At 36.4% G+C, this 72,089-nt stretch overlaps 2 protein-coding genes across 9 annotated transcripts in view; one reads left to right on the top strand and one right to left on the bottom strand.

Annotated features, from left to right (window-relative positions):
* LOC117435572 (glucagon family neuropeptides) overlaps window positions 1–4,722 on the bottom strand; it is a 5,846-nt gene extending 1,124 nt beyond the window's left edge. Inside the window, exons 1-6 of one of the 5 annotated variants that reach the window (XM_034058868.3) lie at window positions 4,359–4,716; window positions 3,767–3,871; window positions 2,103–2,237; window positions 1,639–1,743; window positions 941–1,075; window positions 1–437 (exon numbers count right to left, since the gene is read on the bottom strand). The exon at window positions 1–437 is cut by the window's left edge and continues 531 nt beyond it. In XM_034058868.3, coding sequence (XP_033914759.1) covers window positions 200–437; window positions 941–1,075; window positions 1,639–1,743; window positions 2,103–2,237; window positions 3,767–3,870 — 717 coding nt within the window. In that variant the 5' untranslated portion in view covers window position 3,871; window positions 4,359–4,716 and the 3' untranslated portion in view covers window positions 1–199. Of the gene's footprint in view, window positions 438–745; window positions 1,076–1,638; window positions 1,744–2,102; window positions 2,238–3,766; window positions 3,872–3,986; window positions 4,248–4,358 lie in introns of those variants that run through there. The other 4 variants (XM_059015189.1, XM_034058869.3, XM_059015184.1 and 1 more) reach the window with 4 other exon arrangements.
* Window positions 4,723–26,666: 21,944 nt separating this feature from the next.
* LOC117394654 (tyrosine-protein kinase Yes-like) lies at window positions 26,667–71,459 on the top strand. Of its 4 annotated transcripts, none has more exons than XM_059015158.1 (13): window positions 26,667–26,784; window positions 27,487–27,534; window positions 53,632–53,904; window positions 55,933–56,032; window positions 59,448–59,546; window positions 60,099–60,202; window positions 60,619–60,768; window positions 61,753–61,908; window positions 62,109–62,288; window positions 66,003–66,079; window positions 66,234–66,387; window positions 66,654–66,785; window positions 69,886–71,459. In XM_059015158.1, the coding sequence occupies exons 3-13, from the start codon at window positions 53,640–53,642 to the stop codon at window positions 70,092–70,094; spliced, it is 1,626 nt and encodes a 541-aa protein (XP_058871141.1). In that variant the 5' UTR covers window positions 26,667–26,784; window positions 27,487–27,534; window positions 53,632–53,639; the 3' UTR covers window positions 70,095–71,459. The 4 variants fall into 4 exon arrangements, with proteins under 4 accessions (XP_058871141.1, XP_058871148.1, XP_033848934.2 ...); XM_033993043.3 differs by lacking the exon at window positions 26,667–26,784 and adding an exon at window positions 26,791–26,975; XM_059015165.1 differs by lacking the exon at window positions 27,487–27,534.
* The last annotated feature ends 630 nt before the right edge of the window (window positions 71,460–72,089 follow it).

The following is a 72,089-nucleotide window of genomic DNA, read 5'->3' as shown; positions in this document are numbered from 1 at the left end:
TTTCTATCTCTTTGGGTTTGCAAGGTTTGTCTTTGGGATACTTTTTCAGTATGGGACACCTTGCCAAAAACAAAATATATTTTTTTTTAAAAAAGAAGACTTCATATATAGTTTTACCTTCTGGTACTCCTTTCTTATGCACATATAGGTTGTAAAAATTTAGAAATGTAATGATTTTCTAGAACACCAATAGCACGAATTAGGAAAGGGAGAAATAACTGAGTAAGAGGTACAAGTGACAGGGCAGCATTGAAGGGTAAAGAAGGGGGGGCAGTTCCCCCTGGAGATAGGCTTGTGCAAAGAGAGCCTTTATATTCGGACTCACCGAGGGGAGGATCGCTTTCAGCCATTGTCCCCAATCACAAGCACCATAATCCCCATGAAGCAGGGCATCAAACATGTCCAGTAGCAAATATTCAAAATTAATGTCTTCAGGGCTGTCGTGAATAAAAACACTAACCTCTTAATGTCAGCTATAAAATAGGGGTAACATTCAAAACAGTGATTGTCTTTTTCTATGTGTCTTATTATAAAGGATTAAAGAGCTCAAGCTAATTAGGTTTGTGTGCACACTTTATATGAATTATATATATATATATATATATATATATATATATATATATATATATATATATATATATATATTGGTATATATACCGGCATATACATAGGCAGGAACTTAGTGATTGGTCCACAAAGTAGATTTGTGTGGTCTCAAGTGCTTTTGTAGAAAAGAAAAACAATATTATTATCAAAATATTCATTTTAATGGCTTTACTTCATACATAAATACATGTTTAAATAACACAGGCGTGATTGATGATTGTTCGGTTATCTCAAAATGACTCTTAACTTTAGGGGTGTATACACAGGGCAGTAGGTAACTCAACGCTACAAATAGGTCAGTCGGCGTCCTTTATTTCTAACCCTTTGTCTATACCTTTTCCCCAGGACTGCAGCAAGATATTTCTTGACAGCCATTTGTTTCCTGTAGCGGCTGTAGCTGTCTGTGAAGATGCCATCCGAGTGTCTTTTGGATAAAGGTTCTGAATCTTCCTCCATACTGCTCACTCCACTGCAAAATAGAAAGGCAGAACACATTTTTAACACATGTGGTTAAAACATTGTTTTCAATTTATTTCAATGTCTATAAACAGTGCAATTTAATTTATCTGAATACGTTTTTGATCTGCCAACCAAAAGATTCTTATTGTTTAAATAAAATCACAACACACGTAAAGTGCAACCTGATTTTAGCTCTACAGGGGGGGTGTATAAATGAAACCTAGACTTGGAGACAATATCGCAATATAAATTATTCATAGATAAAATGTAATTTATTCATGCACGTGGTTTCTTAGCAGTGCTCATTAGAGGAATATTAAGAGCATAAAGCAGACTTCTATCGTCTTACTTGCCTCCTTTTGAAGTCCAATTAAAAACAAATAGTTTGTATTTAAGTTGAAGGGTGAAAGACCAACGACATGCAAGAGATATTAGCGAAGCATTGCAGATTATATTTTAGGGGATAAAATGAAATGGGATGAAAATATGTTTTAAGAAAAGGAAAAGACGAGTCGTGGCAAAACAGACACAGACATATAAACTAAAGAAAACCCTTTAAAGACAACTCCTTACCCTACGCGCTTTTCCATCAGAGAATGTAGATATTTTCTTGCTGACAACTGACCCAGCATCGTCCTATAGGCTTTATTAAATATTCCATCAGCATGCCTTTCTGTTCTGAGATAATAAAATGCCAAACACAATGACTATCAGTGACCCGTCACAGAGACAACATACCAGAATTAATTTGCCATTAATGGTCAAGAATGTAAAGTTGTTAATAATTAATTGCCTGGAGGGGGTGGTATTACATTGCACTTTGTATACTTTTCTTCAGGACCTTTGAAATTTGTGAGTATTTCACTGTGAATAAATAAATGTCTTTCTAAAATGGTAGTCTACTACAAGTTTTTGCATTCCAGAAACGTGTGTCTGGATAGCACATTTAATCAACAGAAAACATTTAACAGAAAAAAAGTAATCATATTAATGAAATGCCCTGCATGCATTGCATGTCAATTTTGTTTTTCAATCACCTCTTCTCTGGTGGGTAATATAATGTATACACATCGTCAATGACAGATGGAGGGTTTCGTATAGCAATCTGATCACTGTCAAAAGCCAAGTCTGGTAATGAGTTTCCGTCTTCGTCATATACTTCATTTTCAAGTCTGGAAGAAAGAAAGAAAATAAGTTAAATAATTGCCTTCTCTCCTCGCGTCTTGATTAATCATAAATTTATAATAACTTGAGCAATGCTCCTTGGTTTCTATTGCCTGGAAGGGGTTCGTTTCTATTTTATGTGTACATTACAATCCTTTATAAAGACAGCTCAGTGTTGAGATTAAGGCGCACCAGTGTAGGAGTCCACAGAGACCAGCATCAATCTGTCACATCACCCGTTAGAGAAATAACAAGTTCAGCCAACCTGTAGTGATTGTATTTTATAAATAAATGTCACTTTTACCTTGCAATATAAAGTTCACACAATCATTACTTCTAGTGATTTAAACCCGTTTTGTAATGATTAGCCAACTATAATTGTAATTTTGTCTTATGTCTAAAAAAGGCAAGTTTACATGTTTGCATCTCTAAAGGCAGAAAGGATAGCGTAGTATAACGGCCAAATTGATGTGTAACAGGTATGTAAAGAACAAAAATCGCAACATATGTATTCAGGGTACTTGGCATGCTTTGATCTACCATTAAAATATGTGCATTATTCTGTAAAATAACTTGGATTGTTCAGAATCCGGTATTTAAAAAGCAAATGAACACTTAACATGAAACTTCAGTGCAGCTATAACAAAACTGAAAAAGAATGTACTCATAGTCAAATTTAACAGATCAAAATGTATTTTCTCCCTGGATTTTGAAAAGCAAAAGCAAACTCCCTTTAGTCCGTTCTAATGAAATGCAGTCTGCAGTCGGCGGGGACTCTGGTTATTGATTGATGCTTTGAAAAAGCATCCACCTCATGCATTTAATGATGAGCATTGCTGTATGGTCTTGCGATTGGGCGGTGTGCAGCTTCTCGTTCACCTCGCCCCATGCCTCAACAAATGACGCCATCCCACCAATACCCAAAGGATTTCGGTCCTCTAATTATCTTTATCAAACTCCTTTTACAAAAGAATAGAAAGTATTTTGTGTTTTAAAACTCCCCGTTAATTGTTATCTCGGTAGCAATTAGACTCACTGTGATGAATAGTAATATTAGTTCATAAGATCCAGTTGAAAACATCTAACAAACTTAGGAAGAGGTATTGTGCTAATGCGTTTCCCCATCAACGCAACTAAAAAATCCACTTATTATTATTATTATTATTATTATTATTATTATTATTATTATTATTATTATTATTATTATCAAGTAAGTACAACTAAATAATACATCATATACACATTACTGAAGAACTGAACATAACATGTAGCCTATTCTTATACATAATACTGCAATAGAATTTAGAGATGTATAATGCATTTGATGATCGTTAATATTTTTATAACTTTGTCGTTTTTACGAATAAATCCTGTCCTAGAAAAACAATGAGCATTTTCAAAGATTGCCTTGCTGAAATCAGAAAATCTTTAGCTCGAGGCAATCGGAAGACAACGTTAAACAAATGACACACCAATACACGCAACTGCAAATTACATTAAAATACACAAATAAGTACAAAATAAAAATATGACATACCTAATTTTAGGATAACTAAGCCCAGTAGGTGAACAGTAGATGCTGCAATGCATTATGATCCCGTAGATGAATAATGCTAAAGTCGCTTTACTGGACATTGCCATTCTGCAAAAAGAATACCAAAAAGTTAAATTGAAACAGTGAGCATAAGTTCATACTGAGATATGCTGTAGTTACAACCTCCTGTTGCAACTCAAGAAAGGGATCATAAGTTACATACCTATATACGAACCCACCAAAATACACGAATTATTACAGCTTTACAGCACATCAGTCGAGCATAAAGAACACCCTTTCCCTACCACTGCTAAAATCCAGTTATGTCTTAAATCAGATCTTCTTGTAGCAACAAAAAAGAAAGAGAGAGACTTTTGCACTGTAATTTGTTATTTCCTCCCGCCCCCTGAAAAACTTTCTGAAAATCAAGAAGGTGCAACTGTCTTCCCAAAGGTAAAATGGAGAAAGGCTCCCGCTTTGCAGCAAAATCCGACTGATGTACTCCACAAGGTGTTTTTTTTTTTGGGAGGGGGGGTGGTCTTTTTTTTGTCATTTTTTAAAAAAGTCTTTGCAAAGATCGAGCATTTCCACGTACCTATTGCAGTTGAGTTGAGAGCTGTGCAGCAGGATGCGATCCGGGTGAGGCGGAGATTGTGAGAATGAGATCTCACGGCACTTACTCACTGAAGCGCCTTTGCTGTTTTCTTATGTGCCCGTCAACGTGGCCAGCCCTCCACACTTTTATATACAATATGCAATTATCAAGCTGTACAAACACTGCTTTATGAACAGCAGTGTAAACATTTGTCTACATATTACCTTTATCCAAAACTTTTGTTTGTTGTACCGATTCACCTGGATTTATATTCAGAATCCAAACAGCTTGCCTTTTTTCAATAAGTCACATTATGATGCTACGGACGTCATCAAGCCTTCCTCCCGGAATATAATAATACTTTTCCTTCCTCATCGATGAACTAGTCAGAGCCATAAACCACTCACGTGCGCTGTTTCAAAAACGTCATTTTCATACTTAGAAGTATGCTAATATTTGGTACGGGATAATTGAATAACTTTTGAATAAGTCAAGTTACATTTCAATAATGATAGATTTCAATAAAATGCTATACAATACAGGCTATTGGAAAGGATTGATTGTTGTGTCAAATGTTATCTACTTTCATGATGGTGTGGTAAAAATTGAGCTGTCCACTCCAGTGGTGCTGAATTAGAGTTACACATTAATTATAAGTGCTATGGATTTTAGCTATTCAGATTATTATTTTTATTTTTTATTTTTTATTTATTCGTTTGAAATACCGTTATATCTGATAAAAGCATTTACTGTCTCTGGCTTTTATTAGCATACATGGAAATTATATTTTCACATTTCAAACCACTAAATAAAAACAGATTAAAATCGTATTTCTCTTTGTAGAATGTGCAGTACAGTGACAGTGATGTGACACCTTTTTACTGATGTTTGATTCTTTACAAATGAAACATCCATACACCTAATTCGCAATGATATTATTGATCAGCAAGTTGTTGGTTTTATTTACAAGCTAGTGTATTTCTTTGTAAGACATGTTGTACAAGAAAATATAGAGATTGCATTTACGTACATAAGACGTGGAACTGAATTACACATGTTTTATTATATTAAAAAAAATGATAATTTAGTTTTAAAGGTTAAACTCTGAAAAATGTGTTTTGCGTCAATAATAAAGGTCATAATTCTGACGGAGATGGGCACATGTTTGAAAACCCTAGGGAATAGCCTCAGTGGAAAATTGTAGAGCCCCGAATGAATAGTTTTCTGTGAAATAAATGACTAGATATACATTTGTGTTTTTATGACACTATTTTCAGTCTACTCAGTGTCTACATTTTATTGCAAAAACTCCAATATAATGTGTTTCAGTATATTAGTTTACACTAAGATTACTACTATGACAACTACCATTACTGCTACAGTTAATACGGCTACTACCACTACTACTACGACTATTACTACTACTACTACTACTACTACTACTACTACTACTACTAATAATAATAATAATAATAATAATAATAATAATAATAATAATAATAATAATAATAATTTATTATTATTATTATTATTATTATTATTATTATTATGCAATAATAATAATTTGATTGAAATAAAACTTAATCGTATGGGGGAACTGAATGAGACAGGAACCGATACCGATTATGAATTGGTCGTGCAAAGAAGGATTTGTTTCAATTTGGCATAAACTTTTCATTGACGTGAAAGACATTTTGTATATAGCTATGAACCTAAGAACATCTTATATACCAGGTTGATTCTAAACCATATGCCTACAGAAAGCTGTAGCAAAGGGACATGTTAAGAGTGCCACCTGGCGGCGGTAATGTGATACACATCTTCCAAATTAGCCTGTGGGTTTCTTCATTACATTTCAAAAATGAAAATTAAAAACAAAAAGTATGTTTTATTCTTTAAGCATTTTAGGATCGTAGCCCGATATAAATAAAGGTGCATCTCAAGTGGGGTAGTGTATTTATTTTTATTTTTGTTTGTTTGTATTAGGTTTTCCTGTGACGAAGATTCAAGTTGGTTCATCATTAATAGTAATAGTAAAACTACCAGAAATGTTAAATAAAAGATCCATTGTACTTGGAGCTGTTGTGACGTCATTGGTTAGGTGCGGCTTGCTCTCATATTTTGCCGAATTCAGGAAGGGTTACTAATCAAATCGCTCGTGTGCAGTTTAATAATATTAAAGAAAATGTTACATTTCTTGAAAGACGTTTATATTTTTTAATTGTACCATGCTCTAATGGTTCTTCGTGAGCATGCTCGAGAACACACGTTTCGTATTTTGAAACCCTCATCAAAGGTTCTGAATTTATAGCATCATATTTAGAACCACATGACTACTTTTTTAAATCGAATGGTTCTATTTCGAATACTTTTATAGATTAATGTGTTGTACAGTGTAATACTATTAGATTCATTGTTATATATAGACCCCCTATTTTCAAAAAAAAAAAACCTGGCTTATACACTTATATTTCCCGTGCCCCCCTTATTGAAATAGATGTGCATATTACAAGTTTATTATTAAGCGTCATTCAGTATTTTCTGATTTTAAAATGTATTTTCTTTTATTCTTTTATTTTTGTTTAATTTGTGTTGTAAAGTCCAATTCCTGTTTTCAAATTATTATTAATAAAACAATAGATTTTGTTCATTACTATTTAAGCCTAGTCTGATTATACAACTTGTCTGATAACAAGCCAGAACGAGTGTAAGATCATATTTACTTTAATTACACATGAAGTTTAATTAAAATCAGGTTAACAGCAACTTTTTATTCTTGCTTTTCCTAGGGTGAAAACTCTAGATTAGTTTCCGATTTAATTAAATGGTCTGGGGTTAGTTTTGTTTATAAAACACCCACTGTTATTGCAGAGTGCTATAAATTGAGTCATCCCCATACAGGAAAAATACCCTTTTGTTAGGTGACTTGTTTATTCCCCACCCCCAAGGTTGAATTGTATTACTTTATTTGACAGCAACTCCTGGGTCTGCACAGACCACAGACCCCTTGATTGATGTAGCACTGCTGGATGGTGGCGTCTCTTCTGAGTTGGTTCCTGACTCCCCCGGTGACTAGTGACAGGAGAGCCGGTAGCAGCGAGAGAGGTGTTATGATTGGTTCATCTTGTCCGCCATCTATGCCAGGATCCTGGTCAAGTTGCACGTGCCCTATGTGGTGATGGCACAGACCTAAATGCCACTAAAGAGGTGGAGCAGGAGTTGAGGAATCAAGGGATACACCAGCCAGTCACCACATGGCATGAAATAAACAAGAGCACAGCTTTCCAAGGTTATATGATATTACAGTAATACATTAAAGCTGCTTATTTAAGTGTAAACACGATGATACCAATCACGAGAGCAAGTATCATTTGCAGAAAGCCCAAGGCAAAATGTTATACTGCTCCTCCGACTCATTCCTCTCCACCTCTCAAGTGGCATTTTTGTTTGCACTTGCCATCTTTACTACATCCAGATAATCACTAGGTATGTGCAAATAAACACTGATGAGAGCACTGAAGAACAAGTTTCCCACTTGGTTGTAAATGGATAATATTCGTGGTAACACTGTGAGACAGATTCCTCATTCAAATCTTTTACATATATTCAAAGAGGAGATGATTATTTATTCAAAGATTACAAAGGAGGACACGGACAACATGCCCCACATGTCGACCTGTTCTTATCCAGTTTTAAATAACTTTAGCATAACAGAGGCAGAAGTGTTAAAGGGACTAGTAGCTCTTAAAATAAACAAATCCCCTGGGCCGGATGAGATCCTCCCAATAGTACTCAAAGAAATGAAAGAAGTTATTTACAAACCGCTAACCAAGATCATGCAACAGTCTCTTGACACAGGGGTTGTACCGACAGACTGGAAAATTGCAAACGTAATACCGATCCACAAAAAGGGAGACAAAACCGAACCAGGTAACTACAGACCAATAAGCCTGATTTCTATTATTTGTAAACTTATGGAAACTATAATAAGATCTAAAATGAAAAATTACCTATATGGTAACAATATCCTGGGAGACAGTCAGCATGGTTTTAGGAAAGGGAGATCGTGTCTAACTAACCTGCTTGATTTTTTTTGAGGATGCAACATCGACAATGGATAATTGCAAAGCATACGACATGGTTTATTTAGATTTCCAGAAAGCTTTTGACAAAGTCCCGCATAAAAGATTAATTCTCAAACTGAACGCAGTAGGGATTCAAGGAAATGCATGCACACGGATTAGGAAGTGGTTAACATAGAAAACAGAAAGTACTGATTAGAGAAGAAACCTCAAAATGGAGCAACGTAACCAGTGGTGTACCACAGGGATCAGTATTAGGTCCTCTGCTATTCCTAATCTACATTAATGATTTAGATTCTGGTATAGTAAGCAAACTTGTTAAATTTGAAGACGACACAAAAATAGGAGGAGTGACAAACACTGTTGCAGCAGCAAAGGTCATTCAAAATTGTGTTAATTGTGTTCAGTTCTGGTCACCTCGTTACAAAAAGGATATTGCTGCTTTAGAAAGAGTGCAAAGAAGAGCGACCAGAATTATCCCGGGTTTAAAAGGCATGTCGTATGCAGACAGGCTAAAAGAATTGAATCTATTCAGTCTTGAACAAAGAAGACTACGCGGTGATCTGATTCAAACATTCAACATCCTAAAATGTATAGACAATGTCAACCCAGGGGACTTTTTTGACCTGAAAAAAGAAACAAGGACCAGGGGTCACAAATGGAGATTAGATAAAGGGGCATTCAGAACAGAAAATAGGAGGCACTTTTTTACAAAGCGAATTGTGAGGGTCTGGAACCAACTCCCAGTAATGTTGTTGAAGCTGACACCCTGGGATCCTTCAAGAAGCTGCTTGATGAGATTCTGGGATCAATAAGCGAACAACCAAATGAGCAAGATGGGCTGAATGGCCTCCTCTCGTTTGTAAACTTTCTTATGTTCTTATGTTCTTATATTGTTTATTGTAAAGTGTAGCTGGTGTGTATGGGGTTAAATCCCCATCCCAGTAAAGCCTCTGGGAATGTGGCTGGATCCTTAATGAGGTAATGCTGGATCCTTAATGAGGTAATGGTCTAATGGGTAATTAAGACTCCAGCCACAGTACAAAAGACCCACTCCAGGCTCAGACAAAGGAGAGAGTATTAGACCATTGTAAGGAGAAGGATCGTAAAGAGCAAATGCTACCAAACCAGCAAACAAGGGACTCGTTTTCATACTAAAATTTATAATTGTCTGTTTTATTTTTACTTTGGCCAGAGTGCCCCTTTCTTTTGGGGTTTTGTTTAAATCTTGTGTTTTATTATTTAATAAATATATGGCTGCGGCCGTTTCAGCCCTGTACCTTTTGTTTTGACTGCTACTTCCTTAACCTGACATCACCACCCACACGCACCAATCAAGCAATCCATGAAAGAAGATCATTAACTATTCAGGGATGTGAGGGGTCGGGGGTCTGAGTGTGATAAATGGGGGGGGGGGTGTTTCTGCTTCAAGGCTGGTGACACCGTCATTTTTGGTGTAGTGAAAACTATTGTCTCCAATGAAGATATAGGGTCATGCAGGACATTATACTGGTTGAGGGAATTGTTGTCTCCTTTAGGACACTAATTAACACGAATGGTTGCAATGTATATGTAATGCTGCTATATTGTTGCTAGGAATATGTACTGTTGTTAAGGACTTCAGAGGCTATAGTTCAAACACTACTATATATTTGAATATTCTGACGACATTTTTTTTTTTTAAATAATAAAATAATCAAAGACTACATCAATAAAGTAATATAGTAAATAGGTGAATGTGCACCTAATGTTAACTTGGTTATGGGTAATAAAGTTTAATGGTACAAAAAGTTGTACGTGTATATGACCAAACCTCACCTCATTTGTGAAAAAAAGTATTTACATTATAACCTTGAGTTCCTGTCATCATTGTATGTACAGTCAGGTATTGCTAATCCACCCATGCAATGGAAACAATCAACCAGATTTCTCATCTGTAAGACATGGCAGTCACTTTGTTTTGCGTGGGCAAGTTACTTTGTTGGATAATACTGTGGTAGATTTAACCTACGCATTTTACATTGGTTTGGTTTATGAATGCATGCAAGGTTCATTGTCAGGGATGTGTTTCACTTAAAAACTAAATTACTACGCACAAAAGATACTCTCACATTAAACTCTTGTCGTGAACCAATATCTAACAATACAAAGAAATATGCTGCCATGTAACCTTTAACTGATTCTTGGTCTGACAAGTTACCATGGTGCTTGACACTGTTAAGTCTCTTACTATCAAGACTTTTATAACTCAGTACGATTTGTACTTGCACTGATGCCTTCCATTAAAAGGGCACAGACTATTTGTATTTGCCAATAGGTGGTTGAATTAGATTTTAAAAAATTGCTAAATAAATTAAAATAAAATTTACACAGATACCCCTGGCTGGACGTTTAACACAATACAGTTAACTAATTACAGGACAGTGCTCAAAGTACATTATGCATTTAGGCAATCCTCCAGTTCTTTATCTTGTAGATCATCACTGTAAGGGACTGGTTGAGTAGTTAGGCTCCACCAATTTAAAATACAACCACCCAACATAGGGGGCACTACACACAACTGCTCTTCCTTAGCAGTTAGCAGAAAATGGTTAATTCTTCTTAGACGTCATATTGGGAAGAGCACGCCTACCATTTGGAAAAGGCATTCTCAAATGTGTAAACTGCCTACCATCACAGCTGATGTAGAAGACATGGAAGTGAGTCTGGAGTGCCCTTTTCAAAATGGTATCTAAGAGGAATGGCCCTTTTTCTGCTAACTGCTGGAGCCAATTTTACAGTCATTTCTGGCATTCCCTATATCAGGTTATTATTTATTATTATTATTTATTTCTTTGCAGACGCCCTTATCCAGGGCGACTTACAATCGTAAGCAAATACATTTCAAGTGTTACAATACAAGTAATACAATAAGAGCAAGAAATACAATAACTTTTGTTCAAGCAAAGTACAAGTGTGACAAACCACAATTCAATAGGTTGTTGAATGTCAGATTTCTCAGTCCCATGCTTACTGTATATAGGGAAATAACAGCTGCTAGTGGGCACTTGGCAACCACTGTTCACTATTAGAAAGGATTCCTAATACATTCTATACAGAACTATAAAATTATTTTGAAAATACAATTTGATTACATTGGTTAAGGGCAGTCTAGACATCCACTCAGCTATGAAATGTATTTTCTTTATTTTTTTAAATGTAAATACCACAATTAGCCTGACATGGTCATTCAGTTCCAGCCTCAGGGGTCAGATTACTCTAATCTACTTTTCCTTGTGGTAATTCAGAGGTCAATTGTGAAAAGCATTATCTAATTCAGGGATGGGCAATTCCGGTCTTGGAGGGCCGGTGTCCCTCCTGGTTTTTGTTTCAACTGCACCGTGAATTACATAATTTGACCAATTAAGTGCTTATTAGAAGCTTAATTGGTCAGTTGGAACAAACACCAGGAGGGACACTGGCCCTCCAGGACCAGAATTGGCCATCCCTGATCTAATTGGAGAAAAGTGACACATGATACATATTGTCCAAATAAGCTGACCGTTTGGTCCATTTGATAATGTTTTAAGTGACCTGTGTAGAGAAAAATAAAACAAACAATATTATTGATGTCAAATATATGTTTATTGGTATCGCTCAGAAACGAATAATTTTAAATGGACAGAGTCACGTACTCTGAGCTACAGTGAGATTAAAACTGAGCAACAAGCAATACATTCTATGCAGTTTTGTAACTTTCAACACACATCCTTGTACTGACGTCATTTATGACCCCTCCTTCCTCCACTTCCTCCACTTTCTGTATTTGTGGTATTCCAAACCTACACAAAGACATTGCTTTGTAAAAAGAGGGCTTCTACCTTTTGTATCTCTTATCAGTGAGAATGACCATCCCCCATGCAAACAGAAGCTCTTTTCACATTCCTGAGCTGAAGCACCACACCCAGCTCCTAAGTTTAACAAATTAAAAGAATAATTAGTTCTAATACAAAAACTATTACAAAATGCCTTACACCTAGAACGTAGCCAGTAAAGAGAAAACTGTGATTTAAAAAAGCCAACATGAAATATCTCAATATCATTTTAACTACATTTCCTGTTTATGATTCCATTTTGTTTGCTCTTGCTGGGTCTACAATATATTACACATCACATTGGTCCTCAGCTGCACATTTCGGGCCAATGGGAACACACTGAACACGTGAACACACAGTGACTCACAGACGGGACCAATCACGGGGGAGACACAGACCATGCACTACAAGACCGATACAGAGGGAAGGGCCAATCACAGGGGAGACACAGAACATGCCCCTGCGCACGGGCTAGGGTCACACAGCAACAGAGAGGGTTAAACAGCACCGGGAAATACAGAGGGGGAAGGGAACACAATTACAAACAACGGGAAGGACATAAGACACACACAGCACATAAACATACATACACAGAAGTACAGTACAACACAAATGCATAGATCATTACAATATATATATATATATATATATATATATATATATATGTATAATGTTATATTGAAAATAGGGGTGTAACTGAGTCAAACTGAGTATGTCATCAAACCAGTGAAAGAGGAACAGCAACTAGCAGCAAATTGTACCGCTCTGAAAGCACACAGCACACGTAACAATCACAGTGTGTCAGAGCAAATAAGAAATACATGTCTTTATACATAATTTGGGTGATTCCATCACATCATAGAGGGCATATTGCCTCCTCAACTACCACAATGTAAGTGACGGCCTCAGTACGGCAGTACGGCATTGTAAAGGTGAGGGAAGGGCAGCTTTTCTTGTTTTTAAATCAACACATTAAGGAATGGATTTATTTAATAGCTGCAGATAAATACTTGTTTAAAGCAATTATGAGTATGAATGAGTACAAGTATCAGCACACTAATAGATAGATATAGTATGTGTGTGTGCGTGTGTCTATATATATATATATATATATATATATATATATATACATTATATATATATATATATACTGATCACATTTCTACAGGAAACACATACAAGTTGTATTATCAGTAGGCTAATATGGTAAACACCATTTTCAAAAACATTATTGCAGGCTTTGTTTTGAAAATGTCATGAAGCTTCATTGAGATTTGACAATATCATCAATCAAGTCACTTTATATGATTAAATAAGCCTCTGTACTGTAATTTATAAATGATCCTATTCCGGTATTTTAATGTGCTGTGTTTACTGTAATGTTCATCTGTAAGTGGAAAATGCTAACTTTCACCTACTCAGATCCTTTTTATACTTGCATTAACAATTTAGTGCCAGTTCTGGGAACAGTGTCAATTTACCATAAATACCACTTTACGCATTTAAAAACCATGTGAAAAGTGTTCCAATTAGGCAAACAATGGGGAGGTGAAACTCACAGGTTCAAAGCATTTCATTGTGCCTGTAATCACAACTCTTTTTTCATTCATCCACTGTAGGAAATCCCATCTGCTTCATAGATTTTGATTTTTACACCGTTCAGGAAACTGAGCATATTTCCACAGAACCAGACAACAAATGCCCGCTTCATATTAACTATTGAATGCTGAAAAAAGGATTGTCACTGTGTTGATTGAACATGATTTAGGTAGTTTAACATTAGGATTATTTTAAAGGAAACTGACAATGGAGAGGGACTCTTCTGGAATTAGCATACTGCACTGTACACTTGTATAGCTCTAAACCTCATCTCTCATTGAAATGAATGATTGACAAAGATGAAGAATTTGAAAATTAGTCCAAACTTGGCGATTAGGAAACTAGCCAAAATATTGAATATAACTATATTTCACTAATTTATGCAAAGTTGATTTCAGAAATTAGTGAGATTAAGTCGCCGTACACGCAGTAAGGATTACAATACAATGTAATTTTAGACTTTTGTAGTGCAATAATAAAACGCAACAATCCAGAAACCAATTTATGTATGTCTTCAAGTAAATGAGTCTCTTCCTCTACACACAGGTTCTCAACCAGAGGTCTGCCGCCCCCTAGGGGACCTTGAGGAGGTTTCAAGGGGTCCTCCAAAAATAAACCAGAGAATGTGTTATTTTCCCTGCATGCTTATGACATCTCAGTAGAGCTGTGTAATAGAGCTATTTCAGTGGAAGCATGACAGATTACAAGGCAGAGGAAAGTCGTTGGAAACACACACAATAAACACCAGATATGGATACATTTTTAATTTGACCATCAGCATCAAAACAACAAAACCCACAGAATGATGATACAGAACTTCCTTCAACAAGTTCAACCGTAAAGGCTGAAGAACAGCGAGGAGGTGATGTTGTGAGTAAAAAACATAAAGCCGTTATTAACCCTGCAAAATTAAGGCAATACAAAGACAGCTACTTGAATTTCGGTTTTATTTGTACTGGAAGTGTAGATGTACCTCAGTGCGTAATTGTAATGTGTGTAATTTGTACACAAGTACTGTCCAAGGAGTGTTTGAAACCCTCCAAACCCTCCAGACATTTAATTACCAAGTAAGAAATTTATAAAAACAAGCAACAATCATTTTTTGAGCAAAAGGCTAAGGTACTGCTAGGTAAAGAGCCGTAATGAAATCCACAACTACCGCGGATAAAAAGCTTGTAATGCCATCCTACATAGTGCAGAAAGTTGCTAAAGCAAATAAATCGCATACGATTGCTGTGGAGTTGATAATGCCGTGTGCCATTGAAATTGTAAAGGGAATGTTTGGAGAGCAGAAGGCCAAGGAACTGGCAAAAATACCAATGTCAAATGACACTGTCAAATGACGGATCGCTTTTATGTCAGATGACATGCATGTGACAGACATGTCTTGACAGAATTGTTGTCCAGCACCAGCAACAAGTTTCATATTGAGTAAGTAAAACAAGTTTATATACACACACACACGTTGTCTTTTTTATTTTATCATCTTGTTTAAAGCATGTTTATTTTGGCACATTACTTTCCGTAGATTTGAACTGATTACACTAACACGTTAATGTTCCCCTATTCGCAGCTCCCACTGATTGATTTGGAGAAGCTGAGCACCTGGTATATATGTTCCTGATTTCATCCATTTGAGAGATTGATTTGTCCATTGTGATGTGAACCCAGGTTTGTTTGGAGTGGAGGCTGAATGCGCAGCCAGCAGGAGTAAAGGAATTGGAGTTTGATTCGGCAGGTGGTAGGAAAACAAAGATGAAAGAAAGAGCCGCCGAATTTAAGGAGAGGTGGGGAAGAGGGTGTGTTGGCTTTCCCTCTCTCTGAGTGGCTGAGAGGCGGGCCTTGGGGGATTGCTGGGCCTATAAAATAATGCTCTGTTGTTCCCTCAGACCTGCCCCTTTAAAAGACAAAAAACAAGCCCACAGAAGCCTGCTGCCGGACCAAGCACAGCCTGAGAGGAACAAAACAAAAGAAAAAGAAAAAGAAAAGTGATTTTTTTTTTTAGTAGAGGAGAAAAACTTGGGCAGAACTCCGAAAAGTATTTTCATAGCAGGGTGAGGGAATAGGTGAGCGCAAGACGGAGACCCGGGTCGTGCGAATAGCGACGGCCGGGGTAGAGCTGCTGAGTGCAGCACCTTTATTTTGTAGCTTGTTAAAAGTTTTTTTATTTTCTATTTTTCTTTGTACCTTCTGTTTTTGATTATTATTTGTTTAGGCACCTGCGAGTGTCCATCTGGCCGTGTCTCATTTACCATTGTTGGTATCTGGGACCGGCGGACCTTTAGTGCCACCTGCCTGTGAACAATAAGCAGTGCACCCGACTAAAACTTTCTGTCTCCTGTGTCAGTGAATTCCTCACCCTTACACACCGTGTTATAAGCGATATAAACCACTTCGGGCTGTGTGGTTCCGATGATATATACCACTTCTGGGGTGGTTACAATTACCACCACAGGCGTGGTACACATCATGGGACCCACACGGCCTAAGTCGTGGTTTATACCTTACATATATAATCTCCCTGTCATGCATATAGGTCACTGGAGTGGACATTGAAGTGTTTTCTCCTACAGAATAGCTGTTTTAAAACCTCTAATGCATGTTGTCCTATACCAGGGGTCCCCAATAGGCAGCCTGGGGTCCATATGAGGCCCGCAACGCCTTGATTGCTGGCCCACCTTATGATCACATAAGTAGCCTACTAGAGTACGCAATGTTCAAACATCAACTTTATTTAGAAGAAGAAATAAGTGCCATCTTTAACATCACGCGAGAACAGAGGACAGTGAGAGTGAAATTAGAGTGTTGCGCTGTTGGTACAGCTAGTTGAGGAAAGTGAGAGAATAATACAGTTGCAGAGCAGTTCAAACAGCAGTTAAGCAACTTAAAACTTACCTTTCAAGAAATGGCTTTCAAACGGCGTAAAGTTGACAATGAAAATCGGCAGTTTAACTCCGAGTGGACAGAAAATTGTTTGTTTATTTTGCAAGACCACACAATGCAAAGCCAACCTGTTTAATATGCACGCAAACAGTTGCAGTCTGCAAAGTTGCGAATATATGAAGGCACTTCAAGACAAAACATGGTAATTTTAATGGTACCTTTCCTTTTAAACCTCCAATCTGTCAAGAAAAAAATCAAAGTTTAATTTCGTCATACCAGCGTTCTACCCTTATGATTAGTCAAACTGCGTCTCATCAGGACACTGCAACTGCAGCATACCTCTGGGTAGCGTGGCTTCTTGCAAAAAACAAAAAAAACCCTTTATTGAATCGGAGCTGGTTAAGGCCTGTGCCACCCGATCGGTATGTTATCAACTATTGAATGGACGTTAATAGTATTTATCAGTCCGATTTTAATGAGGCGGTAGGTACCTACTGAGCCTACCAGTAGATTTAGCAGGTCATTATCAGCCATTCCAACCTGATCTCACAGCAAAAACGTTATCATGGTAAGCTGATTTCAGATGCATTGTTTTATACACAAAGGTTTTTCATATACGGAATAGTGTAATATTTTATAGTAACATTTTAATCATAACAATACCCAGAGTAATCAAAATTGTGTTTGGGGAATGATGTATTCCCCAACCACCTCAGTCCTGGCCCTTGGCTTCATGTGCATCATTTAAAGTGGCCCGCTATGGAAATTAATTGGGGACCACTGTCCTATACAGTGGACATCAACCTATCTTATTAAGGTGGCCATCTGCTGGTAAAGAAACGAAATAACAACTATATGAAAACGAAAGCAGCATGGATCAGAAACGTTCTGCGACGTCGAGCATATCAGTAAATACATTTTACAAGAAGAGACTACTGCGGGTAAAAAAACCCAATATATTCAATAAAAGTGATCAGGGAATAATTTGTTATAAAGAACGCTTGGATACAAACTTAATTTTTTTCATGATCGTCTTAAACCAAACGTCCACTTCAGTGGACGTCATGCAATTACACATTAACTTTCTGTTTTTGCTGATACTGCCAAATATGTTACTAATATCAGAGCATACATACCACAGCTGTATCTGTGATATTATTGCAACTGCGTTTAATTTCAACATTTCTGGGGCAGAATATTGGTTTTCATCTACTTTTAACTCATATTTATTTATAACTTATTATTATTATTATTATTATTATTATTATTATTATTTGAATAGACACCAATAAAACGTGGTTTTCAGATTGTGGACTACCTTCCATCAGATTCAAGTGACAGTGACAGTGATGATGACTGTGATTGGCTGCCAGACTTGCAGGGAGAAAGCTCTAGTAACACCAACATGACCAGGGTATCTAAGCAACAGGCACATGCCGAGCAAACAGGCTCATGGGAGCACAATCTAAGCTAAAGAGTGAGAAACAACGAAAGGAAGAAGGTAGAGGTTCAGTATCAGTTGTTACTAATAGTGACAACATCACCATTACACAATGGCTGGACAGTTCTGTGATACACATTGCATCATGCTGTGCAGCCACGGAACCAATGAATTCTGCTCTGAGGTGGAGCAAGAAAAAACAGGAAATGATCCAGATCCCTCGACAATGTGTTGTCAAGCTGTAAAACACACATATGGGGTGTGTGGATCTTATGGATCAGTGTGAGGCGATGTATCCACACAGATGTAGAAATAAGCATTTTTTTTTCACTTTCTTGATGTAACCTGTGTAAATGCATGGTTACTGTACAGAATATCAGGATTTAGTGACAAAGACCAAGTACAGTTCAAGGTATCCATAGCTGAGCACTGATCAATGCTGGCACACCCCAGCGTGACGGAAAAAGAGGCAGGCCAAGTTTGACCTCCTCCTCTGAAACGCAGGGCAGTATCAAAGGCACCCCTGAAATCAGGTTCAGTGTGGGAGATCGCTGGCCAAAGTTAACTACTGCAAAAAATGCCCACAGGTGCCATGAAGTTACTTTCACACTATAAAACAAAGTATATTTTCATTAAGTGCCAGGAGCCATTGTGTCCAACCTTTCACACCAAGCACTAATATCCACAAAATTCAATTTATATGTAAATATTAAACAGGAAATGTATGGTACATTGCACTAAATGAAGCACACTTTGAAGAAAAAAAAAACTTTTTAGCTTTTTTTAATATATATATATATATATATATATATATATATTAGCGTTCTCGGTTCCCGCAGGCAGGCGCATCACACAGGGCGAGAAAATCCACACACAGGCGGAGGGCGGGTGCGAACCCTGGACCTCTCGCACTGAAGCATAGCGCCGATACCGCTGTACAAAAGAGCCGGTTCCTTTGCAAGGAGCGTATATCGGGCTTATGTCTCCGTGCGTGATTATGTCACCTACCAGCCCTACTGCTGCCTTCCCTCATGCACGCTACAATATACATAATATATATTCGTAAAATGTATTTTTTAGTTTACAATGTGTATGAAAATGTGAACATGATACAGGATTCATTGGACTGGGTACCTGCCGTGAAAAATACCCAGGTACCCAGATCTTTTTCGGGTAATGATTAAAAAGAAAAAAATATATATCACATATATTCATGTTTTAAGTGCATGATACATATTTAAATACTGTATAGCACACATACATTTAGTCCCTTCAGATCTGTAGGCTTGTGTAACATTTTTCAGTACTGGAAACATCGAAATAATAATAATAATAATAATAATAATAATAATAATAATAATAATAATACCTTCATTACTCATTTCTTGTAAAGATGCCGACATATCTGAATTTTGTTCATCGCGGTTTTCTTTTGAAACGCCTCCAATCACATGAAAATAATTTGTTATTTTCTTCATCTTAGTTTGACAAGTTTTCAAACTGTCTGGAAACGAGTAGCCATCACACTGATAAATCAGTGAAATTGGCAGGGTATGGGATTTGTAGTTTTTAATCCGTGATTAACAGTGGGTAGTGGACACCAATAAACTACATTCACAGAGTACATTACGATTGGGCTATGAGAGTTAGAGCTGTGTTTTTTTCTTTTCTTTTTTTCTTTCAGCTAAACAACAATTCACGTTTATTTTTTATAGTCAACATTTAGGAATTTCTAGTGAGAAGCAAAAAGGTTGAGAACCCCTGCTCTACAGAAAAAGTTTGATTTCATATTTGAGTTGGACTAACATTTATGAATATCCCCAAATGAGACTTACATTGAAATTGTGGTATCAGTTTTAAGTGATGTTGCAATATGCATCAGAAGATTTTTTTTTTCAATTAAAAAATGTATTGATAAAGTCAAATAACCTGTGAAGTAGTGGTGTAGTGTTTGAATGCCTCTTGATGACAGTGTTCAATGTGTAATATCTTTGTGAATCATTCTTGAGAACATCATCAAACTAAATTGTCTTACGTTCTTAATCTGGTCAAGATATGTCTATATTTTTTTTCCTGGGGCTTATTAATGTTTAAATCATGCTAAATCCTGTTGCTTATTTTTAATTGTTGTTAATTCTTACAATCATAATGATAACTGTTAAAGGGTAAATAGTTTCAAATGCCATTTCACCTTTCCTTTGACTTATGATGTGGGCAATCATTTTGAATTCTGTCACTCCAGTATTGAATTTTAACCATCTTTCTGTGCACAAGAATCAATCTGGCATATTACGACTATATAATAAATAAATTTAAGGCACCTTCTAGAAAATAATGCAGAACACTATTGCAGAAGGCGAATCAGGACTTTTTCCACAGCTTCTAAGTCAGTAGTTTGTTTGTTTTTTGTAGTTATTGTTTTTCTTTTTTCAGAATTTGTTGAAACTTGTCTTTAGTTAGCTGAGGAATATGTACTGTTGATTATATGTACAGTTTTTATATTGGTTCTGTGAATATATACTGTTGATAAAGACTTTTGAGACTTTACTCTAGTAGAAACTAATATGTCCTTTAACGAATCACAAGACAGATTCTTTTTTTTAATTGTGTGCCTGTGACAGAGATCGAATGATTCTTGGTGTTAGATCTCCCTCTCGACCTGTGAGGGCACTGTGTAAAAGGAACAGAGTACCCTTAACTAAATGGCACGAAAATGTATTCCGTAGGGTAGGTGGAAGTCGGTCATTTAGGAAAGGGGCGGAGCTACGGTATCCAAAGTCAATGACCCAGACGGTAAATGGTGTGGCATCCGAGGATTGGAGGAGCAGATGCACTCGTAAACCTAGGGGTCATGAGTGAGGATATAAATAGGGGACATAGCGTAAGTGATCTGTTCCTTTGTAAATGGTTAGAATAACCTAAAAGGAGACCGCTGTTTAAGTTAAAACGTGAGTGTTGTGTTTGTTTGTTTTGTCTTAGGAATAACTGTTTGTTTTTGTTTCTAAAGACTACTAAACACTATCCGGAGCTGCAGCCACAGGCCAGCAACAAACCCTGACACCAGCACTTCCCTGTTTCACAAACACGCCGCTGTATCACTTCCAACATTTATTATTTACAGGTGTTTGCCCTAAGGATCTGGACATTGTAAAACAATAAACACCCTTGCACCTGTTAATCATGGTCTGTGTATTTTGTATCCATTCTGCACTGCACACATCTGTAACCATTCACCACTTTGCCACAGTGCCCAAATATTTTACCTCCAATTTTCTCCCCAATTTAGAATGTCCAATAAATATTTAACCACACTGCGGCAATTTCCCATACAGTTCAGGAGAATGGAAGGTTCAGTGAGCTTCCTCTGATCCCACAGCCAAACCAGCTTCCTCTTTGACACCTAGGAACTCGAGAGCGGTGTCAGTGAAGTGAATACAACAATATTATATCAAATATGTATGTTGAGGGATTATGAGTGTGCAGAAAGACGACACACATCGGCATGCACTTTGATTGATAAGCACATATTATTATTATTATTATTATTATTATTATTATTATTTATTTCTTAGCAGACGCCCTTATCCAGAGCGACTTACAATTGTTACAAGATATCACATTATTTTTACGTACAATTACCCATTTATACGGTTGGGTTTTTACTGGAGCAATTGAGGTAAAGTACCTTGCTCAAGGGTACAGCAGCAGTGTCCCCCACCTGGGATTGAACCCACGACCCTCTGGTCAAGAGTCCAGAGCCCTAACCACTACGCCACACTGCTGCCCTATATATACATATAAAAAACTTTGATATATGCTATTTCTAACTCAAGGATTCAATGGGCTTTGGACACTTGTTTGAACCCCAGCTTTGTAAGTTTACAGTAAAAGAGAAAAAGAAACCAAAATGTAGTTGTCATGTCTTCTTTTTTCAATGAACATAGAAATGTAACATAATTAAAAGAGTTGTAGGAAAAGTATTACCGTGTATACTTTATAATGAAACGTTTGTAGTCTTGATGATTATCCACAAAGGGCTGGGGTTCAGGGAAACATTAAAAGTTTGTATTGTTGATTGGGGAAGTATCGGATCCAATGCAGGTCTGAATGAAGAGTGTATATGCCAGTACATGAACACATATTTGAAATTGCTTAAGTGCTTTTTTTTATTATTACTTTTTTATAAAGATTGTTAAACTACCAGAAATTGTGTATTATTTGGATTCATTACTGGATAATGTTCACTAAATGCTTGTCTTTAACATGTTTTCTTGAATTATCTTATATTAAGTGTAAGGTGCAAATACTTTTGTCTGCAACCTCATATATATATATATATATATATATATATATATATATATATATATATATATATATATATATATATACACAAAGCCTGATTTTCACCACACTCGGGATCAGACAACTAGGTTAGCATTGGAGACTACCAGATTCCGTGTGGCATTTCTATTTTTATGAACGACAGAATTCTGGTCCAGACGACAACAAAGAGTGTTTCTGAAGTGAACATTTAGACAGGATAATAATTCATTGGCCACATTAGTTACACTAGATAACCTGACCAGAATGGTGAAAAAAACAACTTTGTGGCCGACAGAACACCATTTATAATAGACTGGGTGTGCAATGAGATCTGAATGAAAGATTCTTTTGTCTTTTTGGCCAAGACCAGGGTCAGCGCCACAAACATGCTTGCTTTTATTAGTAGGACCAGGAGACTTTAGGCTTATATGAGATTGAGTAACCACACCCAGGGAAAAAAAAACAGTAATTCAGCATTTGTTTTTCTGACAAGATGAAGATTAACTAATTAAATGCTTCTCACAACAGGCCCAACTGTAGATTACATTGTTTTTGCTTGAGGGGAGAAACCTGATAGTCCAAACGCCTTTTTCAAGATACATGGAAATGTGGTTTTGCTGGCTGGTCATTTTTCTAGAGAGCTATCTACATATGTTTCACTCCCCTTGGCATATCATTTTCTTAAGACAAGCAATGGGTTCAGTGTTTAAACAGGAATTTGTGGAGAATTCTTCGTTATTTGCTTTTGCCTTTGGACAGTCAGGAAAGGAGGCCACTCAGGCACATTGCCTGTCCCTTCTCAAAAGAACATAGCTGAAAACAAAGGAAGGTACCCAATCTCCTAGGACAAAGGAAGTAATCCTCTCTAGCTGTCCCCTGCTGTTATGTGCCTCAGTTGTCTTCCTTCAAGAAACCCATATTTTTATAAAATGTTAAATCTGTGTGACTCTTGCTTTTAAACTACCCAGAGCGGACAATATCATATATTATACCAATTGGGATGGTCTCTGTTAAATCAAGTCACACCCTGTTATCTAAACCACATAACAAAATGATTTGAATTATTCTGTAGTAAATAACATTTCATACCTGAAAAAAACAGAGACAGCAAATATTAACAATTATGTCTCCGATACCTGATATTGTACATGGGAAACCCTGTATAATATGTGTGTATCAAGGGTGTCTGATCATTAGCTAATCGGATTGAGAGGAACATTGGAAATGTGAAAAAATGCTAAGTTATCAAAAGTGCCCAGCCATTTAAAGTGGAGATATCAAAAACACAAGCCAAGTTTCAAGAAACCATTGGGGCTATCTTGCCCAGCACAAAGCAAATAGACACAAGTGTAAAAGCGGTGGGAGTCAAGGTTGCCCTAATTGTTTCTACTAACTTGGCTTGTGTTTTTCAGGCACAATAAAAGCGGATTGAACTTGCATCAAAAACACAAGCCCCAATGGTTTCTTGAAACTTGGCTTGTATTTTTGATATCTACACTTTAAATGGCTGGGCACTTTTGGTAACTTTGTGTTTGCTCACATTTCCAATGTGTTTTTGTTTCAGATGTGACACACTAGCTGGCTGACTATAAACATTTGTCATAGTTCCAGTATGTTTATGCAGTTTTTAGATATTTAGGCAAGAGAAAAAGTAAAATACAAGGCTTGATTTCAGTACAGCAGCCACCACTCACTTATCTATGAGCCACCCGTCAAGGTGGGAATCTACAGCAAACAAACCAACACATGGGATAGTTGATATCGCTTGGCACTCCAGGCACTAGATGGTGCTAGATACAAAGGCTCTGCAATTGCAGCACTCTATATAGTATGCAATTCTATTCTCAATACAATTGACTACTGTGAAGCATTTAAACAAACTACATGTAAGGCCTGGGACAAACAAAACTAACAAACTAAGACATTCAATTCAGCTAAATAAATAACTTATGTAAGAATGCAAAACAAGATACCCTAATCAGGTTATAACTGCTGTGCATAATCTTGACTGCATCCATATGGTAGAATGTATTACTAAAAAATGATGCAGCAGGTTGAGACATTAACTAAGTTCCTGTCAGCTGTGTATAATAAAGAACCTGACCACCTAAATACCACCCAAACAAGGATCAATGCCCCAAGCCCTGTAAAAAGGGACAATGCAATGTCACATTTGAATGAATACATACTGCATAAATATCAATTTTCCACACACTGTGTTGTTTGTTTATGCTTTGCAAACTGTAAATGTAGCTAACAGAATAGTTCCATAACATTTCTCCTCCATGCATACATGTTCATGATATAGGTCTCACATGTGCAGTTTAGACACCAAAATGTATTTGCAAACATGTATTTTCATTTTAAAACATATCTAGTGCTACACTAGGTTCAAGAAATCTCAGTTTACAAGCCATGCTTTTAAACTGTCTTACACTTCAGAGGTCATTTCCCCTGTAGAGAAAAATTATCCCCACCCCTTCACTTGCTTCTTTCCTGTCAATAACCAATCAGCAGTGATCCCTGTTGATAGACAGGTTTTCAGCCAGTAACAATCTTTGACCCAGAAGACACAGCTGAAGTGAAATGAGCCACGTGTAACAGCTAACCCAAGAATAATGCATTTCAACTGACAATGAGCATGTCTAGACCCCCTGAACACATCAAGTACAAACTTCAAGACAGGGGATACAGAATATTTCAGTTAAAAAAAAAAGTGGTATCCCCCCTGTAATAAACTATGGGGGTGCCCCTAGGATACAAACGACCTGTATGAGCATAACTGGACCCCCTGAACACATCTAGTATAGTACTGGAATCCTATTACATTCAGAAAATCTTTAAGGCAGGGGATACGAAATATTTCAGCTTCCCTGGTGCTGTGAAAAACAAAACATGATTTAATATCGCAGCATTTCTTTATTTCTTACTGGTTTACAATTTGTATTTTCCCAAATAACGAATTTCTTAACATTTACAGTATTGCAGCTTTCAAAAAAGTATGATTCCCTTTTAATTTCTATGGTCGATTCCTTTTATAACTTGGTGATAAAATATTATTATATGCTACTGTGTGTGTTTTGAATTGTATGTTTGCATTATTAAAACAAACCGCAGTAAAATAAATACATCGTGAAATAAGACTCGAAGTAGCTCGGGTACTTCAGCAACATTACTACCGATGTTGTAAGCACAGCAATAGCTGAGAAAATGCACGTTCACAGTCACACACACAAGCAAACTTCTATTAAAGAAATATGCGCATGCTCCAAATCAATCTAGAGAGATCTGCGCAAGCGCGAAATCTAGGCGATTGCTATGGGGTACATGATATCAAGGGGTAGAGGTTTCATCATAACACTTGTTATTGGTTTACTGATCGGAACACGCGGAACAAGTTAAATCAATAATAATGACTAATCTGCAGCCATGGCCAAAAGTTTTGCATCACCCTATAGAATTAACACTTTGGTCATAGCTGTGTAAACCCTTCTTTACTAATCTGATACAGTGTCAGATAAATATGTAAAGGAATCACTGTACAAAAAGTAAGACACATGTTTAAGTAAAAATAAATGTGATGTCACATGTCAAATGGACTGATTATACTTACATTTAACTAAGATGCCGACACTGCTGCATAGGCACAGACAAGTTTAATTTAGTTTATATTATAGTTCAGGCATATTAAGTGAAACTGTATTGCGTCAAACTGACCACGGTATCAAATGTACATAATTAAAATGTTTATTTAAATATATGTGTATATTGTGCGATATTTATTCTCACGGATGTGACTGCACGTGACGGGCATAAAGAAATGTAGGCTACGGTAAAGTTTTCAGATGTACTGGTCATTTCAGAGGGAACATACGTCTGCCTCTGTAAAAACAATTGTAAGCAATAATTATTATTAATTTACACGTGACATGTGGTTTTTAAAAAAAAAGGTCTCATGTGGTTTTTTTGTAAATATTTAGCAGCGTATTTAGTTAGTCTTATCCTTCCCAGTACTACATTAATCCACTTGAACAGGATCATCACGAATCTGATTTGGTACGGTGCAATTGGGATCTTATTTATTCTGATTTAGCAGATGATCCACCTGTGATGATTAATTTCTGGTACACTGCAATCGGGATTAGCAGGTGTACTAATTTTAGTTCAGTCAAGTGGACTAAACCTTCTTATATCCACTAGTTAAGCACATCAAACTGGACTTTGGTATGCTGCAATTGATCCGGGTATGTTCAGAAATGTATGAGCCAAGGGTTGGCGGTTCTAGCCCGAAAGATAGATCAGGCAAAATCCAACTTTCATTAAGATTTGACTTTATGCCCTTCATATTTTAGCCTGCCTAGAGGGCAGTACAGAGCCAAAGCCGAACAAAAATAAAGCAGCCTGTAGACTGTACTGGAGCGTGCCCAGTTAAAAAGTACGTTTAAGCTAATTTTGAATGCACTAGACGCTTAATTGATAGTTTAATGTAGCTTTGGAGTGGAGTGCATTGTTTGAAAATGTGTGCATTTCTTTGGCCAAATCTCAAGAAATAGAAGAGTTACTAGAACAAATTAATCTGTGACTTTGGTCTTGGGCGGCCATGTTGTTCAGTGCAAGTTTAGTGCGGGGGGAGTAGGAACTGTTCGGGAGTTAAGACACTTGGCTGTCTTTTGTCATGTAGATTTCATTTTATACCGTTTCCATGTCTTAGGCATTTTAGTTTACGCTTTACATGTTTGTTAGTTTGTTTTTTTTTACCCTTATTTGCCATTTATAGTTCGCTTTGTTCTGTGGTTTTTTTATTATTATTTATTGCCAAAACATTCATCAACGTAGCGTTCGTTGTGGGTGCTTTTGAAACGGTGATGGGAGAGGCAGTGATTTCTAGTTTGAAATAACAAAAAGGCTTTATTTCTTGTCGACATTTACTCTTGGAAAAAACAAAGAAAGACACGTATGTAACCTAACAAAGAAGGAAAGAGGATTCTGAAAAGGTAAGTTTTTTTTTGTTTTGTTTATTTTTGTTTTTAATATATAAACGTGGTGAAACAAACTAAACGAAATGAAAGTAAGGTCGCTAGGCCTGTCATTTTGCTTTTGAGAAGAATTGAACAAGAAAGTTTGCTTTGACCTTTATTAACCTTAATTTCCAGTTCTTTGTTTTAGAGTTGAGCTATTCTTTGGTTTTATACCATTATATAAATAAATGTGTTTTTGTCCATGCTTGCGAACAACGTGGTCACGCAATGTAAAGTTTAAAATGCATACTTGTATATATATTTTTTTCTAGTGACCAACTTTACGGCCTTTTAATCCAGGAAATACTACTAGGAGATTTAGCTTAGTTTAAGAGATCATAGTACGAAATGGGTATCTATCGCTTGTACATTACACAAATTATCATGACACTGTCAGGCTACACCGTGCAGGGAGTGGGCGCTTATGGCAAACAGCTGTTACAAGAATCACAACACAAGAGACGAGGTAGTGTAGCACTGAACAAGACACAGTGGACCAATACAATATTATTCAACAGAAAACATTTCTTGAGAGCATACGTAAATTGAACACAATAAATTATTGAACCTGTTTGGTTCGATATGCCTTTGCCAGTTTGGGTCTCATGGGACGTGTTTTTCCTGGTCTTATTTTCAAACAATACAGTCTGTACTGAAAATTGGTTGTTTTGCTGGCCTGGTGTTTCAGACAAATGAATATGATGTGTTTCATATTGGGTGTCGGCAATTTGAGTATTATTTTTTAGTAATTCAAACATGTAGGCTATAGTATTGTACATTCGAAGAATGTTACATTTGCTGCATGGGGGTGTGCGGTACTGTATATAACTGTGGTCAAGCTAGTATCAGACAGTTTTGAAATGCCGGTCAAGCTATCAGACGCTTAACTTGTATAGTTTCCTTGTTTCTTCACTCCGAGCGATTTAGAAAGGAGCAATGAAATACACTTTGATACATTTTCGAAAAGAATGAAAAGCGTAATAGAAGTATGAAAGAAATATCACTAATAGCTTACTGCAACAGTCAAAGGACGATTCTGTGTTTTAAATTATTCAGAACATAGATTTTTTGCTGCTTACTAAAATGTATTTGACCAAAAACGTGTGTGTGCATAATTATATATAGAGATCCATTGGACCTCGCTAATTTCACTGCAGATGTGTTGTACACATGTCCCTCTTCAATATACCACAATATGAAGTTATTTGTTATTGTGTCTCTAAAATAAATAAACAGAAACACACTAATTTGCTCAAAAGAGCCAACTTCCCTATATATACACTGCTGTGTAAAAGCCTTAGACACATTCAAGAGTTTAAATATATATCAATGTTAGGAGCATCAATAATTCTCAAAGCCTCCACTAGTGTTTTCCATTATTATAACAACTGTGAATCAGAATCTTCAAAAACCTGTGATCACAACTCAAAGTAAACTATATATGAGCAGCTAATATGAAGTGTTGTAGTAGCTAATCCTTCACATTTACCCAGTGGTTCTCAACGGGGGAGGGAGGGGTGTGAGAAGCGTCCAATAAAAATAAAAATAAAAACTTTTTTTTTTTTTAATTTAAAAATGATTACGTGACATGAGGTTCTGTAGATGGTGTGGGTTGATTCTATGGTAGTGTTAAAGGAGGTTGATTCTATGGTAGTATAACCCAATCCACACCCACCCAAAAATGTTTAAGACTTTTGCACAGCAGTGTATATATAGATGATACAGTTGTAGTCAAAAGTTTACATACCACAATGGACGTTTTCTAATTTCTCAAACAAATTATAGTAAAAATCTTTTGTAGCAAAAGTTTTGCTTTTGTGGATGAAGAAAACATGTTACAAGAAATAGATGTCTACAATTATTTATTTCAGCAATTTTTAAAAGTGTTCATACCCTGAAAAGGAAAATGAAATGAATAGCTAGTTGAGTCAACTTTAGCAAACAATTAGGATGTTTGTCAATGAGGTCTTGGCATGATTCTTTAGTGATATTTGACCATTCTTCAACACAAAATTGTTCCAGTTCATTCAAGTTCCGAGGACTTCTCTTGTGCACAGCCTTCTTCAACTCATACCAAAGATTCTTTAGATCAGGACTTTGACTAGGCCATTCCAGAACCTTGATTTTATTCTTCTTTAAGCATTCTGAAGTAGATTTTGATGTGTGCTTTGGATCATTGACGTGTTGGAACATCCAGTTGCGCTTTAAACCAAGTTTTGCAGCGGAGGGTTTCAGATGATTGGCCAGTATCTTTTGGTATGTTATGTAATCCATTTTACCATTGGAACTAAATTTCCTGTGCCATTAGAGGAAAAACAGCCCCATAGAAGGATATTACCACCTCTGTGCTTGACAGTAGGTATGGTGTGCTTTTCTTTGTACACCTCACCAGACTTTCTCCAAACGTAATGACTGTCAGCGTGACTAAATTATTTTTTTTGTTTCATCACTCCACAAAACCTTTGACCAGAACTCGTATTCATCATTCAAATGTTGTTTTGCAAGCTTTTAAGCGATCTGTCCTTGTGACATTTTCCTAAGAGTGGCTTTTTCCTTGGCCTGTGACCATTGAGACCTTCACCATGCAATACTTGACCTATCTTTGAAATGGAAACCCCAATCACACTTGAAACCCAAATTCACTTTGAGTATCTTTGGCAGTCAATCTCGGATTGTTATTAACCTTCCTCACAATTCTTGTTCTTGTTGAAAGAACCTTCTTTCTTAGAGACATGTCTAACACCTTGTAGATAATACTATCATAGCATCAAAGGGTACAAATACTTTTGAATTAGCATTTGAGTTTTGCAGAAATATTGCTGAAATAATTGTAGACATCTTTCTTGTAACTTTCCTCATCCACAAACGCAAAACATTTGCTACAAAATATTTTTTCCTAATATTCTTTGTTTGAGAACTTTCTTGAAATTGAGTGTATTTCATCACTTGTTTTATTCCAGTGCAGTTCTAAATCTCTGAGTGAAGAATTTGCTTGAAACAGAGAAACTATCTATACAAGTTAAGCGTCTGATTACGAGAAGTGTCTACTAGCTTGACTCTTATTTCAAAATTAGCTGATAGCTTTTGGAACTGTCTGATAGCTTGACTGCAGTTGTATAACTAACTGTAGTAGCATTAATTGAAAGAGCATGAATATTGTACTTTTAATATGTAAGCCTACATTTCTTTAAATAATGAATGAATCTATTTACTTTTAAATCCAGAATTGTTCAGTCAGATGGCCCTGTATGTATATTTGATAAGGTTGCAAGTGAATATCATCTCTAATATAAATATTTTACATGATATAGGCTCATGTGCATTTGTAAGACTTTGAGTTTAATTGTCCTCCCTACTGTGCAAACCATTTGTTCAGCGTCAGCAGTACTGTATTTCTTTGCTTGCTTTTTCATTGCAACATCTGTTTCCTGCTGCAGTGTACACTTAATAGTAACTGTTGTCCACTGACAAGTGTCTGCTGTGAATTGAACAGTACAAAATAATGAAACCTTTATTGCACTTTGTGTTTTTTAAAGAGAGTTAACTTCCATTGTATCTGCAGTTTAAACATTTCTGTTCCACATCTTTTGATCTTTTTTAATTGATTAATTCTACAAATGGTATAACAAAGTGGCTTTGAAGAGAAGGGGAGTGCAGGGCATATTGTTGATGAATGCCATTTTATTTGTGCTTTTTATACAAGTGTCTCAAAGCACTGTACAGTACATAGTTTTTAAAAAACAAAAACTACAATACATTTGTAAAACATATTTTACATCTACCACAATCATACCATTTAAATAACTTATTCAAACAACTGTGATATTAAAATATTATATACACATGCATACATAAATATACATACACACATCCATTAATAATAATGCAGCAATATATGTTACATTAAAACCCACCAAGAAAAGAAAGCCATTTCATAATAGTAAGTTTTCAGTCTTGACTTACTGTAATGGTCCCAGCTTCCATGACAGATGCAGGCAGAGCATACCACAATTTAGGAGCTTTACAAAAAAAAAAACACCATACAACAAGGGTAGTTCCATGAAAAAACATTCATTTGAGGTTAAAATTAAATTGAATCGGTTACTAATTATTTTTGCACATGTTAGAGGAATATTTAGTGTCCAGGAATCACATATTTGCTGCTAATGCAAATCATGTCTTGTTTTTCATGTCATGTGGTCCAGTGCATGCAGTGTGATCTTTTCACTTGCTGTATTTTTTTTTTTTCAACTCTGCCCTACATTTTACCACATTTGATGCAAGTAATTATTCCTTTTTACTTAGAATACATAAAAGATTACTGTAAATGGCAAATTACCAACAAACAACAACTTTGTGTGATAGTCACCGAGACATTTCCCCCCTGCTGAAGTGCCACATAAATTACGTATGTGATTTCAAAGTTTTATTTTGTATGGATTGGGCGTTTCAAAAATAATGAAACTTTTGAATAATAGCTTTTCTCATGACTAATGTCAAGGCAAATTTAACAGAATTTTATTCATACTTTAAAAAATGATGTAACTGATGTGGCATCTGCAGAAAAAAATTGTAAATGCAGTTATTTTAATCTAATATATTATTATTATTATTATTATTTATTTCTTAGCAGACGCCCTTATCCAGGGCGACTTACAATTGTTACAAGGTATCACATTATACATTATTTCACATTACATACAATTACCCATTTATACAGTTGGGTGTTTACTGGAGCAATCTAGGTAAAGTACCTTGCTCAAGGGTACAGCAGCAGTGTCCCCCACTGGGGATTGAACCCACAACCCTCCGGTCAAGAGTCCAGAGCCCTAACCACTACTCCACACTGCTGCCCATATTGTTGCATGAAGCACTGAATTTAGTTTATTTAGTGTAATTCAGTTCAATACAAGCCACAAAATGCATTGTAGCTGGATCAAAAGCTTCTAGAGCACCTAGTAATGAGGATCCCACTGCACTGTGGCGGTGGATTCTGTAGGGAAAAGCATCTGTGAATTCTCCAGAGGACTTTGCCTTTGAGAAATCTGTTTTTCCAAATACCAGCACTCTGTATGTTGATTCAAAGGAAGTTGAGGAAGTCAGAAAAGAAATTTCCACCCTTTAGTCTGGTCACACACTTAAAACGATTCCTGACACACGCAGCTTTCACTACTTCAGTCCTGTGTCAATCTCAACAACAGATCTGTTGCCAAATCCCAGTACCACAAATAGGGGAAGCTGCCAGGATGAACCTCAGGATTTCAAATACTCAGATGCAGATGAATGTATTACTGTATTGTAACACTTGAAATGTATTTGCTTACGATTGTAAGTCGCCCTGGATAAGGGCGTCTGCTAAGAAATAAATAATAATAATAATAATGAAAAAGAATCTCCAGGGCTACGAGTCAAGAGCCTCTGCTGAAGAGCCACAACAAAGTGATGCTGATCCACAGCCTCAAAATGTATATCGTGCCAATAAGTGCTGTAATGGTTCACAGAGAGGAGGTTGCTGAAAACGTGAGTCGTTACACAATTTCTTTCCTCAAGAAATTACAAACTCTCTGGAATCACACCCAGTGATGGAAACTCTTTCTTTTGAGCTTTAAGCAGCCAGCTTGAGAGAACTGGACAGTTTTCTCTGAAGCCGGGCGAACTTGAATTACCTGTTGGATATGTCCAAAGAAGAAAAAGATGCCCTACAACACTACATGTCTGATAAATCCTTTAGTGTCTATCTTGCTGATCTATGCAAAGATGGTACATATGCAGACCACATTACTGTGGAATATACCAGTAGAATGCTCAAGATGCCAATTACTGTTGTGAGGGATCCTGCTGACATTATTGGAGACCATGAATCCATCACGATTAATTGGGCACATAATATAATCGTCAAGTAAATATCGATGATTGTACCGTCCACCTGTATTTTCACTCCATTCCTCTCTGCGTGACATTATTTTAATATCTTTGCAGTTAAGTAAAAGCTTGTGTACAACAATTGAAATCAAGGGGTTACTCCTTAGGAGTGTCGGGAGAAAAAAAAAATAATTACAACATTTGCAACTAGTCTAAAGCAAGTTTAACATACTACAGGGCTGTTATTAGAATATTTATTCCAAACAGATTACAGTACTTTTAGAATGTAATCTATATAAACTACAGAAGTTTATGAAAAACGTCTTGCTCAGTGACAGCTGCAGCATCACGCATTGCATCTTGTTAATACTGTACCACCTAACCTTCACTGTCTGTGAAACACACAATGCGGAAATCCCTGCCTAAAACAATAATACAAATTGATTTACTTGACAGAACATGCATACCCACTATAGGTCAAGCTGATCGTTACTCCAAAATTGCGTTTTAACATCACTAATAGTTTATTTTAACGTTATTGAATATTGTTAAATTAATTATATAACAGTTCATTTTCAAACTCCAAAGAAGCGCAAACTATATACAGTCAGTTTTCTTCAATGTGCACAATTTATTTACAGACCGTTTGCCAGGAATACAAGCCTGTCGTCCTGCTCTGGATCCAAGGCGGCAGAGTGTTTTTTTTTTTTTTAATTTTTTTATTTCTACTGTCTTAATTGAGTGTTCTTACTCGTATAGGAAAAACTTTGGGCGGGGTGGGACTTAATCATCTTTTATTCTTTCTAGTGTCAAGTGGTAATGTGTCATTATGAGCAGTTTGCATTTAATAAAAACTGTTAAGTATAATTGTCCTCATTTGTTTGTAAAATTCTTTAATGCCACGTCAGTTACACTGGAATTCCCCACAATCATTTCAACAATTATTTAATTTTATAATATTACACTTTTCAAATGTACCACTTTGAAAAGGGCTTGCGATTTTCAGTTTAGCATTTAATATTGTTAAATAAAAGTAATACAACTATACATTAACAATGTGAAAAAAAATGCTTTTGCAGTAAACCAGGTTTTGGACAATTTAAATACAATCATGTCTTTATTCTATATAAAGGAGACAATAACTGGCCTTTGTTGCCATCAGTGTTTCATCCTGAGGATTCCTTGTAAGCTTTTCAAAGCATTCATGAACTGAACTTCCTGATATGCCCAAGGTTGTGTGTGCTTTATACAGTTAGATTACTACAAGGCACATTAAGTGCACAAAGAGAGAAGTCTTTAGAGTGGATACAATTAATGAGATGGCTTTGAGGAATAATACACTTGATGTGTCCTAGTCTAGCTATTATGACAGTTTATATAATATATATATATATATATATATACAGTACTGTGCAAAAGTTTTAGGCAGGTGTGAAAAAATGCTGTAAAGAAAGAATGCTTTCAAAAATAGACATGTTAATAGTTTAGATTTATCAATTAACAAAATGCAAAGTGAGTGAACAGAAGAAAAATCTACATCAAATCAATATTTGGTGTGACCACCCTTTGTCTTCAAAACAGCATCAATTCTTCTAGGTACACTTGCACACAGTTTTTGAAGGAACTCGGCAGGTAGGTTGGCCCAAACATCTTGGAGAACTAACCACAGTTCTTCTGTGGATTTAGGCAGCCTCAGTTGCTTCTCTCTCTTCATGTAATCCCAGACAGACTCGATGATGTTGAGATCAGGGCTCTGTGGGGGCCATACCATCACTTCCAGGACTCCTTGTTCTTCTTTACGCTGAAGATAGTTCTTAATGACTTTCGCTGTATGTTTGGGGTCGTTGTCATGCTGCAGAATAAATTTGGGGCCAATCAGATGCCTCCCTGATGGTATTGCATGATGGATAAGTATCTGCCTGTACTTCTCAGCATTGAGGAGACCATTAATTCTGACCAAATCCCCAACTCCATTTGCAGAAATGCAGCCCCAAACTTGCAAGGAACCTCCACCATGCTTCACTGTTGCCTGCAGACACTCATTCGTGTACTGCTCTCCAGCCCTTCGGCGAACAAACTGCCTTCTGCTACAGCCAAATATTTCAAATTTTGACTCATCAGTCCAGAGCACCTGCTGCCATTTTTCTGCACCCCAGTTCCTGTGTTTTCGTGCATAGTTGAGTCGCTTGGCCTTGTTTCCACGTCGGAGGTATGGCTTTTTGGCCGCAAGTCTTCCATGAAGGCCACTTCTGACCAGACTTCTCCGGACAGTAGATGGGTGTACCAGGGTCCCACTGTTTTCTGCCAATTCTGAGCTGATGGCACTGCTGGACATCTTCCGATTGCGAAGGGAAGTAAGCATGATGTGTCTTTCATCTGCTGCAGTAAGTTTCCTTGGCCGACCACTGCGTCTACGGTCCTCAACGTTGCCCGTTTCTTTGTGCTTCTTCAAAAGAGCTTGGACAGCACATCTGGAAACCCCTGTCTGCCTTGAAATTTCTGCCTGGGAGAGACCTTGCTGATGCAGTGTAACTACCTTGTGTCTTGTTGCTGTGCTCAGTCTTGCCATGGTGTATGACTTTTGACAGTAAACCTCTTCAGCAACCTCACCTTGTTAGCTGAGTTTGGCTGTTCCTCACCCAGTTTTATTCCTCCTACACAGCTGTTTCTGTTTCAGTTAATGATTGTGTTTCGGAAAGTAACACACACCTCGACTGTGAATACAAAATTGCCTACTGATTCTGACCCTCACCGCTTAGCAGTGAAATTAGTCCATAATTATTTAAAATATATATATTAGATATAGATATATAGTGTGTGCAATATATATTATATATATATATATATATATATAATGTGTGTGTGTGTGTATATGTATATGTATATATATATATTATAAATAAAAATTAATTATATATATATATATAAATTAATTATATATAGTGTGTGTGTGTATGTGTTCCTGGATGAAGAGCACAATGTGTCTGGTTTTTCCGTTGAACAAAAAAACCACATCAAACATGTTTTTGTCTAAAGATGCAGTCCCCATTTGTTATGGCGATGAATTAATTATGCCAGTATTTTATTTATTTCAATACAAAACAATTAAAACAATTGGTTTATTTCTTTACAATTAAGAAAGGGGGACCACTAGATTTAAAATCAGGGGTGTCCGAAGTTGGCCATTTCAGTCCTGGACATTTGTTTCAGTTCTGTTCTAAGTTAATTAATTGAACCAAATAAAGCTCCATTCAGATCCTAAAGTTGTTAATTATGTAATTGTACCTGTTTAATGTGGAATGGAGTGACATTCCTGGACTGTGATTACATTTTTTTCATAATTATTTCTTTTAAGGTCTGAGTAGTTCATTACATAGACAGCAGTTTACAAGGCAGGTGAGGGCTGTATTCAAGGATGGGAGTGACCTGAAGTCGAGTGGAAAGGGAGCATATTTGTTCACTCCATAAGGTTGATTTTTAAACAAAGATAACTGAAGCTGTATTACAGGATTGCTTCATGAGCAAAGCATGCATGTGATTAGAGTCACTACACAAGTGTTTCCAAATTGTTGACACTACAATTAAATATAAAAAAATAAATAAATCATCTTTTGGCTGTTTTTGAGTTTTTCACAATAAAAGCATACAGCTGTCTTGCGGTCTTGGAATGCCTTCCTTACAGGCTCAATGTGTGCATTCATCAATATATGGACTTCTGGTTCATCACAGCTTCAGTTGTCTTGCCTTTCATTCCAGACTATAAACTGGCGTAGCAGGTGGCACAACAAACAATGAGAAAGGAAGGAAGCCCTCATTTGACAGTGGAGGCTGTAGGGTGCCATCATTTGCATATTCTACCATTGAAACAAAATGCCTCAAGTTGTTAAGAAAACATCAAGTTCTTCTCTGGAAGAATCATTTTTATTTCATTGAAGTTGGTTACAGATGTAAGGATGCCAAATAACAAATGTCAATAGAGCACCCTTCAGTTGTTTGTTGTACATTTTGGCAGATATTTAATGCATCTGACATGCAAGGGGAAATGCTGCTGGTTTAGAAAAAAAGTAGGTTTTTGAAAACTAAAATGTATAATCCTTTCAGTAAATGATGGCTGTATTTGGATGTACATGTTTTGCCTTCAATTTTATTATAGTAGATTGTTTGCAATAGTTCTTTGACGTATTGTGGATGAAATACATCTTTAGATTTAGACCCTTTTGTATTCAGATGTGCTATTAATTTGCGTTTTGGGATTTGTTTTGCCTTGATACCCCACAGATTTTTCACCTTCGCAACCTAATATTTTTCTTCAGAAGCCTCTACATTTCTTGATTAATAACAGGACAACGTGTTGTATAAGTTTTATTTCAAACTGATGCTATGAAAATGAAGACGTGTTTGTTGAGCTTTGCATTTCTGAATGTTCTCGTTCGGGGGAATGTTCCACCACCTACAGCAGGGGTGCCCAATCCTGGCTTTTGTTGCAACTGTGCCCTAAATTACTTGATTGGACCAATCAAGCAGTTATTAGAAGCTTAATTGGTCCAATCAATTTAATGTACAGTTTGAACAAAAACCAGGAGGGCACTGGCCCTCCAGGACCAGGATTGGAGACCCCTGATCTGCAGTATTTTGAAATGGTGGGAAGACCTGTGTCATTTGTCAGATTTGATGTACAATCACCTTAAAGCTTTGTCCTCTGTGCTTTGGGGATTTTATGTCTTAAATTGCAGTTAAGCCAAGAAATCTCAGATTTCAAGTACATGACATCAATATGGGATTTATGTATAGAACAAAAGCATAGCTGAAAAGAATGACTGACGGGACTAAATGTTGAAAGGTGCAGCTTGGTTTGCTTGCTTTAAACTATAAAAATGCCGATATTGCAGTTTCACTAAACTGCCTCTTTTTTTTAAATCGCATTACCATAGTAACAAAATTCAACAAATTCTGATTAAAAGGTTACTCCATACAGGTGTGTTGCTGATGAGTTTAATTATAACGAATCCATTACTTGTTGGGCAATTAGTCACACCACTTTACAACCAGTTTGCTCTTAAGGGAGCACTATCCTTTCAATAGCATGAGTTAGCTTGTATTGAAACTGTTTTTAAATTTGTCCAATTTTTACATCATTTGATTGCACTTTGACTTTCAAGATGTCTAGGAAAATAACAACACTCGAATGTCAGACTGCTAATGCTGTCCAGGAAAAATTTGTCTTAATACAGCAGACCAGTTAACTGGACCCAGTCCAAGGGTGTTTCTATATAATATTTTGAGTTTTTGAGGAATTGTACATCAGGCTTCTGTGATGTGCTTATTCTTAACTATTTGAGTAATATGTAAATCGTTTTTTTTTTTTCTTTCTCTCTGGGCTTTTGCTTTTTATATACTGGTATGAAATTATTGTTCGGTTTGCTTTTGTTTTTGTTTTTTTCTGTCACAATATGTATAACTAGACAGGACTTGCATACTTCAATTGTACCTTCTTTCCTTTGCTGTCTTCCACAACAAAATCCTTCTGGTCACGGGCATAATCTGTTGGTGGTTTTTTTTTTTTTTTTTTTTTTTTTTTTTTTTTCTTCTTCTGTGCAAATACTACCTATAGGTAATAGCTTTAAATCTTGACTTTTACAATCCTCCAATAGAAATGTGCTGCCATTCAGCAGTTGCAATCAGGAAGGCAGGACATTGCCCAACTGCATTGGGGGTTGTTGTTAATTTCACAGGGAAAGAGGTCAAGTCATTGTGAATTGAGTAACAGTTTCCAATGTTTATTGGATAGACACCGATGTCGTTTTTTGGTATCGGGTGTTTATCGGTTAAAATGTAAAATCAGAAGCCCAAATTACACAGCTGTGGCCAAAAGTTTTGCATCGCCTTATGGAATGAACACATTGTTCTTCAAAGTTGAATGAAACCTGCTGAGTAGTATTAGGTTATCATATTCAATTACATATCGCTTTGTATTTTTCCATACAATGGAAAACTGACATTGAAAAATGTGATATTTCAAAGTCTATCCTGAAGTACTGTACTACTATTATGGCTTCCAGAAGACTTTTGCAATATCATTTTGTAGTTTCTTTGATTACATGATAAATACAAAATGTTTATATATAATGTAAGTAGCAATTACCCAGGAAAAAAAAAATACATGCCCCAAATTCAGTAATATGAGCTTATAATGCAATGCCAATCAATTGTAATACTGTGTTACCCAGAATTAGCAGTACTATAAAATGTAGGGGAAAAATAGGGTAGTGTAGTGATATAGAACACACTCTAGTAGGGTATTTAAACAAAATATGAATAATGCCAGTGTTCCGGTACGCCTAGTAGTAATATACAAAATAAACAGTATGCTAGAAAATTGCTGGTAAGTCTATACAATAACGCAAACATACAACAGTTTTCAAAATAAAATAAAAAAAAATATTTTATTTTCCGCTGTCGGACAAACACAGTAAAAATAGTATTGGAGATCTCCGTTCACCTGGGCAAATAAAAAATAAACCCTGTCCCCAACTATCAATGCAGTTTCCAAAATAGATTACCTTTTTTTTTTTTTATTTTAAACTATATGAAAAGAAAAAACGCACTTTCAAGACAGTAACTGACAGATGAAAACCCAGTACACAAAGAAAATGAACAAGGCGATTACCAATAATGAAAAACAAAAAACACAATAATACAAAGGAAATGTACACCACTCAAATCAACAAAAGTCCAATGTCCCTCCCTTTTATATTTTGACAGTCCTAATTAAAACGCATTAATTTTAGATAGTGTAGTTGGCAGGGGCGTAGCTAGGATTAGATTTTTACTGAGGCAAAAAAAAAAAATTAAAAAAAGAAGTTGAACAAACCTCTTGCAGATCCTGTTCTTGTTACAAAGGTAAATGTTATTATCTTATAAAGCCTGGCGACTTTTTGCAAACTGCAAAGCAATATTAAGCCCCTTGGATGTTGATGTTGATGTTAATGTTAAAATTTGATGACCCATATTTCAAAGATTAAAACTAATTGTCTCCCAGCAAAACCACAACAACCTAAAATGACCATATTCACACTGTGATATGTGATTTTAAAAGGACAAGAATATAACATCAATATTAATAAGTAGATGGGTTCATACCTTTATTGACTTGCATTTGGTTCACTGCTACTTAAGTTGCATTACACTGCTAGGACTGGTAACTGCTGCTGACACTGCTGGACTGCTGCTGACACTGCTGGGACTGGTGCAGTTTGTGTACAACATTTGTATGAATCTAGTACTTTGACAAGGTATTCACCAATAATAATAATAATGTGATGTTCCCACCTCTGAGCGCTAGATCTCCTTTGAACGTTTACACAGTTTCTCAATCAATTCTAATATTCTTTTGTCAGTATAAATCGATGATAGGAAGTAGTACAGTACTTCAGATGGGGGAAACCGGTCGCTGAGGTCCCGGTGCTGCCTAGCGCACAGGCCGGGTCACTATAGATGCAAATACACAGCCACTATGCTATAATAAAACGCTATGCTATACCATGTAGGTTATACTTGGACGAGCTGACTGTCCAGTTAAAGTGACACTGGGGGGGGGGGGGGGGGTTCGGCGGGGGTGCTTACAGTACGCTCTGCCTGGGAAAAGACAAAGATACGTTTTCTTGCTCATGCGCAGTAACGCATTCAACACGAGTTGTTCACGTGAACACTGTGCACCATAAGTTAGACAGTACACAGCAGCTGGCGCGCCAGCTGATTACCAGCTGCACACAAACAAAAATGCATGCGTTGGACCACACTGACTGCTGTACATACACACATTAACAGGTGTGTGTGTGTGTTTTATATATATAATTAGTTCAAAGAGCCAGCTGCCCAACGTTTCGATATGTTGTACATATCTTTCTCAAGGGAGCCTGTGTTTGAATCAAAACATTGGAGGTATTTATAGGTTTTTGACAGCATGACAACTACTTGTTATTGTTTACATTCAAATCCATGATTTATTCTTACATGATGTAATGGTGTTCTATATATTGTGACATCATTTTTACTTCTATCTTTGAATCTGTATTAATTCTAATTAACACTACTTTATATAAACTTATATTTTTATTATATCATGCAATGCTGGCTCTGAGGATCAGTCTAGATTTGGCCTCCCCAGCGCATCAGCATGCACAACTTTTGAATGAATTTTATTTATTTAAATGTTATATATTTATTGAAGTTAATTAGTTCATTCTTTTCTGTTGAGTCCCGCTGGCATAATCGTGTTCAGTCTATTTATCCATTTACTTTCTTTTATTCTTCTATATGTCACATTGTCTAATTTGAGCTGTTCTAATACTACAAACTTTACATCATTTGTCATGTCCCTGACTGGTATATATAATATTAAAAAAAATACAAATTTAGTATGTAAATATCATTTAATAAATCAGTTTAAACTATTTGATTCATATCGGTTAACCGTAGTTAGTCACACGAAATACCCTTTAAATAAACCACAGATAAACTACAACTTTAACAAACTGCCCACAACTACTGAAATAAAACATCTTGATTTTAAAAAAAATAAAAAATTGAAACCACTCTACTCGCCAAATATATACCAATATATGGGGGGTTTTGCTGTGTAAGAGACAGGGCTGTAAAATCACATATTAGTTTACACAGCTGTGACTAACTAATTTTGGGTAACATGGAAATACTTGCTTTCGTGTAGTTTTAAATACAGTTGTACTTCTTTGGTTGACATTCGAATCAATCCTGGATGTGTGTTTGCTGTCACACTTATTTATCAACAACAAGCCTGGGGTGGAGGGCATATAGTGTATGGAGCTGGGAATCTGTTGTATCTTAGGAGGGGGCGGGCCCCACAGGCAAGGTTGGCGTGAGGTATTGTATGTAGGACAAGCTACTGTAGTAGTATGGCTATTTAAACTGGATAAGGCCTGGGTTATTCTTGTTTACTACATTAGTATATTTATGTTAACCCTCCCTCCTACTTTTCTCCTCCTTGATTCTCATTGACTTAAGTACTGTAATTAAGCACCATTTGTGTTATGCTTTTGGTTTCTTTTCAAATGGTCAGGCAATGATTATAACACTAAAGAATTATGAATACCCCCATTCTACAAATGCAGAGCCATTTATTATATATCCCCAGGCTTTACCTTGATCTTGGATGCTCCATCATTTCAGTAAGCACTAAAGTGTATGATCTGGTAACGCCTGTCAGAAAAAGTATGTTATTTAATCATCATATGTCTGAATAAGTCATCTGTGATACCACAGTAGTTCAGACTACAAAGATAAGAAAACTAGGGCTGTAACAAAGGGTACATTTTGACCTTCGAAGGTTCGGAACACATTACCGAAGGAAGGTTCGAAACTTCGCTAGTACTAATTTGCATAATTTACTGGTGATGTCACCATAGCTACTAGTATATTTGATTGAAAAGCCTATTATCTTACAGGTAATCCATAAAAATTGAATAAAACTTTACCATATATTTTAAAAATACGTTTAGAACAGTTATCCTATTTTTATCATTTAAATAAAATTGAAATTCCACGTTTATGTACACGTAATTGATGCTGCTTGCATCAATTACGTGTTAGATGATAATGCAATTTTCTGTTCTCTATCACGATAATCATGAATATCGACTGAATAAATGAAATATATAACCTTTCTTGTAACGTGTCTTGTTATTGCTAACTTAACAAAAGTGAAAAAAAAAAAAAAATGCTTTCCAGTTCATACAAGTTCTAATTGCGATTAAAAAAATATCAGCTGTTGAACAGTTTCACGTTCCACGGTTGTGATCTTCATTTACAGCTCTTGCTAATTTATTTTTGAACTAGGGTTGCAATCTTTTATGAAATAAGTGCTGGGACGAACACAGGATTTTCATGTTCGGATATTCACTCATAATTTAAATATTTGTTCGGATATTCGTTCGTTTTCGAAAAGTAATAAAAGCCATTATATTGCTCAGAATGCAGGCAGAGACAGCATAGCAGCAGGGGCACGGGGGCATGGCCCCTGTGTGTGCCTTTTATTTTTACAGCAAGATGTTACAATATGTAACATAAGTAGACAAATATCCCAGGAGTAAAGAATACATTGTGTATGCCTTAATTTATCCAAGGGAATTAAATGCAAAGCAAAGGAGGCAATTTTATTGAACTGATATTGGTACCCCCCCCCTCCTCGGGGGCATGGCGGTGGTGTCATTTGATAGAGGCACTACATATACCGATCTGGTAGTGGATTTTAATCCAACAACTTTTATTTAAGTAATGGGCATTATACAAATCAAAAGATCACATTTTGCAGTGACATTTTTAATGTGGATTTATAGTATTCACATATTGTCAAACGGTTTCTGTTTAAAAGAAAAAAAGAAAAAACATGTGACCGTGTGTGAATGCCGCCTGATGAACCTTTTTGAAGGTTTAGAACTACCTTTGAATTCCTGCATAGTGAACAAACCTTTAAACACAGACCTAATGAAAAAGGCTGAATACACTGAGGTTGCCAGTGTACTACTGCAGGGCTCAATCAACGGCAGCCATGCAGCAATTGCTGTGGGTGCCCTTAATCGTCGCAACGGCCATCAAAATGTGTGTCAATTCTGGCCACAGTGCACTTTTCGCCACAGCAACTAGCGACGCCGGTACATGCCAAATTAAGAAGTGTTTGAATCCAAAGAATAACATGATTTGCATGATTAAGTCGCATCAGCGGAGGAAAAAACTAAATAAAATGGACACAACCCTTTTAAGCACATGGATTTCTATCGCATGTAAAAATGAAAAAAAGGCCTTGCACACACTGCAAAAGAAAATAAATGTGTAAAACTTGATCATTTTCAGGTAAGTAGTTTAGAAAGTTTTAGGATAACCACTTAAGTCTTTCAGGTTTAAACAAACAAAAAAAATGATGGACTAACACACTTGAATATGGTTCGATTTGCTGTTATCCCCGTATTTTAATTTTTTTTTAACACAACAAAACCAAGACGATAGTTAAGGTTAGTTTTTTCTTAAAAATAATTGGTCTTCAAGTAAGTTTAATCAAGTGTTTTATTCAGAAACAAACAGATCAAAAAGTAGTACAGTAAAACAGAAGCAACAATGGTACTGTGAGTATAAATTCACAGGTCTCGTGGAGTGGAATATGAGCCCCAAAAGACCTGTTACAAGCTGTAATATACCTGTCAAGCACCTGCCCAGTGAGAGTACAACTCCACCTAGAGGGAGTGGAAATCCCTTACTTTAACCAATAGAGTTGGGCCCCCCCTTTACAGGAGATGTGTTAGTAGACATTTGGTGACGCTCACCTAAACTTATAACTCGTCACTTTTAGCAGAAGTTTGTGATTTTATAACCAGTTACGCCATCCCCATTTAAAAATACAGTAGATATATGCACGTAAACAGAAAGGCTTGAAAAGTGGAGGCTTTAATTTACCATAGTGCATTCTTACAATAGGAAATACTTTTCGACATTGTATTGCAGTGTTCCCGCATCATGAACAATGAACCAATAAGGAGAAATATTACAAAAACCTGAATATCTCCTCCAACAGGGAAGTTACCCACCCACATGTCAGCTGACAGCCCCATAAAAAAACTGTTGCATTGGATTAGTGAGTTGTCAGACTGAAGGAAAGCCTAAGATCTTCGTGTTCAGACTTGCATTTAGGATGGACCTCGCCACACAGTTTCTTTGGTAGTTTCAAACTAACTTGGAAAGCTATGAGATAGAGACTTCATATTTGCAGAACTGTACCAGTGACCTTAACCTCCAACCTAACATGGCTGACATACATGTGTATTTTTACTAGGCTTTATTTCAAAGAAATGGATACCCACATGCAAAAGTGAGTTAAAATTCTTGAATAAAAATATTTTATGCAGTTACATTTCTGACACTACTTTGCTTCACCACTTCCTGTAAACCTATTTTTTTTCCAGAGCTCAGTGTGCCAATCCCAGCCTAAATGACAAATGTCTAAATGTTTTGGTTTGATTCTAGCAAATGTCTGTTAGTGTTACAGAACACCCTGCAAAGTTTACAGGAAACACATTATTTTACCTTTGTGTCCCTTGTTGTCCATACCATTAGCATTACATTTTTAAACGTATTGCTGACTCTTGAATTTTTTAATCGCACATCATGCTGTAGGTCATAAATAGGGATTCTGATTTTTGGTTTTAACCGATAAAACACCCCAATACAAAAAAAATGTAATCAGTGTATAGCCAATAAACACCGGAAAATTTTAAAAAAAAAAATCCATGCAGTTGGGCAATGTCCCTCCTTCCTGACTTGTATCTATCATTGGTTTGTTCTGAATACTTTAAACCCACCCCAAATACCGAGTGGCAGCAAATTCTGCATTTCTATTGGAGACACTGCTTCAAGATTTAAAACGAGATTACAATTACAGGAGAAGGGTTCGTGGGATTTTAGTCAGATAATGAGAATTGCAAAACTTGATCATTTTTTCAAGTCCGTAGTTTTAGAAATGTCTTAAGCATACTTGCATATTTACTTACAAGTGGTTTCCTTTTCAGGTTTAAAAAAAAAAAAAAAAAGTATTCCCTGTAACTAAGTATGGCTCAGTTGCTGTAGCTCGGTAGATACAGTATTTGTTATACTAGTACACGCTCATAACTCCTGCACAGATCCAATCCCATCAGTGAACACTCGCAGGGGGAGAAGGTGAGCTCGGTCGCATGCAGATTCAGCGAGTCAGACCTGAGGGGAGCAGAACATAATGGCCGATTCCAAATGTAACAAAAACAAAAACGATACGATGCATCGCTTCAGCCTTAGTCTGTGTAGAGCATGGATTGACCCACACGTTAAATATAACAGATTTGAGAGAGCTTTTGTATTTCAAATTCATTGTTGGAAAGTATCTTCACCTTTTTTACAGCATTGCTGCTTGGCTGCAGCATTGCTGCGTCATTGAAAATGGCAGATAATAATAACTAGAAGTTGAAAACAACTTTACAGCTTCCAAAGAGTTATTGTGAAATGTAATAATTTTTTTAAGGTTTTTTTGGTGGAAAGAAAAATAATAATCTTAATAGGGTCCCCAGCTTGGAAGCCTAATGATGACAATGAATGATAATCTAAGAAATAAATAATAATAATAATAATCTGTGATAATGACTGTGAAACACAGATTGTGATATTTTATTAATAATTGATTCAGATTAACAAAATCATGTTCAAGAGAAAAAATGTCTGTTTCTACAAAGAAAGGAACTGTTCAGGGCTTGAATTTCAGTGCGGGATTGCGGGAATCGTGCATTTTCCAAGTTGCTCCTGCATATCTGCAACTTTCAGTGCAGGGAAAATTCCGCAGAGCTATTTTAAGACACCAAGCTACTGTGTTTTTTCACCCAATTTAGAATGCCTGAAATACTACAACAATCTCTAAGGAAGTGGGTGTCCGTGATGAAAGCACTATGAGCCGCATTCTGAGTAGTTCTGGTTAATTAAAAAAAAAAAAAAAAAAAAAAAAAAAGTGCTGGATATTTTAAGTGCTCTGAGACTTTTATTCTCTCGTACGTAATTCTGGCTGGCTTGCTTGTTTAAAAGTACAGACTCGGGGCTTTCCAAAGATGTATTCAGTGTGTATGCAGTACTCCTAGCCGGAACTACGACTGCCTGAAGTTAAGCCTCTCATCATGTGATAGAGTTCACAGCTTAGGTTTCGTTTTGAGTCTGTTGCTCCATCATCATTGAAGCAGCTAGACTGAAAGGGGCGGTATTGTTGGAAAGCTTAGAAGCTCAGCTTCCCCAAATCTACCAAGACCTGGCCGTCCCTCTAAACTTTCAGCTCATACAAGGAGAAGACTGATCAGAGATGCAGCCAAGAGGCCCATGATCACTCTGGATGAACTGCAGAGATCTACAGCTGAGGTGGGAGACTCTGTCCATAGGACAACAATCAGTCGTATACTGCACAAATCTGGCCTTTATGGAAGAGTGGCAAGAAGAAAGCCATTTCTTAAAGATATCCATAAAAAGTGTCGTTTACAGTTTGCCACAAGCCACCTGGGAGACACACCAAACATGTGGAAGAAGGTGCTCTGGTCAGATGAAACCAAAATCGAACTTTTTGGCAACAATGCAAAACGTTATGTTTGGCGTAAAAGCAACACAGCTCATCACCCTGAACACACCATCCCCACTGTCAAACATGGTGGTAGCAGCATCATGGTTTGGGCCTGCTTTTCTTCAGCAGGGACAGGGAAGATGGTTAAAATTGATGGGAAGATGGATGGAGCCAAATACAGGACCATTCTGGAAGAAAACCTGATGGAGTCTGCAAAGGACCTGAGACTGGGACGGAGATTTGTCTTCCAACAAGACAATGATCCAAAACATAAAGCAAAATCTACAATGGAATGGTTCACAAATAAACATATCCAGGTGTTAGAATGGCCAAGTCAAAGTCCAGACCTGAATCCAATCGAGAATCTGTGGAAAGAACTGAAAACTGCTGTTCACAAATGCTCTCCATCCAACCTCACTGAGCTCGAGCTGTTTTGCAAGGAGGAATGGGCAAAGATTTCAGTCTCTCGATGTGCAAAACTGATAGAGACATACCCCAAGCGACTTACAGCTGTAATCGCAGCAAAAGGTGGCGCTACAAAGTATTAACTTAAGGGGGCTGAATAATTTTGCACGCCCAATTTTTCAGTTTTTTATTTATTAAAGTTTGAAATATCCAATAAATTTCGTTCCACTTCATGATTGTGTCCCACTTGTTGATTCTTCACAAAAAATTACAGTTTCATATCTTTGTTTGAAGCCTGAAATGTGGCAAAAGGTCGCAAAGTTCAAGGGGGCCGAATACTTTCGCAAAGCACTGTATATAGCAGTGACCAAACATGATTTTTTTGGAAAAGCGTTTTGGTTTTTTTTTCCCCGTTTTACTTATTATCTCTACCACGTGTAGTATGCCTAATCCTGTTGCACCTTCCATATGAAAGGAAATTTTGTGGCCTTTCATTTGATATGTTACATGCATGCAGTACAAACTATCCAGTAGTTAAACATACATAAATGAAAACGGCGGAAATAGGGCTGTGTGTAAAGAGTTTTAAAAAAAAAAAAGAAAAGAAATGGAGCACTGGTTAAAAAGAAAAGCACCTTTTTCTGCGGCATGCAAAAACTTCACATCGGGCAATGGCAAAGCAATGGAGAGTGCTCTGTCTCACAGTGAACAGCTGTTAGGTCTCCTGAAAGCAGCTTAATTTAAAGCAACACCAGTGTGAATGATGATGCAGTAAAATATATGTATATAGTTTTTTATATGCAAAAGTGCCTCTTTTTTTGCCATTATTCCCCCCCCCCTCCCCCCCATTGGCTGCAGTATAGGGGGGAAATCACCCCCAGCGCACACACATGCAATGCAAGCCCTGCTGTTTATGGACAGTAGCTGCTTATTCTACATTGTATGTTGCCAAAGATACATCATTGTGACCTGTTAATATTGTGGATTATCTGGTTCATGTATTCATTTTAAGATATATAATTATTTTTTTTGGTTGTACTTGTGTAATTGAATAGTAGCAATTTACTTTGTCTGTTCACTGTTTGATCTTTTATGGGCTATTGGGTTCATGCCAGAGGCTGTAGAATCAAACAGAACCATTCATTCAATGTCTAGTTACTTAACTACTGTAAAGCAGTGCTGCCTGTTAAATTTCTGTCATCTCTAAAAACCTGTACACTTCTGCTACTATTGTACTAGACAGCAAATATTTGGTTGCTGTGGTTTTATTTTTTGCCTATAAGAAATGCAGCAAGGACCAGATTAAATATTTATTGCATATGATTCTCCATTGGCAGTTATATTCCATCTTCTTGCAATTCCACTGTAACTCTGTTAAACAGTTAAGTCCTAATTTTTTTTGAATCCGTTATGTTATCGTATGTGGTTTTGTAACCCACTGCTACTGCTGACTCTGCCAAGATGAATGTGCGTCATCCCAAAATCCATTACAGATGGCGACTTGTGCGAATATCAGTTTATGAAAATGTCTTGTGTATAATATAGCAGTACTCCAAATGATAAGGACCAAACACTAATACCCTGGGGGTAAAGTTTACGAACCATTTCATGAAATTTCTCTTGTATAATACCCCAGGTGATGCTTTGTTTTTGTTTACATTGAGCATGCCAATCCTATTTTTAGCTCTCTTCGTCAGATTTGTCTCCCGCGAGCGTGTCAGGGCATGAGTGCACGAGTTACTCATTCAGTCTCTAATAGTGTTGTTATCCTCCTTGAAGAAGATTAAATAGGCTGAAGATTAGAGTAGAAGTGGGACATTCAGACCATCTATTAATCTGTCAGGGAAGCAGCTCCCTCGCTGTGTACCTTTTTTAAAAGGTCAAAGCTCTCGGAATGATTGTTTTTCATGTGTTAATTTCTCACAGGAGCAATTCAGAAAGGTGTTGGTCCAGTTCAGTAAAACTCTACAGTACTTCTCATTTAAGATGAATTGGCTTAACTGATTCTACTGAAGTCAAATTTCTCTATCACAAACAAGGTCTGCATTTTAGGCCTGGAGTTCAGCAATGCATTAGTCTGAGATTCTGTAACTCTACGTGGCTTTATCTGCTGTATTCCCTGGGGCAAATTTTTTGTAAAGGAAATTAGATTTTAATCTTTGGGGGGGCGGGGTTTAATTACACAATTTCTGAATGTTTAAGCATCCATGAGAGGAGTTGTTATAAAGTAGCCACTAAGCGATGCCTAGAAAACGTTATGAAATTAACAGTTCTTGCCTGCATTTTGTAGACAACAACCTACAAATTGAGGGATCAGCCGGGTTATGATCTGTTATTCAAGGTTCGCCCCCTTCTTGAAAAGCTAACTGGGAACTTTCGAAGAGAATATTATCCATATCCTGGCTATTGACGAATCAATGGTGTCTTTTTGTCGATTTCACTCCAAACAAGCGCAATCGTTTTGGAATGAAATGTTGTCCAAACTGATGCGGTCACGAATTACACCTATTTGTTTGTCTTTACTGGAGCAGCATATTATTAGGGATGTGCTTTTGGTAAATTTTTATCAATGTTTAAACGCTTTGCAATGTCAGCATTTAAGCCATATCTATGTACGCACACACATGCTTTTATATTTTATTCTGATACTAACAGCCTTGGTTTATTATCTAAGCAAATAAATCCTACATAAGCAAATAACGTTTTAACAATCGCAAAGACTTAACTAGAAAGTTTTTTAAACACGTACACATCAAAAGTATATATTGAAGTGTTTATATTTCTGGTTGTAATTTACTATGTTTTTTGAACAGTGCAGTATTACATGATTTAAGGCATTTTAGAAGTGCCGCCGTGACAGCCTCCGATCTGCAGCAATATACTTGTCTGTTTTTGGGGCTTGAATACAGTACATTTACTGACAGTTAGAGCCTATTTAGGTGGGAGTTGGGAGGTCAGGGGAGTACTGTACCAGCGAATCAGGAGTATGTATTTGTTGCTATAGGGTGGGACAAAAAGAAGAGAACGGTAGTTGAGTGTGATGCAGTTTTCATAAAAAAAAATTAGCTCCTGAATATCGGTTTGATTTCTGTTAACTAAAGTATATACATACACATACATACATACACACACACACACACACACACACACACACACAGGACTGAGTAAAATTCCAATTGAATAAAAAAACTAAACTAAACCCCCTACAAGATACCTTCAGCCAGCTTTCGGATAGCGGTTAGAGTGACTGGCAAAGCTCGAAGTGCCTCTGAGTTTTAAGTTTTCATCATCCAAGCTTAGGACAAGGTAAACAGAGAGCCCTTGTTTTATCCCCTGCTGTGTTGGTACTGAACTCTGCTGGGGGGGGGGAATAAAATAAATAAATAAATAAATAAAGGGCTGCTGTGCTCCAAGTAGTTCATCTTGGGTTGTCTTTCAGGATTGTACCATAAAATACATCAAACTTGGGTTTTGTGGTACAGCACAAAACCCAAGTTCTGGTTCCTAAAAATACTTCCAAACGTGGCTTCCTTTGTTTAGAGATGCCATTTTAAATATAGAACAAAAACGCTTTTAAATTAAGAAAAAAACGCTTGTCATTTAATGTTATTACCCAGCCGTGGAATTAATACCATACCATGCCTACTACAGGCATAAACACACACTGCACCAATGACGTGCCAGATCGACCGAGAATAAAACCCGCCCCAGTGTCAATCTTTCTGTTGCACCAATTAGAAAAGGTACATGGAGTCATTTTCCAAACCCCTTCCTTTTTATAACATCCGCCCCTACTGTGGCACTAGAGCAATCTGATATGCGACGGACTACTGATGATAAATTACTAAAATGAATGCATAAAAAATATGCGTTTGACATTTGTGACGTGACCGGTTATACATCTAGCATATTAAACGTTTTACCACTTCTTTAGAGTTGTAAAGTTTAAACTTCCCAGCCCTACGTATGTCAAAGATGTAGGAATTGGTCAATGCAGCTTTTAACAAATGCAAACCTGCCGGGAAAAGGACACATTGTGTACACAACAATTTATACACCTCACCCGTGCTGTTTTGAAGAGCTTTATGAAAAGAACACAGGAGCTTGTGGCACAGTCTGCATTTGGAGTTTAGAGAGAGGATAGTGCAAGGGGCTCATGGGGAAAGATACAAGAGATGCAGTACCAGTCCCAGTGATGGAAATGCCAGGAAGACTAATGGAGACATTTTTTTGGGACAAGTCAAAACCTGACTGCAAAGTGTGCTCCAGCAGAAAGAGAACATTTACAAAAATGGAGGCTAAGTCATCCGGCAGAAAGCAGATAGGATTTTATGGCAAAACTTGCCCAGATAAACCAGCACTGTGACCCACATCCTGCTTTTGAAGTCTACCACACCAAGTTTATTTACAAACAATAAAGAAAGTTACTAGCAGTAATGGTAAATATAGCTGTCATTAAACTATAATACTGTATTAATCTAGTTTATTTTTAGAGTGAGTAATGTATAGTAAAATATTGTAGATATAAATATGTAAACACTCATATTAAAGCTGTATAGGGATAGTGTAGCTTTATTAATAGTGCAATTGGAAATAAAACAAAATAACATTGTTAATTTGTCTAGCTTGAGAACTAAAGTGACATTGCATAATATTAGTTTAACGGAGAGAGAAGCAAACACAGCGATAGCACATTTTTAAAGGTATAACTGTCTTTAGAATGTTGGCATCCATCTTGAATGGGCAGGCTGGGAACACAAGGTTCCATGCCAGCAGGGAACGACTAAATCAAGGTTCACTTTTACACGAAACCTAATATGGTTGTCATAAATGTAGTCATGTGACTGTAGTTTCTGGGTGACCATGATCTTTCATACAGTAGCATACAGTTGTGTACTATGTATGCTTCACTAAAGGTCAAATATGCTCTTGTGGCATTCATTTTTTACAAAGCTATCATTGCATTGTATTTTGGTAAGGCTGTAATGGTTTTAGCATTTAAACAGTTTGGAAAAAAGTGTTTTACTAAATGTTTAACCGCCCTGTTGTGATGCTCTTGCATTTTGATTTTTACATTTTTTCAAAAAGTTAGCCTACATTATTCATCCTGTAGCATCTTAATTTGTTAACCACTGTAATTGAAAACTGCCCTTAAAAACCAATGTAAAATTTGAAATACAGGAGGAAAATTTACTAATTAGGTCACTGAATGCCTAATCGAGGCCACTTTCAGTGACAGTTTACACTGTAAACAACCATTTACATGGAGGGTTTAAATGTTTAATTTATAGATTATAGTTGTACAACCTTATATTTCAGAGAACTGTGAGGATGCAGAATTTTACCTTTGCAATGAGACATTTGTGGATATTGCAAAGATTAAACAAATCTAAAATAAATCTTGCTGTGCCACCTGTTAAGTGTTCTGCATTCCTGACACATACACAGTTTAGCCAAAGAATAATTCTGCCTGAATAATAGAGTATGTAAGAATGATTGGTCTGTGTGATTTGCCAATGTACATTTTGTTTTTAAATGTAAAGTTTCAAATAGTTACTCAAGATTGTATTTAAGGTCAGATTACTGATTTGACACTCACATATCCCATGCATTTTAATCAAAATTTACAAGCCATTTTCTTTTTTTTTTTCCCCCAGACTTGACAATGGGTTGCATCAAGAGTAAAGAGGACAAGGGTCCAACTATAAAATACAGACCTGAAAATGCTCCAGATTCTATAAGTGCACATGTTGGACATTATGGACCAGATCCCACACAATTAAGTCAGTCACCAGCCTGTAAGGGACCAACTTCTAACTATAACAGTCATTCCATGACGCCGTTTGGAGGATCTTCTCTGATGACACCTTTTGGTGGGGCATCTTCATCCTTTTCTGTTGTAACAAACCCTTTTCCAAGTGTTATTACAGGTAGGTTTAAAAAGTCTATAAGGATGTATATTTGTTTTAATTTTGTTTTTTTCCCCTTTTGTAGACGTATTCTGGTTCTCATTACAGAATTTTTTTAAAAGTTTTTGGATTGATACCTTAAATCATTTAATCAGTCAGCATCAATAACAGACCATGCGATAGTACCGTACACACAAATAATTAGTTGTGTATGCACTACTAATGTACGTTTACATAGTGGTCTGAGATTGCACACATTGAAAACCACCAGGGTGTTGCATGTGGTGTGTTTTTTTCCCCCTCCTTATCAATACAGTTTGTGTATCCAGGGCTGGGGATTATCTTGCTTTGACAGTTTTTTTGCAGCCAGTGAGGAAATTGATGTTTTTCAGCCACTGGCAGCTTTTAGCACATTCCAAGATTGGCAGTTGTTGGAATATCTTCACCTACAGTAGATCACCTTCCAAAAGGTCAGATTGCCATAGCTTTAGAGAATGTCAACACGGGTTGCCTCAAATCCCTTGCATTATTGGAATTGAATCTGACATTTTAAATTATGACTTAAACGTGCAAGCGATGATCTCTTGCTGTAAATTTCACACAGCCTACTCCTCCTTCTCATCTGTTTATTACTTGATTACAGGGTTTAAATATATTTGGTTGACCATTGGGAATTACATGTTTGTTGATTTGCTTGAGATTGCTCAATCGATTCAATAAACTTGATTACAAGGATAGCTCTGTCCAGTAATCAAGTCCCACAAATTGAGTACGCCCAGTAGTAGTTCTTAGGAACATCTGCACTGAAAATAACACCTTCCTAGTAAATCCGCCTTGCATTTGAAAGTCTGACAGTGATTACTCTGACCTTTGCAAACGTAGTCAATACCTTTTTTTTTTTTTTTTTTTTTTTTTTTTAATAAAATTTCTATTAAAATGAGAAGGGTGTTTTGTCTACCACTGTGCACTTGCACTTGCACATGATTATGCTCATAGATCTATTAATAGCTAAGGGGTGGTGTTTTGGTGTTTTTCTGCCTGTTTCAGTCCCCTGCCATTCAGAAGCCATATACACATTTATCAGCCTTGTATTTTCATGGAAACAAACATCCAAACAAGAAAACCTAGAAACTGTAGTTACACTAGCAAACAAGTCCACAAAGATGGGTGTCTGAACTGAGCATGTGCCCCGCGTTACATACAGTCACTGCCACTGCACTGCAGAGTAGCATTTGTAAGAAGGCTACTTTTTAATGTGCTGGATTAAGACTGCTGTTTATCGTAAAATTGCTTCATAATTGGGCATCTTCTTAAGGGCTAACTTTTTTTTATATTTTTGTAAGTTTACTGGTTCTTCAACAGGTCATCTTAATCATTTTGAGATACCATCTTTCATTCGCATGAAAATGCCTTTTTATGGTTCCCTTCATTTTGACCTGTGGCATACAAAAATTATTTTTTTTTTTTGTTTTGTTTTTGTGGCACTGACTTCTCAAAGCTGCTACCATTACACTGTTAATGCCTCCTGTTTCTGAGTGTTTAACTTAAGATTTGCATGGTTGTAGGTCGGTGACTTCTGACATCTGACAATATGAATGTCAGGTGAAAGTCATGTGGTTTCTGAATGATAGACAGTGCTCCTTAAGTCTTCACTTTTTGTACACAGCTGTATCATTTTTTGTCAAGTTGCATTACAGGTTTTCAAATAAAGTAACACTATCCACATGTGTACACATGTTCTGTTTGTCAGCTTTGATTATTGATATTGTTCAATTTAAAATGTACTATTTTTTGTTGACAATTCTACCTATTCCCGCATTACCACTATTCATTTTTTTCACATCAATTTCAATTCACGTTTAAACAGCAGTGTCAAAAATTACATTGACAAAAAAATCACATTGCATTATTAAACAAATGCAGTTATCAAATGGACCTTATTGTACGTGCATTGGCTTTTGATCCTTTTTTTTTTTTGCTCCAAATGTTTTGTCTTTTAAATTGTTGGAATATGTGAACTTAACTTTGACATTTAATCTCTGCATTTAGGTGGGGTTACAATTTTTGTGGCCTTATATGATTATGAAGCAAGAACATCAGATGACCTCTCATTCAAAAAGGGTGAAAGGTTCCAGATCATAAATAACACGTAAGTCTAAGCTCATTGCAAGAAGAAATGCTTATAGGTAAAGCAAATGTTAATACAGTAGTAGTGACCTTTCTTAAATCACCCAAGTTACTTTGATCTCATGCATGTATTATAAAAGCACAACCAAAACAATAACAAATAGGGATTACATAAAGAACACGTTCCCTCTGCCCTTAGAAACTGCTGCAACAGTCATCCTCTTTAAAAGTGAGTTGTTCACATTAAGTTGAATTACTCCTTCCAGAAACCCTCAGCTAATAATATTGAGTTTTCCATGATATATGCTGCAACAAGTCAGTAATCCTTTTTTTACTTGTTTTTTTACACTTGCATAATTAAACACCCATGCTTTTATTCTCCAGTCCAGTAGAATTCACTCACACCCTCCCTGGTTACAGTCAGTTTCACAGTAAAGACTGGACGACAACGTCAGGCTTGTTAACAACATGGCCCGGCGCAAATATAACCTTGTATCCCTGTTACACCCAACCATTACTTCTGGAAGAATAAGTAATCAGCTTTGGCAGTGACTATGAAAATGTAGTCTATTTGTGCTTCAATACTGTGAAATTCATCCACTGCAAACTTATCTATTTGCTAGACAAAATATCTGTCTGATGTTTGGAGATATGAAGTGACCTACCAAGTGAATGGGAGAAATATGTACTTCTGCATACTGCAGTACAGTTTATAGACAAAGTGCAGTAGATTTGTAAATGAAAACCTGCATCATTTTGATTTTGAAAAAATAAATAAATAAATAAACATGCCTACGGTAATGTTGTAACATATGTGAAATGTGTCTTCTATGATGAAAAATGCTAAAATTCAGGGCCAAAATAATTCAGTATGTGTTAAGCACCAACTGTCTCTTGGCCATTTTGCCAATAGGCCTATAACAACATTGTGTGTGTGCTCTCTCTCTCTCTCTCTCTCTCTCTCTCTCTCTCTCTCTCTCGATAGATAATATAATTAGTGTATGATTTTATACAGCACTGTACAGTCAGTTTTGGGAAGTAGCATTTTCAAAACCATATCATTATGTGCTGTATTAAAATATGTTAAAATATAGCAAATCCACAAAAACAACAAAATACATATTGTGTATTTTGACGTCTTATTTTTAGTGTTCTGTGTAACACGGGCCATTGTTTAACCTTGAAAAAAAATTAAATCCAGTACCTGAAGCAGATATACGCATTTATCCTATCAACAACATTGGGTGTTGTAAAAATAAAGCAAACATTGTTTGACAACTGTCCAAAATATTTACTTGGGGGACTAAGAATGAAAAATGTCAAGAAAAAAATTGCCATTTTTGATATGGAAGTTGTCAAAATAAAGGGGCAGCTGGAAGGTAAGAATTTACCAGTCAGGACAATGGCATTTAAATACTACTATTAAACTATCTGTTGGTAATGTGGTTTCTTCTAATGCAACGGTTTTCAAACTGGGGTACGCGAGAAATTCTGAAATGGCGGACAACGCATTTTTTAGTACCACTTGCCAATCTATTGCAAACTTGTCATGTAATCAACGTTTAGTCGCTAACACCAGACTGTGCTATGACTAATTTACATATTAAATATGTTTGTTTTAAATAAACCCTGTTTTAAATGTCATATAAACAGTTGGGCGGTTACTGCAGTCTGTCTTTTGGGATAAAAAAGTTACATATTTTAAAAAACTAAAAGCCTAGTCTTTAACTCATTTTATTTCCTGTGTGCGTTCATGCCTGCAAATCGAGATTTTTTTTTTTTTTTTCAATGACCCGATTTAAAGTTTATTGTAACTTAAGTACTATTGGTTCATTTCAAAATACAAAATGTATGGCCAATCAGGAACCGAAGTATTGCCATGCAGTCTAATTTGACAAGCCGTTGCGTCTGGTGTGAGTAAGAGTTTTTAGCTTTTCAGTCCAGTGAAAAAAAAGTGGATTGTTGGCACAATACTAGTACATTACTAGCAAAGGGTGATCAAGACTAAATACCGTCGGATTAAAAACGCCAGAAATGTCTTGCGACTGAAGCTTACTACAATTTCCCTGCCATCAGTGATTTGTGTGGTAACAAGCAGGGACATCCATCACACTGATACTAGGTAAGCGTTTTATTTTATATAATTAGCATCAATACTGTACGTTTTACTCACCCAGAATTAATATGCCAATAATATGTTTTCGTAATGAGGTCAGCTGTAGAGATGCGTGGATTGTGAACTTTTCTTTGCCTTTTCTGTAATTTTTTATTATCAATAAAAATATGATTGTTTGCCATCACAGAATAGAACTAGGCCTATGTCGTTTGAGCGAGTTGAGGCTAGCATGGAGACTTCGTTAATTAATTAGTAATTACAGTAAAATGATGTGTCCAACAACTAGAAACTTGTTTGAGGGACTTTTTATCCAAAAGTAAATATTATATGTATGTGTATATATGTATATATATATATATATATATATATATATATATATATATATATATAATATAATATAATTTCCGTTAATACTGCAGCTTTTATAATTGTATCCATCACACGCTCCAAGGCTTGTGTGTTTTGTTCTATCATGTTATTGTACAGACCTTTTTTTCTGTTTTCCTTTTATTATGACTATCTCAGATGGGGGTACATGGTGGACTAAATTTTTTGGAAAGGGGTATGCAGCTTAAAGATTGAAAACCCCTGTTCTAATGTGATTTTGTGCAATGAATATCCTCTACTCCAATGATACACCAGCATCACTGTGACACATTTCGCAATATTTTCCCCAAAAGTGACAATGAGAATTGTAGACATCTTGTTTGTATCTACAGCTTTACAGTTATTTTTTGTTCTTCCAAAACAAAAGGTCAGTAAACTGTTGGCATATTTAGAACAAACAAAGTGGTGGTTGGTTCTGAATCATCAAACATATTGACCCCCCTCACTGAAGAAAATGTCCCCCTAAAATTGAGGGGGCCACACTGAATATGAAATGTTTCAAATGTAATAAATAAATTGATGAATGTGAACATCTTTGTTAAATGTGTGTCAATTTCTGACTAAAATACTGTAAACTTCAAGTCCATTGATTGCCCATGATTGTTCTAGTTGTGCTATAGGTACATTCTTTTTTTTTTTTTTACCTTTTTAACAAAATCTATACCAAGATTCTATGACTACACCAATAAATGACTTGGAAGTATTATATAAAATAAAAACGGGAAATAAAACAACTTTCTTAACCTTATTTTGAGGATTCATTTCCAGGTTTTAAAGTAATGCTGATTTTTTATTTGAGGAATATTGCACTATAAGTAGAGATGTGTTTTTAATTTTACCAAATCACACATTTTCTCTCAAGTACTGTTCTGGAATAATTATATCCTTGTTTTTATAAACAAATGTAGACAAATTGTATGTTTCTGTATTTCAGGGAGGGCGACTGGTGGGAAGCAAGATCTATCACTACAGGAAAGAATGGATACATTCCCAGCAATTATGTTGCTCCTGCTGACTCCATTCAGGCTGAAGAGTAAGGCAGTTTCTTATCACTGCTAATCCAATTGATTACAGATTATTTTAATTAAAGGAAAAAAAAAAAATCACATTTAATTGCCCTTTACTTGATGATAAAAGTAATGTCCTGTTTTAAGTGTGTTATGATAAGGATTAGCTTGTGTCAAACCAGTGATGTCATTTTGAGGTGATTTATCATTTAATCAACAGAAATCACTTTTTTTTTTAATCTAGTTACCTATTGTCTGGGTATGTGGGGTTCTGTTGAGATTAAAATAGACTTCATGTTATACCCAGGGTTTTTATATATTTGTATTCCTTTACCTTGCACAGACCCACATTTAATTTAAAAGTAGTAAACCAGATAAAGGAGAATTTGCAAATCACCGATATATCTTGGTGTCATTATGCTTTAGTCAGGTGGTGTTGGCATGTATATCCCATAATGCTAACACCCTTAACCTTGTTTTTTGGCTGTAAAAAAAATTGTGAATTACAATAACTTTTTGGGTGTTTGTTACATGTATGGAAAGAGTTTTTAAATCTATTTCATTTAACTCTTTTTCAGATGGTACTTTGGTAAAATGGGACGCAAAGATGCAGAACGACTACTCCTGAATCCAGGAAACCAACGAGGCACTTTCTTGGCTCGAGAGAGTGAAACTACTAAAGGTAAAAGGGTGGATTAAGGGAGAGGTTTTTATCATTGTCCCAAAAGTAAGACGTAACACAATCATATATATATATATATATATATATATATATATATATATATATATATATATATATATATATATATATATATATAACAAGTCTGAACTACAGGACTAGCCTACTCCAACAGTAAGATTTAGAAATTAGTATTTGCCTTTTGTCCCAGAACATAGTTAAACCCTTGAAACATATCTATTTGAAAGGATCAGATGGCTAAGCCCTCTGGACTAGGATTGGATTCTGTTAAATTCACTCATTGATTAAAGTCTAATTTGTCAAAATATATTGTTTATACCTGTACATTACAGCAATGTACATATCACTCCAAATATTGTGAGTTAAATTTAAAGCAACGCTCTCTCTCTCTTATCTAGGCGCTTACTCTCTCTCCATACGGGACTGGGATGAAATGAAAGGAGACAATGTGAAGCACTACAAAATCAGAAAACTTGACAACGGTGGCTACTACATCACAACAAGAGCACAGTTTGAAACGCTTCAAAAGCTGGTTAAACACTACACAGGTATGGGGACTGTCTGCAATTCACTGAATCTAACAGGCATTTCACTGGGAATAAAATTCATGCAAATATTTAGTGTGTACAGTATTGAAGGGTTTTGTGTTTCCTGCAACAAATGATTTTAGAATAACTGTAAATGTGTATTTAAAAAAAAGTCCAAGACCTTTTTGTTCCAGTTGATCTCCAGATGTTATCCATTCTCAAAGCATTCCTTCACATTGTTCTGTGTGTGGTTCTGCTGTTCTAGGATTTATAATTCAGGGATAATCGCATAGTTGTAGTGTGTTATGAGGTAATCATGGAACTCCTGTCATTCTTTGAGAGAGTCCTGTTATTACAGAACATGCCACAGCAATGTCATTACCAATATTGTACTACATTTAAGTTATTTACCTTTGTTTGAGATCAGAGCTCAATGGTTTCTGTAAGTAGTGACTTTAGAACAGTTGTCATTTAATTAGTGTAATCTCTCAGCTGTGATTTATTTGTCATTCCGTTAGCATTCACAGAATGTCTGGAAAATTATGGCAGAGCAGCAATATCTAATTTCCAGTTTACTTTGGTGTGCACACAATTGTGCCAATTGCATCCACAGGGGAACTTTTTTTTGATAAATGAAAAGTTAATAGGTCAGATTCACAAAGCATTTGAGCAGCTTTAAAGGTCATCTGTCTCCATTTGGAAGACTGACAATGGGCTTTATAAGGGCTGCATAGCTGTATACCATCTATTGAAGTGGTGTACATTTTACTTGAAAGAATTACATTAGTTACCCATACCAAGATTTGAAAATAATTGTGAAGTTAAATTAGGGTAGCACTGTAAATTTCTGTTTATTCATCATTCAAACAATTTCCAATATACAGTGTTTTATTGTATTGCAATTTTAATAGTGGTTTATCCTGTCTTTTAGTGAGACATTTTGAAAAAGACAATGACCCTACTTCATGGAGCTAAGAAGTTAAACTTTTAGTGTTTATTTTTCAGAACATTCTGATGGCTTGTGCTACAGACTGACAACAGTATGTCCTACTGTGAAGCCACAAACACAGGGGCTGGCGAAGGATGCCTGGGAAATCCCTCGCGACTCCTTGAGGCTGGAGGTGAAACTTGGACAGGGGTGCTTTGGAGAAGTGTGGATGGGTAAGTGAGATGCCTGACTGGTTATAAAATAAGAAGTGCCCATAGCTATTCTTGATGTCTGACACACTGTATAAATCCTCACATTTTGTAGTGTAGATGTAATAGATGGAGAATAATGGTTTTAATTTTCATAATTTGTTTTATTTGTTATACTTTATATAAATGTTTATAGGAACACTTTTTTTTGGTACGCTTTTCAGGAACATGGAATGGAACAACAAAGGTTGCAATTAAAACACTAAAGCCTGGTACAATGTCACCAGAGGCCTTCCTGCAAGAGGCTCAAATAATGAAGAAACTCAGACACGATAAACTGGTGCCTCTCTATGCTGTTGTCTCGGAGGAGCCAATATATATTGTTACAGAATACATGGCAAAAGGTAAGTCTCCCTGTATACCATAGCTTGGTTGGTTAATTAGTAAATAGCTGTTCATTTGAACTTGTGCAAGTTGGCATGAGGATGTCAGCAGTATAAAGCAGACATTCTTTTCAGCAAGGTTTGTGAAACCCAGCTGCAAACTTTGGTTCCCATAGTAACAAACACAGCAGGATTCGATTTTAAGGTTTGCCCGGGACAGACAAATGCTTCCAACATACTCGGTGTTCGGTAGGACAAGTGCTTCATAAATATATTTTAACATCTTGTACAATGATAGTCATGAATATTCTGCAAGACAGGTGACACTTCCTGTATTGGTGTGTGCCGGCACTAGTTTTTGATGGTAATTGCCCTGTATTTCATGTTTTGAAATGTTACTTGTCAATATAGAATATTGGTAATTGGTCCCAAAAATCACAATGAGTGCTTCACTAGTTAAAAGTGCTTGTCAGTTTGAGCTATGCAAGCTATATGGCTTGCAGTGCTGTTCTTTAACTGCTACATACACTGTAGTATATTACTGTACATTTGTATATTAAATTTATATTGTTTTGAAGTTTTTGTGGACAGCCAGTTATCCCTTAATCTAACCAATGTGACAGTTTTAACTGAATTTATAGCTTGCTTGAATGCTAGCGCTCTGAGAATTTAAAACATTCTGCGTGAAGCTTCCGTTTCTGTTCAATGAGGATCGATTTAAAAACAATTCCAGATTAAAACACTGGGCTGACTGTCTACCTTTACTTGTAAGCCTGTGTTTTCATTCTTTTTCGTCCGTTAAATCCTTTACATTTAAAAATGGTCTCAAGTGTTAAGGAATTTTTTTTTTTTTTTATTCCCCTCCCCCTGTTGGCAACACTGGTACCTCAGCAGAGTGTCTTTCATTACAAAAAAATGCAAGTTGCCCTCTTAATAGACAACATTTGTGACATTTTCAATGGAGATGCAGAATTGCATTGTAAGTGCAGTTTAAGATTACATTTAACAGAATCACTAACTGCAGAACACACCAATAAAGCAGTAAAAAAAAAGTTTGCAGTAGCCTGTAATAGAATCACATTGTAACTACAGATTCAATCAATCTTTTTTATATAACACCTTTCATAGTGTACCAGCATCACAAAGTGCTTTACAAGATGCAGTAACAAGAAGAAAATCTATAACTTTAGACAGAGAAATGCATAATACATGATATACAGAAGAAAAAATGCATAATACATTAAATAGTGGAAAGTACATAATACATGATAGTAGAATAATACATGAAATAGTAGTAGCAACATGGCAGCTGATAGCAGATATCAGGCTTAAAGAGCATGGAAAGCAAGAGAGAACAGGTGGGTCTTGAGTTAATTTAAAGCGAGCGACAGTGGGAGCATCACACACCAAAGCTGGGATTAACACAAGACTAATAAAATTACATTGTAACTGCAGTTTTACACTAGACTGAAATCAACTGCAGTTTAACACCACAGTGTAGTAAAATTCCATTGGAACTGCAGTCTAACTCCCACTGCAGTACAGTCCATTGTTCCTGCAGTTTAACAATGCAGGAACAATAATACACATTGGTACTGTTTAGCATTACATTTAATAAAATCACTAACTTTAGTGAAGAATGAGCAATATGTTAAATACTTTTTACTGTCAATGAAGATTGCATTATAAATGTTTAATAGATAATTATAGGTTTTTATGGACAAAACACAAGGCATTTTGAGACCTTGTGAAATGGGTTATTACATTAAGTCACTTGTCTCATGTGAACCCACCTTAAGATACACTTAATTTCTTACCTTACAATTATGAATCCCAGATTTAAAAAGAAACTATGTACATACAAACGGTCAGCATTTGTTTTACTGGAATTACTGAGTTTGCATTAACATGTCTAATAAAATGTGGTAAAATGCAGCAGTCATGTGTGGAACACCTCCACAGAAGTGGTGTAGTTTATAATGAAAATAATCTCCTCAAAAGCAAGAAAATGTGACTGATTTTTAACCCTAACTCTCCATTCCCACCCCCACACAAGCAGCCAAAGGAACCAGACAACACAAGCATACCATCGTGAGGCAAGACCTAGAACATACAACTCTTTCCAGATGACACAAGAGACATCAATCATCATGGTCCACCGGTGCTGGATATACATGTACACTTCAGCACATACACACCCACTTCAGGCTGCAGAACTGTATCAACTTTATAGAAATAGAACTATATTTGTATGCACTATTGATCTCAGTGCAAGTATGAAAGTAATTGACATGTCTCAATGCACTATTACTGTTTTCTAGCATTTCAAAGCATTCAAATAACCATATTGGTTGGCTGGTAGGGAGCCTGCAACGGGGCTTAAGGCTTGTTCCACCAGATACACTGTTGCCTCAATGGCTGCTTCCAGGGACATTCCTCGCCAGAAATATGCAGGAATGCTATCGGGAAGTCAGCACAGACCTGTACCTCCCATTACAATATCGACCTTTGGGATGTTTGTCTTGCAGCCTTGGTTCTGCAGTCTCTTTTTCATAAATACTGTATGTGTGCTTTTTACCCCCTCCTGCCAGATAACTGCTAGTAGTCTGCCATAAGTCTGGATTGTGTACCTTATCCATGTCCCTAGAAATGAGGGTTACTTCCATGTAACCGTAGTTCTAGGAGTGGTATGTGCTGCACATCAAACAACCTTCAGACCTCCCCTGGCATATGGCACAAATTCTTGCTTCCAGTGTGTAAGATCTGACGTCGCAGGCCTGTGCCAAGGAGGATACGACTCGGGTGGATAGGAGGAACAAGCTTAAAGACCTTTTAAAGGGGAAAAATAATATTATCTGCATGCCATTCAGGCCTCTCAGAAACAGTCGACCCACCAGCGCTACACCTTTAAATGTGAAGAGAGATTTTTCATTTGGTGTCAGGGCACGGAGCTAGACCCTCCCTGTCCTGTCCAGTGGCGAGTATCCTGGATTACTTCTGGACCTTCCAAGCCGGGCCTACGGTTGATGACCCTCAAAGTGCACTTGGCAGCCATCTCTTCATACCAGGCGTGGGCTGCAAATAGTTATTTTTTTGTGAAGTTGATACAGTTCTGCAGCCTGAAGTGGGTGTGTATATACATTGCTACAGCACCGGTGGACTATGATGGATATGTCTTGTCATCTGGAAAGTTGCATGTTCTATGTCTTGCCTGATGACGGCAGTCTGCGGTTGCTTGTGTTGGTTCCTTTGGCTGCTTGTGTGAGGGTGGGAATGGCTTTTGTGGCTAAGAGTTCAACCCTAACTGATGCATTAACGTGTTTCTTTTGCTGTGTGTATACATAATAGCAGAACAATTTTAAACCAATTTTTAAAATGGCAAGAAAATAAAAATACAAGAAACACTGTGACAAACCTTGCAGTCATATTTGCGTTCAGTGGGAGAAACGAGAATTTCACCAGATACCTAAAAGACCTGGACAAACACCTTTCGAATTTCATCTTGTCAGTAAAAAATAAACTAAAATGGGGAAGACTTTGAACCTAGTCTCGGTTTTGAGCTAGTAATGCGCCACTTGTGAAATATATTCTGACTCATACTATTTGTCTGCTCTCTCTCTCTCTCTCTCTCTCTCTCTCTCTCTCTCTCTCTCTCTCTCTCTCTCTCTCTCTCTCTCTCTCTCTCTCTCTCTCTCTCTCTCTCTCTCTCTCTCCCATATTTTTTTCTTTTTGCAGGTAGTTTGCTGGACTTCCTGAAGGAGGGTGATGGGAAATACCTGAAGCTTCCTCAATTGGTTGACATGGCTGCCCAGGTAAAAAGGATAAAGTGTTTCTCTTTATTCTATACTTAAACAGTATAGACGTGGGGTGGTATAAGAATATGTTGATGGTGGTTTTAGCCCAATTCCTATTTTGATAAACCTGTAAATGTGTTAATTTTTTTTGTTTTGTTTTTCTTATGTTAAGATTGCTGATGGTATGGCATTTATCGAGAGAATGAACTACATTCATAGAGACTTGCGAGCTGCTAACATTCTTGTAGGAGACAGTCTGGTGTGCAAGATTGCAGATTTTGGACTGGCAAGGTTAATTGAGGACAACGAGTATACTGCAAGACAAGGTGAATGCCTGTTCATTTTGAGTTAAGAATAATGCTGCATTTGAATCAAAATCAAAGGGCACCACATTTATTATGTTCAATTTAATGTTAAACACTATTAAAAAAAAAAAAATATATATATATATATATATATATATATATATATATATATATATATATATATATAATATATAATATATAATATATAATATATATATATATATATATATATATATATAAAAATAGAATTTCAGGACTTTTCTAACCAGTTTGCCTTTTTTGTTTAGGAGCCAAGTTTCCTATAAAATGGACAGCACCTGAAGCAGCTTTGTATGGACGTTTTACAATAAAATCAGACGGGTGGTCATTTGGCATCCTGCTGACAGAGCTGGTAACCAAGGGTAGAGTGCCATACCCAGGTAAGGAGTGGGGATAAACAGAGAGTGTTGTAATGAGCTCTGCTTTACAATACTGCCTGTTCCTAAATAATGGAAACAACCTCTTCCAGAAATTAGAGAATAGCCTTAATAGCCTACAGTATTGTTTTGGTCCGTGTGTCTTGTCTTTTGCTTATCATAATACTTGTCTGCAGGCTTTATCTGTCATGACCCACTTGTGCCCAGTTTTCTGCATTTCTGTGGTGTTTTTCTGCAAGTACTTCCATTATAGGAACCCCCGGGAGACTCGATAGACATACTGGTTAATGAGGTGGTTTCACAGGCACCTAATATGCTGTCTGTAAAATTTCTTAGTTGCACACAACTATCAGATAAATGTGCTTATTTTGCAGAGGAAGGGGTTTTCCATGAACACGAACAAGAAGAAAATCTGCCAACTTAGAAGGACCGAGGGGTCATTTTGACCACTACTGTGTTTTTTTGTCATAGTTGCCAATGATATTAAAACACCATTATTTCTGGCATCATTATCATTCTACTCCTGGCTCTTCTAATAAAGTGCCTCCTATTTGCCAAATCATTGTGCATTTTATTTGCTTACATTCAGCTATGTCTATCATTGTGAATGTAACAAAAACATCGTCAAAACAATAGACTAGGAAACCCAAGAATGATGTATCACTGAGCAGATAGGCACAGGATTGCTGTTCGTTCATGAGGCGCACCTTTTGCATATGAACCGTGTTCGTTGTTCCCATTGTATAGGCAGACCTTGAAACTTTGTTGTTGGCTGTCCAACTTAAGGTGTCTCTTCTTAAGCTTCCTGTCCAGTGCCTGTATCCTGGTTTGACCCAAGAGTCGTGTCATCTGATCAGTGATGTCTACACCAGATTTTGTGTTGTAGAACAGTCTCAGGTTTCTTCTTGCCATTTGGTTGAATGGCTACATCCTCACGTGTAGAACTATAAAGTAACATTTACTTGCCTTAGTGTTACAGACAGTGTGCATCCAGAATTGGTGTCCTTGAACACAACTTTCATGCACAGCACCTTGTCTTTTTGATGCAAAGCTCTTTGCACTTGGAGCCACTTCTGCTTACACTCGTGACAAATAGATTTTGTGTTCTTTTTGATTTCAGCTCTCTTGCCAAGCTCACATTTGTAAAGTAATTATCACATGTAACATTGTACCCATGTCCTAGATATGGCTCCATCGATTACAGTACAACATGTTCACCCAGCTTGTGGTTTTATGGCAGAATAGCCCTTTCTAGTATTGGGAAATCCATTCATCAGGTACTTGATTTCTACATCTGCAAGGAGTCAGAACTTTATACTAAACTTGTCAGGTTTATTTGCCATGTACTGGAGAAAGGTTAATCAAGAGTGAGATTTTTCTGAAGATTGGTTGGAAGCCTCTCGGCAAACGTGTCCTAAAGCTCAGAAACCAATACAGATCTATTTGTTTTATTCTGGTGGCTTTTGTCAAAGCAATTTTCAGGATCTCTGTGAAACGATTCCAGCTGATGCTGTTTGGGGAAAATTGACCCTCCCCACTTTTGTGACCACAAATGGTGTAGGGGTGCATGTCTCTCCTAGAATGCCACGAGCATAAAGTCCAGGGAAGACTTCAAGTTAATTTAGAGATACAAACAAGTCCTCACTCTGCAGCACATTCCTTGCATGTGTCTACATGCACTGTTGTATGAGACAAAGCATTGGCTTTCACAAACAATTTGAATGCTAACAAGAATTCTCATTTACAAAATGTTTGGCAATTTAAGTTGGTCCTGGTCTATCTTTCAACACATCCTGTCCATTGGTGCGTCCTCGTCTTTACCCAGAAACATCTACACATACCCACACTGCCATCAACAACTGTTTCTGTCTCCATGTATAGGTCTAGTTCTGCCTTGTGGAGTAGAAGCAGATTGCATGGACAATTCAGACTTGCTGTTTTCACTTTCAGGTGTCCTGACCTGATTTTAGCATTGGGTGCTAGAAATTCTGAGTCAATCACAAGAGGAAATGTCACCAGCATCTGAATTGCTGCCTTGGATTTGTTTTTCAGCTTTTCCAAAACCTTGTATTGCACGAATACCTCTTGCAGCCACCATCACTGTAAAAAAAAATAACTGCATTCAAAGGCAAATGCCATTTTCAAATACCATTGAAAGAATACTATGAGGGGTCAAAATTATCCCTTGGTCCTTTTTATGTATATGTATGTTACTTCCAAAAAATATGTAGTACTTTGAATGTAATCTCATGTAAAAAGATAAGCTAATGAAACTGTACCAGAGTGGGAGGATTTAATATCCGGTTTTGTGAAAAAAAATGTTTTAAAAAGGGGTCAGACTGGCCAGTCTGTGTTTTGTATCCTTGTTTACAGATTTATCTGTAACAATTAACACCCAATAGTAAGAAGTAAAATGAAACTAGTAAAACATTTTAATAGGAAGTGTAATTGAAATGTTAGATACATTCTGATTTAAGAGCTGAGCACAATAGCTGTGTGTTTTTGTCTAAGAAGCAATTAAGACTTTAACAAAGTTTGTTAATTGGTCCATATCTTAAGAGTCGATTTGATTTCTGAAAGAACTAACTAATGAATACATAAGTTGCCATCTGGTCTTGATAGAGCTAGAGACTCAATTAGCCCATCTACTGTGTCTCTTGTTTTCAGTCTCTGTTTCCACAAAGAATATTCCTATAGGCTGTCTGTGGGCTTTAATTGTTACTGGTCAATAATACTAGCAAAATTATGTTTTTTGCCTTTTTTTATGATCCAAAACAAGTGTCATTTGAATTAACACCATTTGTAACTACTTTTTTGTGCAGAAAATAGGGTTCTGCTTTTGTTTTATCTCCTGAATTAAAATTCAAGTAATGCCCATTGGGTCCTGATAATTACAAATCCTTTAAGAATACCCTTATTCTATTTATTGTCATTTTTACTAGTATAAGAGGCTCTAACTTAAACAAATGGCTTCTAAAGTTTTAAATGTTACCATTGGTTCTTCCCTCCTGAAGTACATGCAGGGCTAAGGCTGAGAGATGTATTTATAATAACGTAGTGTATTTTAAAACAGCAACTAAATGTCTGACTCTTTCTGCCCTAGGTATGGTGAACCGAGAAGTGCTAGAACAAGTGGAGCGTGGCTATAGGATGCCTTGTCCTCAGGGTTGTCCGGAGTCTCTCCACGAGTTGATGAAGCTCTGTTGGAAGAAGGATCCGGATGAGAGACCAACCTTTGAATACATTCAGTCTTTCCTGGAAGATTATTTTACAGCTACAGAACCACAGTACCAACCTGGGGATAATTTATAAGCCTCGCAGTCTGCACTGCGGCCCGTATGGTCTGCCAAATTCACTAAAGGACCTTTTTAAGGTTTTCAAAAACTACAACACTCATCGTGCTTTAAAAGGCAGACTGGAATCCAGTTTATAGTTGCACAAACTACTTTCTGTTTTTTGTTTTGTATTTTATTTTAATGTTTTTATTTAATTGATTCCTAACACTAATCCTTGAAATGCCCTAGTTCAGGGTACTGATTTAGATTTTTATAGACAAATACGACTCAAAGTGAACAATACATTCATGTGAAATATATATATGAATCCTATCAATCTTGATTGAATCATGAAGCAATCCTATATCAATAAATCCTCAGTATCACGTAAATTAACATGCATGCTTTATAGCATGTTGATCAAGATAAAAAAAAAATCACACTAATCCATTTGTAAATTGACAACACAGATTTAATACACTGCTTTCAGTACTTTTTATCAAATAAACTGGAAAAGTGAGAATTTTTCTACATAATTCTTTGGTAGAATGGAGATGAATAGATTAATTTTATAATGTTGATTTAAGTGTGATTTTTATGACAACTTAGATTTCTCTCGATGGTAAACAAGCATTTAAATTCCAAAATATAAAGATAAAACACATGTGGAACTGACAGTTAAAGGTGATTGTGTTCTGTTATTTGTCAGCTGTAGTACAAATGCTCCCAATGGACCTGTCAATATTGTCTACCATTCAACCTTCAGATACACAAAACCTATTCCCAGCTGTTCTGATGACTAAATATGTGTTTTGGAACTGCATTCTGAAAAAAAAACATTAGCTTTTTTGTTTAATAGCCAAAGGGGGTATAGCAGACACCCTCGCTACATGTTGGTTCAAATGCATTAAGCAATAACTATAACATTTATTTTGGAATTTGAAGATTTGTTTCCTTTTTTAATGTGTACGTTTCAGTAATTTGCATACTGTGTGATCTTCAGTGATGGAGCATTTCATACTGTGACTGTAAAGATATACTTAAACCAATTACCTTCTTGAAAACAGAACTTAACTCTGAATACTGAAATTAGATCCAAGTGTTTACCTTTTTTATTAGTGCTGAAACCCTGAACCAAACAGATCCTTCTAAGAGTGCCATCTTTTGTATGTGTATCCTTGTCCTCTTCCTTTAACCTGTGATGGTGGATTTTAAAAGGGCTTTGTACAAAGTTGTGAATGTGTGTGACCTTTTTTTTTTTTTTTTAAACAAAGCATTAGGCATGACTGACAGTTTAGGTAGATGTCATAAGAACACTAAATGAAAGAAAACCGAGGCAAAATTATGATTTGGTTACTAACCAGAGGAATTTGTACAGTGAAGAAATAAAACATTAATTGTTGCTTTTTATCTGTTCCTTCTTTTGTTCACATTCTTGTAATTAGTTTCTTACCAGACTGGAAAATGCAATTATTTGTTTAATTGTTGCAGCTGTGCATTACACTGCCAGCGAACTGCATTGACTTAATGGTTGCATTCCAGCTAAAACACTGCAAACTCCACTATCAAGAATTTTTAGGAATGAATCTAATTTTAAAGAGACTGTTCACTTTGATCATTCATTATTATAATATAAAGGACAAGGGGCTGTAAGATGTGAATTTTATCTACATGGGGGCGACCAAAAATTATAAGGATATTATTACAGAAATTATGTCTGCATCCTGTTTGGGTTAAACTTGGGGGAATTACCTATGACACTATATAACATATATTGGGAGCAGTATTTTACAGTTTGAGAACATTAATGGGAAGCATGAAGAATTCTCCACTGGCAATCTACTGAGGTGATATTTACACCTCCAATCTGAAGTTAATTGGAACAAAAGGTCTTCGTTACCTGAAACAAATAAAGGGTTCCTGATCGAGTATGAAATGTAACAATTACCGGATGGGTATTTACTTGTGTAGACCCGAAACCTCAATAGATATACCAAACCTGACCCCCCCCCCCCCCCCCCCCCCCATCTGG

This window comes from Acipenser ruthenus, chromosome 3 (genome assembly GCF_902713425.1).
Source record: "Acipenser ruthenus chromosome 3, fAciRut3.2 maternal haplotype, whole genome shotgun sequence".
Taxonomy (NCBI): Eukaryota; Metazoa; Chordata; class Actinopteri; order Acipenseriformes; family Acipenseridae; genus Acipenser; species Acipenser ruthenus.
Note: the sequence above shows the minus strand (reverse complement) of the source record. Positions and strands in the feature narration are given on the sequence as shown.

Bases quoted from the DNA above. Each gene is read 5' to 3' on its own strand.
- LOC117394654 (XM_059015165.1), top strand. From the start codon at position 53,640: ATGGGTTGCATCAAGAGTAAAGAGGACAAGGGTCCAACTATAAAATAC. The intron at 66,080-66,233 runs GTAAAAAGGATA...TCTTATGTTAAG, and splicing joins TGGTTGACATGGCTGCCCAG to ATTGCTGATGGTATGGCATT. The intron at 66,786-69,885 runs GTAAGGAGTGGG...TTTCTGCCCTAG, and splicing joins GGGTAGAGTGCCATACCCAG to GTATGGTGAACCGAGAAGTG.